Source organism: Aegilops tauschii, chromosome 1, assembly GCF_002575655.3.
Source record: "Aegilops tauschii subsp. strangulata cultivar AL8/78 chromosome 1, Aet v6.0, whole genome shotgun sequence".
In the NCBI taxonomy this organism is placed as follows: Eukaryota; Viridiplantae; Streptophyta; class Magnoliopsida; order Poales; family Poaceae; genus Aegilops; species Aegilops tauschii.
The window spans coordinates 168,740,362-168,812,450 of NC_053035.3; the positions used below are offsets into that span (position 1 = coordinate 168,740,362).

Genomic DNA, 72,089 nt, shown 5'->3' on the forward strand with positions numbered 1-72,089 from the left:
AGAGGAAAGTTGCGTGTTCGCTATGCTAGTGATGTGTGGTGGACGAACGGGTTGCGTATCCGGATTCGTCTCATCGTTCTGAGCAACTTTCATGTAGAAAGTATTTTCATCTGAGCTACGATTTATTTTATATGATTTTCTAAAGTTTTAAATAATTTTTAGAATTTATTTAATTAATTAATTCAACATTATCCAGAATAGTGCATGCGGACGTCAGCATGACGTCAGCATGACGTCAGCAGTCAACAGAGGTGTTGACTGGGTCAAACTGACATGCGGGTCCCACTGTCATACACTGTTAACTAATTAACCAATTTAATTAGTTTAAATAACAGATTAGTCAGGTTAATTAATTGATTAGGCTAATCTAATCAGGATTAATTAAGTTAATTAATTCTTTAATTAATTATTATTTTTAATTTAATTAATTTTTCTTTTTACTAATTTTTTTTCAAAACGTTATGGGCAAGGGCCCACTTGTCATAGGGCCAGAGGCCATAGCGGGCGCGGGCGACTGCAATTACGGGCGCGGGCACCGGGTCGCCTGGACCCGGGCGCGCGCGGGCTGGCCGGCGGCCACAGCAGGGCAGCCACAGCTGGCTGGAGCGGGTCTGCGGGGTGAGGGGGCGGCGGCCAAGCGCGACGCAGCGGGTGCGTGCGGGCGCGCATAGCAAGCGGCGGGCGCGACGCGGATGCGGCCGTGGATGCGGCGCGCGGCGACGGGGTTCGGCACGGGGAGCAAGGGCGGCGGCTGGACGGCGCGTGGGCACGGTCGCGTGAGCGGGGCGATGGCCAGAGTGAAAGGGAGTGGCCCGGGGCATGGAGCGCCACGGTCGGGAGCAGCGGCAACGCGGTTGCGCGGGCTCGGCTGCCGGCGCAGACGGGCATGGCCACGGGCGCAGCAGGTGCGGACGCGCACGGGAGGTCGCGGGGCGTGGTGAGGCGGTCAGCGTGCGGGGACGAGCGAGAGGGAAAAGAGGAGGTTGGGGTCCTCACGGGCGAGTAGAGACCATGCGAGGCTCGAGGGAAGCCCTTGGGGAGGAGGACGGGGACGACCGGGCGGCGGGGAGGTAGTCCGGCGGGGAGGCGGCAAGGGGGTGTAGCGCACGGCGGAGAGGACGGCGAGGCGTCCATCGAGGAGGAGTGGTCGAGGCGGGGCGGTGCGGTCGATCCGGGCGGCGGGGTCGTCGGTGACGCTGGAGAACGAGAGGGAGTGGGTGTCTCGATCGGGAGGAGTGGGGGGTTCGTGCGGGAGGAGTGGGGGATCGTGCGAGGCGACGGGAGGGGCGCCGTCCAGATCCAGGGGGCGAGGGGGGTGAGAGGGGATCGGGGAGGGGAGAGGCTAGGGTTTGAGCGTCAGCAGGCCATATAGGCCAGGGGCGCAGTTGGGCCGGTGGGCCGGCCGGCTGGGTTGTGGCCCAGTTGGCCAGGGGGGTTTCTGTTTTTATTTCTCTTTTGTTTCTTTTTAGTTTTCTTTTATTTTCAGTTTTGGTAAAATACTAAAGTGGCACCCAAATAGATGTTACAAATTATGCCACAGCCACAAACAACTTAGCACTGAAATAAAATAGTTTTGAAATTGTTTATCATTTTAAAAGCATTTAAATAATTATTATTGCTACTATTTTATTCATTTTAGAGTGTTTAAACATTTTATAAAGGTGTGGTTTCTCCACCATAATTACCTATGTATTATTTGGCTCACTCCGAACATTTAGTTTTAATATTTGAAAACTTTTATCGTTCGACTTGATTTTGAATTTGAATTCGAACGAGGTTGAAACATCGTGAAACTAACAATAGTAATCGTGGTGACGTGGCCTCATTAGCAGAGGTTTACTGTAGCTTAACTATCCGGGTGTCACAATTCTCCTCCACTACAAGAAATCTCGTGCCGAGATTTAAGAGGCGGAGTAAGAGGGAAAGATTTGGTTACGAAATTCTAACGAATCTTCTCGGTCTTGATTGCTCTTCCCGAAGTAGTCGATCCTTTTCGTTGATGTCTTTAGTTCTCTGTTTTAAGTTCTCATGATGAAGTTGGCATCCTTTCTTTGGGAACTCCATCGTACTTATGAAAGAATAAGGGGCTGGGAGAACAGACCTCTGCAAGGTTGACTAACTTGTTGATAACATCGGGGAAGGTGGGGGAAGTAACTCTCGAATTAAAAACCTTTAGAAAATATCGAAAGTAAGGCAAGAAGGTGTCATGAGAAGTTTCAAGCGGCAGGCAATCGTTCGATGCCTGAAACAGAGTGTGAAAGGGGTTCAAAGCAATCGGAATAAGTATTATGTCTGATGCCAGTATAGATCAGTAGGACGGTGGTCCATGAATTACATACGAGGCCACGCGCGATGAATAAATTTGGGAACAGGGGTGCACAGGAGAGTCAGGTTTTGGTCCTGTGGAACTGTGGGTTATGGGCCCACCATGTGGTTAAAGTACGAAGGGCGGTGACATCTTGCACGATCATGATAGCAAGGCATGTCAGAGGGTAGCCTGTCAGTTATATGTTAGCAACATCGTCGGTACCAAGGGCGAGGGACGAAGAGAACCATTTTCCTGCTCGTTGAAACGAGGCGGACCAATAGGCAAAGTTCTCGTCCATCGGTGGTTACCGGAATGTCACCAACAATAGTAACAGGGTCTTACTGACAGAGTTGTACACCGAGGTGTTTGCACAAGTAGGGAATTAATACTGCTTAGATCATAATGATCACCAGAAACGTTAAACCAACCAATGGAAAGGAAAATATGATTATCATATTAAACAGAACAAAGGAAAGGAAAATGTGTTTAAACACATATTTCAGGGGTATATCCTTCCCAAGGACAATGGTTAGACGAGAACCATTTAGGTTAGGGAAGAGGAAGTTCATGACATTACCCAAACAACGGTGTTTAAATAATTGATAACGAAAATTTAGCATTGTGCTTCAAATGTTTTTATTGAAGATCGGAGTACCACAGACATGCTTCGAGATAGCATTGACATGGTCATTAGGTAAGATCAGGCTATGGATACACAAAGGATCCATCAGGAACAACTTATAGAGTAAGTCTTACAATTTCCTCATGGAAGAATAGCTAACCTTGCTAAAAAGGAAAACTTATAACAATAGGTCCTCCGGCCAGGTGTGTTAGGCATGACATCATTTTACCGGGTCATAAATAGACCAATGTTATAACTCTTGGAAATATGTTCCAACCATCATATCTGACCGAGATTCAGATCTGATTGGTGTCAGGATAACTCAGACTCAGGATGCCTGAGAAGAAAAGGTGCAACACAAATTGTCGAGGTGACATTGTATGATTCTCGGGAATTAAACCATGGAAGTGAGTTCCGAAACAAGAGTTCATCATTAAATCAAGGAGAGGATGAGGGGGTGGCTGATGGACTCAGCGACAATTCCTCGAGATTTCCAAAAAGATGGATTTCCATAATCATGTGAACAAGGAGATAACATTTGTCAGATCAAATGGTATAATGATGTATGCTCGAGGAAAACATACACAATTAAACATTGGTTGAAAGGTGCACCCGAAATATGGGCTGGGTTGCACGACCAACGTCGAAATGGTGATTCAATAATCAATAGTCTAAGAATGAACGGCCGACCATTAACTTCAAAGCAATAGGGTTGCTAGAAGGGCAGGATCCAAACAGCACCGCTCACTCGTTGGTACCCCGGTTGGAATCAACACGAGGACCCAAGAAGGAATGGTGATGGTGAGAAGTATCACCATACCAAGATTTCTTAAGAGGTGGAGTAATGCTCACGACATTCTTGACATCAAAGATGGTAATACTCCACGGTAGAACATAACATAGGTTGGATAGCAGGGAAATCAAGATACAACACAAAATATGAACAAGTTTGTGTTGGGGGGAGGCAAGAATGTTGTCGATGATAACATAATTCATCGAGGGGCAAGGATGGTATTTCTCATCCTGAATTTCAACACACAACTTGGAAGAAGTCAAACTGTTGACAATGATCATGACAAATTTGTCGAGAGGTTTTCAAGAAGATGTAATTGATCGACGATGACATCAAGTCAAAGGAATGATGAAAGCGAAAGGTTATTGGAACCACGCGTAGGACACAAACTCGAAATCAAGTTTGCTGTTCAAGGAGAAGTGATATGACGAGGAAGATCGACGCAAGATTAGCTCACTGTCGAAATTTTGTGCGCTGGGAAGGACCAGGTAGCACAGTTAAAATCGGCACGATAATGACATAGCCGAGCAGGCTAGGGATGACGTGATCGAGTACGAACTCGTAAGCAAAGGAGAATACTAAGAGTTGTTTAATCGTGATGCGGACTCGATTCAGTTATCGATGTCCTTGAGTGTTTAATAACTCGGAGCCCGTGAAAAATTGGAATCAATGAGAATGTAATACTTGATGGAGAACTCATAAGAGGTTATGCAGTTCCGTGATAATCTCGAGATACCAGGGGGTAATACTCGACGACAGGTTAAAATAGAGGTTGGATTGGGTATTGCTCTGCAGAAGTCAAGTGCTTAAACTTGCACGAGAAATGGTGTTTAAAGGACAACATGGTCAGAACCACGATTGAAAAAGGCCAGATCCCAGATATAAGATGAACTTATACCAAGGGAATAATTAATTTAAGAGAAGCTTTTAATGATAAGATCTACATTGTGTCCATGGGCATGAACACAAAGTTCAAGGTCGACTCCCACTTCTGCAATGCATAACCTTTCATTCACTGCTCTATTAAAAATAATTTGAGTGCGAAGACCTACCTGGTGAATTACCAGAGGAGTATGAACCTTGGAAAACTTTCGGGTTCACACAGATTAAGGAAGGCATAGGTTCAACCCATCAGGGCAACTTAGAAACATATGCCACAAGCTTCGAGAGTGATTATCACCAGCTCAAAAGTAGAGCATGGTTGACAAAGCAGAGGATACAATTTACCATAGGCATTATGTATCCGAGAAAAGACTCACAAAGTTATTGAATATGAAGGACGTCGTCGGATAAAATCCCATAAAGTTTCTGGTGGTTCACAAGAGACCTGATGTGAGCATCGGTACTCAACCAGCAGAAGAAAGAAAGCAAGGAGATCGGATTATCAAGACAACCGACTAATTCAAAGCTCCAATGCAAAGGAATTATGAACTCCAAATCAAGGGATCAGAAGCCAATGGTCTGATTAAGAATGGATAAGTTGAATAGACTTAGGGGTACACTCGACGGTAATTTGATTGGCCGATAACCAGTTCACGTTTCAAATGACGTCTGAGCCGGAAGGATGAATTCTAGGCTCTGATTGAGGATTGCGAGCATTCGCAACAAATTGAATCAACGGACTCAAAATGATAATGACAAGAGATGCCAATAAGATTACGAGACTTAAGATTAATCATAATGCAAGTAAGCAAGAATTTCAAGAACAAAAGGCTCCTGAGGATTTTCGGAAGATCGAATGGTATTTTGAACACTTCTGTGAAATACTTGAATCAACTGGGAATGAGCGGATACTCGGTAAGTGCGAGAATTATCCGTAGGGGTATTCAGGTGACAAGGAACAGCAAGGCAGTAAGCTCAAAGGATTCTCGGAACAACAGAGAGAATTTCGAGGTATCTTGTAATAACAAGATCAACTGGGAAACATTGTATGAATGGCGAGTATACGTGGTTATCCATAGGAGTTTATCGATGAAAGGGAATTGCAAAAGCGATGAACACAAGTTCTCGGGTTATCAGCGAAGAGTATCTTTAGGGTCTTCACGTGCAGCAGACGATCATCAGTAATAAGGGGCTCTCTGGGTGAAAGTGATAACGAGACCCTAATGTTAGATTTAGTAAAATCGTTTAACCCGAATAGAAGAGATGTCAGAGTCCCAGAGTATAGGTTGAGGAATAAAAGATCCTACTACCGCCCAATGGCGACGTGGGCCCGTAAGCCACACAGTCATGTTAGTAAAACAGTTTTCACTGACTAGACTCAACTTCGGCCAATGAGTTGGAAAGGGGGATTCCTACAGGCAGTTGGCTCTGATACCAACTTGTGACGCCCCGGATTAGACCGTACACTAATCATGCACGCAAATGTGTACGATCAAGATCAGGGACTCACGGGAAGATATCACAACACAACTCTACAATATAAATAAGTCATACAAGCATCATAATACAAGCCAGGGGCCTCGAGGGCTCGAATACAAGTGCTCGATCATAGACGAGTCAGCGGAAGCAACAATAGCTGAGTACAGACATAAGTTAAACAAGTTTGCCTTAAGAAGGCTAGCACAAAAGTAGCAACGATCGAAAAGGCAAGGCCTCCTGCCTGGGACCTCCTAACTACTCCTCGAAGCCGAACTCCACGTAGAATCATCCTCGGGATCTCTAGCTCCTGGACTCCAGCATCCAGTTATAGTTGTCATAAGGTCAAGGTACAACTCCGGATCGTCCTTTTACCGAGGGACATGGCTATTCGAATAGATAAACTTCCCTGCAGGGGTGCACCACATAACCCAACACGCTCGATCCCATTTGGCCGGACACACTTTCCTGGGTCATGCCCGGCCTCGTAAGATCAACATGTCGTAGCCCCACCTAGGCTCAACAGAGAGGTCAGCATGCCGGTCTAAATCCTATGCGCGCAGGGGTCTGGGCCCATCGCCCATTGCACACCTGCATGTTGCGTACGCGGCCGGAAGCAGACCTAGCCTAGCAGGCGTTCCAGTCCAATCCGGCGCGCGCCGCTCCGTCGCTGACGTCAAGAAGAGCTTCGGCTGATACCACGACGTCGAGTGCCCATAACTGTTCCCGCGTAGTTGGTTAGTGTGTATAGACCAAATGGCCAGACTCAGATCAAATACCAAGATCTCGTTAAGCGTGTTAAGTATCCGCGAACGCCGACCAGGGCCAGACCCACCTCTTTCCTAGGTGGTCTCAACCTGCCCTGTCGCTCCGCCACAAAGTAACAGTCGGGGGCCGTCAGGAACCCAGGCCCACCTCTACCGGGATGGAGCCACCTGTCCTTTCAGCCCCCTCATCAGAATCACTTGCGGGTACTCAACGAGCCGACCCGACTTTAGTCACCACATGTGTCATGTATATAAAGTATATAGTATATACCCGTGATCACCTCCCGAAGTGATCACGGCCCAGTAGTATAGCATGGCAGACGGACAAGAGTGTAGGGCCACTGATAGAACACTAGCATCCTATACTAAGCAGTAGGATAGCAGGTAAGGGTAACAACTGTAGCAACAATGACAGGCTATGCAACAGAATAGGATTAACCGAAATCAGTAACATGCTACACTACTCTAATGCAAGCAGTATAGAGAAGAATAGGCGATATCTGGTGATCAAGGGGGGGCTTGCCTGGTTGCTCTGGCAAGAAGGGGTCGTCATCACCGTAGTCGTACTCAGTGGCATCAGCAACGGTCTCGGGGTCTACCGGAGAAGAAGAGGGGGAAGAAACAGTAAATACGGAGCAAGCAAAACATCACAAAACATAACGAGCTAATACGCGATGCTAGGTGTGCCCTAACGCGGTAGGAGGTTGTTGGGGATCGTAGCAGAATTTTAAAATTTTCCTACGCTCACCAAGATCCATCTATGGAGTATACTAGCAACGAGGGGAAAGGAGTGCATCTACATACCCTTGTAGATCGCGAGCGGAAGCGTTCCAATGAACGTGGTTGATGGAGTCGCACTCGCCGTGATCCAAATCACCGATGACCGAGTGCCGAACGGACGGCACCTCCGCGTTCAACACACGTGCGGTGTAGCGACGTCTCCTCCTTCTTGATCCAGCAAGGGGGAAGGAGAGGTTGATGGAGATCCAGCAGCACGACGGCGTGGTGGTGGATGTAGCGGGATCTCGGTAGGGCTTCGCCGAGCTTCTGCGAGAGGGAGAGGTGTAGCAGGGGAGGAGGGAGGCGCCCAAGGCTGTTGTGTTGCTGCCCTCCCTCCCCCCTTTATATAGGCCCCCTGGGAGGGGGGCGCCGGCCAAGACCCATCTATGGGGGGGGCGGCCAAGGGGGGTAACTTACCCCCCAAGTCAAGTGGGGCGCCCCCCCACCCTAGGGTTTCCAACCCTAGGCGCAGGGGGGAGGCCCATGGGGGGCGCCCCAGCCCACTAAGGGCTGGTTCCCTTCCCACTTCAGCCCATGGGGCCCTCCAGGATAGGTGGCCCCACCCGGTGAACCCCCGAAACTTTCCCGGTGGCCGAAACTGGACTTCCTATATATAATTCTTCACCTCCGGACCATTCCGGAACTCCTCGTGACGTCCGGGATCTCATCCGGGACTCCGAACAACTTTCGGGTTTCCGCATACTCATATCTCTACAACCCTAGCGTCACCGAACCTTAAGTGTGTAGACCCTACGGGTTCGGGAGACATGCAGACATGACCGAGACGCCTCTCCGGTCAATAACCAACAGCGGGATCTGGATACCCATGTTGGCTCCCACATGTTCCACGATAATCTCATCGGATGAACCACGATGTCGAGGATTCAATCAATCCCGTATACAATTCCCTTTGTCAATCGGTATGTTACTTGCCCGAGATTCGATCGTCGGTATCCCAATACCTTGTTCAATCTCGTTACCGGCAAGTCTCTTTACTCGTACCGCAATGCATGATCCCGTGACTAACGCCTTAGTCACATTGAGCTCATTATGATGATGCATTACCGAGTGGGCCCTGAGATACCTCTCCGTCATACGGAGTGACAAATCCCAGTCTCGATCGTGCCAACCCAACAGACACTTTCGGAGATACCCGTAGTGTACCTTTATAGTCACCCAGTTACGTTGTGACGTTTGGCACACCCAAAGTACTCCTACGGTATCCGGGAGTTGCACGATCTCATGGTCTAAGGAAAAGATACTTGACATTGGAAAAGCTCTAGCAAACGAAACTACACGATCTTTTATGCTATGCTTAGGATTGGGTCTTGTCCATCACATCATTCTCCTAATGATGTGATCCCGTTATCAATGACATCCAATGTCCATAGTCAGGAAACCATGACTATCTGTTGATCAACGAGCTAGTCAACTAGAGGCTTACTAGGGACACGTTGTGGTCTATGTATTCACACATGTATTACGATTTCCGGATAACACAATTATAGCATGAACAATAGACAATTATCATGAACAAAGAAATATAATAATAACCATTTATTATTGCCTCTAGGGCATATTTCCAACAGTGTCCCACTTGCACTAGAGTCAATAATCTAGTTACATTGTGATGAATCGAACACCCATTGCGTCCTGGTGTTGATCATGTTTTGCCCTAGGGAGAGGTTTAGTCAACGGATCTGCTACATTCAGGTCCGTATGTACTTTACAAATATCTACTCCATTTTGATCACTTTCACGAATGGAGTTGAAGCGACGCTTGATATGCCTGGTCTTCCTGTGAAACCTGGGCTCCTTCGCAAGGGCAATAGCTCCAGTGTTTTCACAGAAGAGAGTCATTGGGCCCACGCATTGGGAATCACCCCTAGGTCGGTAATGAACTCCTTCATCCAGACTGCTTCTTGTGCTGCCTCCGAGGCTGCCATGTACTCCGCTTCACATGTAGATCCCGCCACGACGCTTTGCTTGCAACTGCACCAGCTTACTGCTCCTCCATTCAAAATATACACATATCCGGTTTGTGACTTCGAGTCATCCAGATCTGTGTCGAAGCTAGCATCGATGTAACCCTTTACGACGAGCTCTTTGTCACCTCCATAAACGAGAAACATATCCTTAGTCCTCTTCAGGTACTTCAGGATATTCTTGACCGCTGTCCAGTGTTGCATGCCGGGATTACTTTGGTACCTTCCTACCAAACTTACGGCAAGGTTTACATCAGGTCTGGTACACAGCATGGCATACATAATAGACCCTATGGCCGAGGCATAGGGGATGACACTCATCTTTTCTATATCTTCTGCCGTGGTCGGGCATTGAGCCGTGCTCAATTGCACACCTTGCAATACAGGCAAGAACCCCTTCTTGGACTGATCCATATTGAACTTCTTCAATATCTTGTCAAGGTATGTACTCTGTGAAAGACCAATGAGGCGTCTCGATCTATCTCTATAGATCTTGATGCCTAATATATAAGCAGCTTCTCCAAGGTCCTTCATTGAAAAACACTTATTCAAATAGGCCTTTATACTTTCCAAGAATTCTATATCATTTCCCATCAATAGTATGTCATCCACATATAATATGAGAAATGGTACAGAGCTCCCACTCACTTTCTTGTAAACACAGGCTTCTCCATAAGTCTGTGTAAACCCAAACGCTTTGATCATCTCATCAAAGCGAATGTTCCAACTCCGAGATGCTTGCACCAGCCCATAGATTGAGCGCTGGAGCTTGCATACTTTGTTAGCATTCTTAGGATCGACAAAACCTTCCGGCTGCATCATATACAACTCTTCCTTAAGGAAGCCGTTAAGGAATGCCGTTTTGACGTCCATCTGCCATATCTCATAATCATAGTATGCGGCAATTGCTAACATGATTCGGACGGACTTCACCTTCGCTACGGGTGAGAAAGTCTCATCGTAGTCAACCCCTTGAACTTTTCGATAACCCTTAGCGACAAGTCGAGCCTTATAGATGGTCACATTACCATCCGCGTCTGTCTTCTTCTTAAAGATCCATTTATTTTCTATGGCTCGCTGATCATCGGGCAAGTCAGTCAAAGTCCATACTTCATTTTCATACATGGATCCTATCTCGGATTTCATGGCTTCTAGCCATTTGTCGGAATCCGGGCCCGCCATCGCTTCTTCATAGTTCGAAGGTTCACCGTTGTCTAACAACATGATCTCAAGGACAGGGTTGCCGTACCACTCTGGTGCGGAACGTGTCCTTGTGGACCTACGAAGTTCAGTAGCAACTTGATCCGAAGCTTCATGATCATCATCATTAACTTCCTCCCCAGTCGGTGTAGGCACCACAGGAACATCTTCCTGCGCTGCGCTACTTTCCGGTTCGGAAGGGGTGACTATCACCTCATCAAGTTCCACTTTCCTCCCACTCAATTCTTTCGAGAGAAACTCTTTCTCCAGAAAGGACCCGTTCTTGGCAACGAAGATCTTGCCTTCGGATCTGAGGTAGAAAGTATACCCAATAGTTTCCTTAGGGTATCCTATGAAGACGCATTTCTCCGACTTGGGTTCGAGCTTTTCAGGTTGAAGTTTCTTGACATAAGCATCGCATCCCCAAACTTTTAGAAACGACAGCTTAGGTTTCTTCCCAAACCATAATTCATACGGTGTCGTCTCAACGGATTTCGACGGAGCCCTATTTAAAGTGAATGCGGCAGTCTCTAAAGCATAGCCCCAAAATGAGAGCGGTAAATCGGTAAGAGACATCATAGATCGCACCATATCCAATAGAGTGCGATTACGACGTTCGGACACACCGTTTCGCTGAGGTGTTCCAAGCGGCGTGAGTTGTGAAACGATTCCACATTTCCTTAAGTGCGCACCAAATTCGTCACTTAAATATTCTCCACCATGATCTGATCGTAAGAGTTTTATTTTCCTGTCACGTTGATTCTCAACCTCACTCTGAAATTCCTTGAACTTTTCAAAGGTTTCAGACTTGTGTTTCATTAGGTAGACATACCCATATCTACTTAAGTCATCAGTGAGAGTGAGAACATAACGATATCCTCCGTGAGCCTCAACACTCATTGGACCGCACACATCGGTATGTATGATTTCCAATAAGTTGGTTGCTCGCTCCATTGTTCCGGAGAACGGAGTCTTGGTCATCTTACCCATGAGGCATGGTTCGCACATGTCAAATGATTCGTAATCAAGAGACTCCAAAAGTCCATCTGCATGGAGCTTCTTCATGCGCTTGACACCAATATGACCAAGGCGGCAGTGCCACAAGTATGTGGGACTATCGTTATCAACTTTACATCTTTTGGTATTCACACTATGAATATGTGTAACATCACGTTCGAGATTCATCAAGAATAAACCATTGACCAGCGGGGCATGACCATAAAACATATCTCTCAAATAAATAGAACAACCATTATTCTCGGATTTAAATGAGTAGCCATCTCGAATTAAACGAGATCCAGATACAATGTTCATGCTCAAAGCTGGCACTAAATAAAAATTATTGAGGTTTAAAACTAATCCCATAGGTAGATGCAGAGGTAGCGTGCCGACGGCGATCACATCGACCTTGGAACCATTCCCGACGCGCATCGTCACCTCGTCCTTTGCCAGTCTCCATTTATTCCGCAGTTCCTGTTTTGAGTTACAAATATGAGCAACCGCACCGGTATCAAATACCCAGGAGCTACTACGAGTACTGGTAAGGTACACATCAATTACATGTATATCACATATACCTTTGGTGTTGCCGGCCTTCTTGTCCGCTAAGTATTTGGGGCAGTTCCGCTTCCAGCGACCACTTCCCTTGCAATAAAAGCACTCAGTCTCAGGCTTGGGTCCATTCTTTGACTTCTTCCCGGCAACTAGCTTACCGGGCGCGGCAACTCCCTTGCCGTCCTTCTTGAAGTTCTTCTTACCCTTGCCCTTCTTGAACTTAGTGGTTTTATTCACCATCAACACTTGATGTTCTTTTCTGATCTCCACCTCCGCTGATTTCAGCATTGAATATACTTCAGGAATGGTCTTTTCCATCCCTTGCATATTAAAGTTCATCACAAAGCTCTTGTAGCTTGGTGGAAGCGACTGAAGGATTCTATCAATGACCGCGTCATCCGGGAGATTAACTCCCAGCTGAGACAAGCGGTTGTGCAACCCAGACATTCTGAGTATGTGCTCACTAACAGAACTATTCTCCTCCATTTTACAGCTAAAGAACTTGTCGGAGACTTCATATCTCTCGACCCGGGCATGAGCTTGGAAAACCATTTTCAGCTCCTCGAACATCTCATATGCTCCATGTTTCTCAAAACGCTTTTGGAGACCCGGTTCTAAGCTGTAAAGCATGCCGCACTGAACGAGGGAGTAATCATTAGCACGCTGCTGCCAAGCGTTCATAACGTCTTGGTTCTCTGGGATTGGTGCTTCACCTAGCGGTGCTTCTAGGACATAATCTTTCTTGGCAGCTATGAGGATGATCCTCAGGTTCCGGACCCAGTCCGTATAGTTACTACCATCATCTTTCAGCTTGGTTTTCTCTAGGAACGCGTTGAAGTTGAGGACAACGTGGGCCATTTGATCTACAAAACATAGTGTAAAGATTTTAGACTAAGTTCATGATAATTAAGTTCATATAATCAAATTATTTAATGAACTCCCACTTAGATAGACATCCCTCTAGTCATCTAAGTGAAAACATGATCCGAGTTAACTAGGCCATGTCCGATCATCACGTGAGACGGACTAGTCAAGATCGGTGAACATCTCCATGTTGATCGTATCTTCTATACGACTCATGCTCGACCTTTCGGTCCTCCGTGTTCCGAGGCCATGTCTGTACATGCTAGGCTCGTCAAGTTAACCTAAGTGTATTGCGTGTGTTCCGAGGCCATGTCTATACATGCTAGACTCGTCAACACCCGTTGTATGCGAACGTTAGAATCTATCACACCCGATCATCACGTGGTGCTTCGAAACAACGAACCTTCGCAACGGTGCACAGTTAGGGGGAACACTTTCTTGAAATTATCATAAGGGATCATCTTACTTACTACCGTCGTTCTAAGCAAATAAGATGCAAAAACATGATAAACATCACATGCAATCAAATAGTGACATGATATGGCCAATATCATTATGCTCCTTTGATCTCCATCTTCGGGGCACCATGATCATCTTCGTCACCGGCATGACACCATGATCTCCATCATCATGATCTCCATCATTGTGTCTTCATGAAGTCGTCATGCCAACGATTACTTCTACTTCTATGGCTAACGCGTTTAGCAACAAAGTAAAGTAATTTACATGGCGTTATTCAATGACACGCAGGTCATACAAAATAATAAAGACAACTCCTATGGCTCCTGCCGGTTGTCATACTCATCGACATGCAAGTCGTGATTCCTATTACAAGAATATGATCAATCTCATACATCACATATATCATTCATCACATCTTCTGGCCATATCACATCACATAGCACTTGCCGCAAAAACAAGTTAGACGTCCTCTAATTGTTGTTGCAAGTTTTTACGTGGCTTGAATAGGTTTCTAGCAAGAACGTTTCTTACCTACGTAAAACCACAACGTGATTTGCCAATTTCTATTTACCCTTCATAAGGACCCTTTTCATCGAATCTGTTCCGACTAAAGTAGGAGAGACAGACACCCGCTAGCCACCTTATGCAACTAGTGCATGTCAGTTGGTGGAACCTGTCTCACGTAAGCGTACGTGTAAGGTCGGTCCGGGCCGCTTCATCCCACAATACCGCCGAAACAAGATAAGACTAGTAGCGGCAAGAAGAATTGGCAACATCAACGCCCACAACTACTTTTTGTTCTACTCGTGCATAGTAACTACGCATAGGCCTGGCTCATGATGCCACTGTTGGGGATCGTAGCAGAATTTTAAAATTTTCCTACGCTCAAGATCCATCTATGGAGTATACTAGCAACGAGGGGAAAGGAGTGCATCTACATACCCTTGTAGATCGCGAGCGGAAGCGTTCCAATGAACGTGGTTGATGGAGTCGCACTCGCCGTGATCCAAATCACCGATGACCGAGTGCCGAACGGACGGCACCTCCGCGTTCAACACACGTGCGGTGCAGCAACGTATCCCCCTTCTTGATCCAGCAAGGGGGAAGGAGAGGTTGATGGAGATCCAGCAGCACGACGGCGTGGTGGTGGATGTAGCGGGATCTCGGCAGGGCTTCGCCGAGCTTCTGCGAGAGGGAGAGGTGTAGCAGGGGAGGAGGGAGGCGCCCAAGGCTGTTGTGTTGCTGCCCTCCCTCCCCCCTTTATATAGGCCCCCTGGGAGGGGGGGCGCCGGCCAAGACCCATCTATGGGGGGGCGGCGGCCAAGGGGGGTAACTTACCCCCCAAGTCAAGTGGGGCGCCCCCCACCCTAGGGTTTCCAACCCTAGGCGTAGGGGGGCGCCCCAGCCCACTAAGGGCTGGTTCCCTTCCCACTTCAGCCCATGGGGCCCTCCGGGATAGGTGGCCCCACCCGGTGGACCCCCGGGACCCTTCCGGTGGTCCCGGTACAATACCGATAACCCCCGAAACTTTCCCGGTGGCCGAAACTGGACTTCCTATATATAATTCTTCACCTCCGGACCATTCCGGAACTCCTCGTGACGTCCGGGATCTCATCCGGGACTCCGAACAACTTTCGGGTTTCCGCATACTCATATCTCTACAACCCTAGCGTCACCGAACCTTAAGTGTGTAGACCCTACGGGTTCGGGAGACATGCAGACATGACCGAGACGCCTCTCCGGTCAATAACCAACAGCGGGATCTGGATACCCATGTTGTCTCCCACATGTTCCACGATGATCTCATCGGATGAACCACGATGTCGAGGATTCAATCAATCCCGTATACAATTCCCTTTGTCAATCGGTATGTTACTTGCCCGAGATTCGATCGTCGGTATCCCAATACCTTGTTCAATCTCGTTACCGGCAAGTCTCTTTACTCGTACCGCAATGCATGATCCCGTGACTAACGCCTTAGTCACATTGAGCTCATTATGATGATGCATTACCGAGTGGGCCCAGAGATACCTCTCCGTCATACGGAGTGACAAATCCCAGTCTCGATCTGTGCCAACCCAACAGACACTTTCGGAGATACCCGTAGTGCACCTTTATAGTCACCCAGTTACGTTGTGACGTTTGGCACACCCAAAGTACTCCTACGGTATCCGGGAGTTGCACGATCTCATGGTCTAAGGAAAAGATACTTGACATTGGAAAAGCTCTAGCAAACGAAACTACACGATCTTTTATGCTATGCTTAGGATTGGGTCTTGTCCATCACATCATTCTCCTAATGATGTGATCCCGTTATCAATGACATCCAATGTCCATAGTCAGGAAACCATGACTATCTGTTGATCAACGAGCTAGTCAACTAGAGGCTTACTAGGGACACGTTGTGGTCTATGTATTCACACATGTATTACGATTTCCGGATAACACAATTATAGCATGAACAATAGACAATTATCATGAACAAAGAAATATAATAATAACCATTTATTATTGCCTCTAGGGCATATTTCCAACAGAGGTGACACCGGTGAAGGGGGGAAACATCCGGGAAAGTATCCCCGGTGTTCCACGTTTTCGGACAGATGAACCGGAGAGGAAAGTTGCGTGTTCACGATGCTAGTGATGTGTGGCGGACGAACGGGCTGCGTATCCAGATTCGTCTCGTCGTTCTGAGCAACTTTCATGTAGAAAGTATTTTCATCTGAGCTACGATTTATTTTATATGATTTTCTAAAGTTTTAAATAATTTTTAGAATTTATTTAATTAATTTAATTCAATATTATCCAGAATAGTGCATGCGGACGTCAGCATGACATCCGCATGACGTCTGCAGTGAACAGAGGTGTTGACTGGGTCAAACTGACATGCGGGTCCCACTCTCATACATTGTTAACTAATTAACCAATTTAATTAGTTTAAATAACAGATTAGTCAGGTTAATTAATTAATTAGGCTAATCTAATCAGGATTAATTAAGTTAATTAATTCTTTAATTGATTATTAATTAGTTAATTAATTATTATTTTTAATTTAATTAATTTTTCTTTTTACTAATTTTTTTCAAAACGTTCTGGGCAAGGGCCCACTTGTCATAGGGCCAGAGGCCATAGCGGGCGCGGGCGACTGCAGATAGAGGCGCGGGCACTGGGTCGCCTGGACCCGGGCGCGCGCGGGCTGGCCGGCGGCCACGGCAGGGCAGCCGCAGCTGGCTGGAGCGGGTCTGCGGGGTGAGGGGGCGGCGGCCAAGCGCGACGCAGGGGGGTGCGTGCGGGCGCGCATAGCAAGCGGCGGGCGCGACGCGGATGCCGCCGTGGATGCGGCGCGCGGCGACGGGGTTCGGCACGGGGAGCAAGGGCGGCGGCTGGACGGCGCGAGGGCGCGGTAGCGCGAGCGGGGCCGATGGCCAGAGCGAAAGGGAGTGGCCCGGGGCGTGGAGCGCCGCGGTCGGGAGCAGCGGCAACGCGGTTGCCGCGGGCTCGGCTGCCGGCGCAGACGGCCATGGCCACGGGCGCAGCAAGTGCGGACGCGCACGGGAGGTCGCGGGGCGTGGTGAGGCGGTCAGTGTGCGGGGACGAGCGAGAGGGAAAAGAGGAGGTTGGGGTCCTCACGGGCGAGTAGAGACCATGCGAGGCTCGAGGGAGGCCCTTGGGGAGGAGGACGGGGACGACTGGGCGGCGGAGAGGCAGTCCGGCGGGGAGGCGGCAAGGTGGTGCGGCGCACGGCGGAGAGGACGGCGAGGCGTCCATCGAGCAGGAGTGGTCGAGGCGGCATGGTGCGGTCGATCCGGGCGGCGGGGTCGTCGGTGACGCTGGAGAACGAGAGGGAGTGGGTGTCTCGATCGGGAGGAGTGGGGGGTTCGTGCGGGAGGAGTGGGGCGGGTCGTGCGAGGCGACGGGAGGGGCGCCGTCTAGATCCAGGGGGCGAGGGGGGGTGAGAGGGGATCTGGGAGGGGAGAGGCTAGGGTTTGAGCGTCAGCAGGCCATATAGGCCAGGGGCGCAGTTGGGCCGGTGGGCCGGCCGGCTGGGTTGTGGCCCAGTTGGCCAGGGGGGTTTCGGTTTTTATTTCTCTTTTGTTTCTTTTTAGTTTTCTTTTATTTTCAGTTTTGGTAAAATACTAAAGTGGCACCCAAATAGATGTTACAAATTATGCCACAGCCACAAACAACTTAGCACTGAAATAAAATAGTTTTGAAATTGTTTATCATTTTACAAGCATTTAAGTAATTATTATTGCTACTATTTTATTCATTTTAGAGTGTTTAAACATTTTATAGAGGTGTGGTTTCTCCACCATAATTACCTATGTATTATTTGGCTCACTCCGAACATTTAGTTTTAATATTTGAAAACTTTTATCGTTCGACTTGATTTTGAATTTGAATTCGAACGAGGTTGAAACATCGTGAAACTAACAACAGTAATCGTGGTGACGTGGCCTCATTAGCAGACGTTTAGTGTAGATTAACTATCCGGGCGTCACAACGTCGCGCCTTAGCAATCGCTAAACCAACTTCCGATGGTTATTGACCACGCCGGAGCACATTCAACCTGACCACGAGGGCCTGTTTCCTGCGAGCAAACGAAGAACAAGCAAGAAACTAAGATTGCAATCTGGATATTGCGAATATAAGAGGAAAGCTTTATTAATGAAGGTGGGGTTCTCTGACGCCTTGGTCTGGTCGTTGAACACAAACGAAGTACGCGAAGTTGCAACTGTGGCGAACTTTTAATCTAAACAAAACCCAAAGTCTAAACGGTGCCCTAAGGGCTGTATATATGGAGGAAGAGGGGGGGAATTTCGTGGCCCTTGGGGAAGGGGTCCAAAACCAACCCTATCTCTTGTTTCCCCACACATACGGACTCTAAAAACAGCCTATACTTATGTATTTCGAAATTACATGGGCCTGGCCCAATAATAAGGTGACGCAGCACCTAGAATAGCATCTGGACGAAGTTTATGAAGTGGCATCTTGTATATTTCGTCCAAGGCTTCATGCACTCATTATGTTGGCTTCAAAGTCCTGAAATCATCACTTGTAACTCCGTTCTTGTTCCCCTTGCGCATGCCATCAACTCCATGCTTGTTCTTGCTCCAATGTTCATCCCTCTTATCCATACCAGGCCCTTCATTTGTAAGCAAAACAAATGTATCCAATTTAGGCAGCATCATATTCTCATGAACATTAGAATCATTACCAAGAAACGACAGTACCTGATAATTTAATTGGCGTGCGCGAGCTCTAGTAATTGGTCCAGTATATGTAATAGTAGGGGATGTGGGTGTAACAATGGTATTGATGTCCTCATCATCCTCCCCTTCTTGAAATGAAGTCGACCTCGACGGAAGCTCATCTTCCTCACCCAAATAAGGCTTCAAATCTGCAATGTTAAAAGTGGGACTAACCCCAAAATCTCCAGGCAGCTCAACTTTATATGCAATATCATTTATTTTCTCTAACACCTTAAAAGGACCATCAGCACGTGGCATTAGCTTTGATTTGCGCAAATTAGGAAACCTATCCTTACGCAAATGTAACCAAACAAGATCTCCAGGTGCAAAGACAACATGTTTCTACCCTTATCTCTAGCAAGTTTATATTTAGCATTCATACACTCAATGTTGTCCTTAGTTAATTCATGCATTTTTAAGATCAATTCAGCACGTTGTTTAGCATCAAAATTAACCTTCTCCGAAGATGGAAGAGGCAACAAATCAATGGGTGCACGAGGTAGGAAACCATACACAATTTCAAAAGGGCACATCTTAGTAGTAGAATGCAACGAACGATTATAAGCAAATTCAATATGAGGCAAGCATTCTTCCCACATTTTCTTATTATTCTTCAAAACAGCCCTAAGCATAGTAGACAATGTTCTATTGACTACTTCAGTATGACCATCAATTTGGGGGTGACAAGTAGTACAAAAAGCAGTTTAGTCCCCAACTTAGCCCATAAACATCTCCAAAAGTGTCTAAGAAATTTAGTATCACGATGTGAAACAATAGTATTTGGCACACCATGCAAACGAATAATTTCACGGAAGAACAAATCAGCAACATTAACAGCATCATCGCTTTTATGACATGGTATAAAGTGTGCCATTTTCGAGAATCTATCCACGATAACAAATATGATATCCCTCCCCTTCTTTGTTCGAGGTAAACCTAAAACAAAGTCCATAGATATATCCTCCCAAGGAACACTAGGTACAGGCAAAGGCATATATAAACCATGAGGATTGAGTCGTGACTTAGCTTTTTGACATGTAGTGCAGCGAGCAACAAAACACTCAACATCCCGTCTCATCTTTGGCCAAAAGAAATGTGTAGCAAGTATATCCTCCGTCTTCTTCACGCCAAAGTGTCCCATTAGTCCTCCTCCATGCGCCTCCTGCAACAACAAAAGACGAACGGAGCTAGCTGGAATGCATAGCTTGTTAGCACAAAACACAAATCCATCATTAACGACGAACTTGTTCCATGTTCTAGCTTCTTTACAATTCTCAATACATCTTTAAATTCAGCATCATGCACATATTGATCTTTGATGGTCTCCAAACCAAATATTTTAAAGTCAAGTTGTGAAAGCATAGTATAACGAGGAGACAATGCATCCGCAATAACATTTTCTTTACCCTTCTTGTGTTTAATGACATAAGGGAAAGTCTCAATGAATTCAACCCATTTAGCATGTCTACGGTTCAGTTTTGCTTGACTTTTAATGTGTTTCAAAGATTCATGATCAGAATGTATAACAAATTCCTTGGGCCATAAATAATGTTGCCATGTTTCTAAGGTCCGAACAAGAGCATATAATTCTTTATCATAAGTAGAATAGTTCAGACTAGGCCCACTCAATTTTTCAGAAAAGTATGCAACAGGTTTGCCATCTTGTAATAACACACCTCCTAATCCAATTCCACTAGCATCACATTCAAGCTCAAAAGTCTTATTAAAATCAAGAAGTTGGAGCAAAGGAGCATGTGTCAACTTATCTTTCAATACCGTGAAGGTTTCTTCCTGTGCGGTACCCCAAACAAAAGGCACATCCTTCTTTGTAAGCTCGTTGAGAGGTGCAGCAATGGTGCTAAAATCTCTCACAAAACGCCTATAGAAACCAGCGAGTCCAAGAAAACTCCGCACTTGTGTGACCATTTTGGGCTGCGGCCAACTCTCAATAGCTTCAATCTTGGCTTTATCAACTTCAATTCCCTGTGGAGTAACAACATAGCCAAGAAAAGATACTCGGTCGGTGTAAAAGGTGCACTTCCCAAGGTTACCAAACAAACGTGCATCACGTAGAGCAATAAAAACAGCACGTAAATGTTCCAAATGTTTCTCCAAAGATTTGCTATAAATCAATATGTCATCAAATTAGACTACCACAAATCGTCCAATGAAAGCACATAAAACTTTGTTCATTAGTCTCATGAAAGTACTAGGTGCATTAGTTAACCCAAAAGGCATGACTAACCACTCATATAATCCAAACTTAGTTTTAAATGCTGTTTTCCATTCATCTCCCAATTTCATACGAATTTGATGGTATCCACTACGCAAATCAACTTTGGAGAATATTGTAGAGCCACTCAATTCATCAAGCATATCATCTAGCCTAGGAATAGGATGACGATAACGAATAGTAATATTATTAATGCCTCTACAATCAACGCACATGCGCGACGTACCATCCTTTTTTGGCACTAAAATGATAGGAACAGCCCAAGGACTAAGGGATTCGCGTATATAACCTTTGTCGAGCAGCTCTTGTACTTGACGCATAATCTCTTTCGTTTCCTCTGGATTGGTACGGTATGGTGCACGGTTGGGTAGCGATGCACCGGGAATTAAATCAATTTGATGCTCAATCCCTCGAATAGGTGGTAATCCCGATGGCACGTCTTGTGGAAAGACGTTAGCGAACTCCTGCAAAATGTTAGTGACAGCAGGAGGCAAAGAGGAAGGCACGTCCTCGAATGAAAATAATGCCTCTTTGCATACAAAAGCATAGCAAACAGATTTGCTAAAATCTAGCTCATCAATATCAGATTTTGTGGCAAGTAAACATGCACTTTTCAATTTAATTTCAGAAGCAACACTGGATGGTTTATTATTAGGCTTCATTTGTTGCTCAAATTCTTTTGCCACAATCTGATTTTCACTCTTATTTTTCTCCTGTTTTGCTTTATTAGCTCTATTAATATCATCTTTCAAAATGGAATCAGGAGTCATAGGAAGCAAAGTAATATTTTTGTCCTTATGAACAAGAGTATACTGATTGTTTCTACCATGGTGTACGGAATTTTTATCAAATTGCCATGGTCTACCAAGTAATAAGGAACATGCTTGCATAGGTACCACATCACAATCAACATAATCAGCATATGTAGAGATACTAAAATGCACACGAACAGTACGTGTTACCTTAACCTTGCCGTTGTTGTTGAACCATTGGATGTAGTAAGGATGTGGATGTGGTCTTGTGGTGAGAGATAGCTTCTCCACCATCTCCATGCTAGCCAAGTTGTTGCAGCTCCCTCCATCTATGATGACGCGAACAGAACGTTTCTTCACAACTCCCTTTGTATGGAACAAATTATGCCTCTGATTTTGCTCAGCTTGTGTAACCTGCACACTCAAAACACGTTGAGCAACTAAACATTCATACCTGTCAGCATCTTCAGCAGCCATGTATTGCGTCTCATGATCAGAATCATCTCCACCGTGTTCTTCATGTGTAATAAGAGCCAAAGTCTCCTCATCATAGTCACTGGCGGACTCATACCCACCATCCTCAGTAGCAATCATCACACGCTGAGATTTGCATTCTCTCGCAAAATGTCCTCTTCCCTTACAACGACGACAAATAATATCACTTGTGTGCCCTGTTGATGCCATGGAAGAAGAAGAGCTCTGCGCAGCCCCGACAGGTGTGCTCTTGGCAGATAGTGGTTGTTGTGCCTGCTTTCTTGTATCATGGTTGAATGTGGCACCTGACGGAGGTGCTAGTGCAGTGGAAGTAGAGGATGCACGTGTCCATGATGAAGATCGACCTGCAGAAAAGTTAGTTCGCGCCAATGCCTGTCGATCATGCACTTCACGTTCAGCTTTACAAGCAAGATGGAATAAATGAGTGATATTATTATACTCCTTATACTCCAGAATGGTCTGAATCTCTCTATTTAATCCACCCATAAAACACGCAAGCATAGCTTCATTCCCCTCAACAATACCACATCTAATCATGCCAGTTTGTAATTCTTGATAATATTCTTCTACAGAATTTTTTCCTTGTCTTAAACGCTGCAATTTTTGAATTAATTCACGTTGATAATATGGTGGAACCCAATGAGTACGCATAGCAGTTTTCAAAGCAGCCCACGTAGCTGGAATAGGATATAATCTACAATGTTCAGACCACCAAACACATGCAAAGCTATTGAAAGCACAAACAGCAGTAGGAACACATCTCTCCTCAGGATATTGTAAACATGTAAATCGTTGTCAGTTCCTAACTCCCAAGTAAGATATATATCAGGAACATATCTACCCTCAAATGGTGGAATATTCAATTTCAGTTTAGGAAGATGGTCATGATCTCGTACCTGAGGAAGAGCCCTACCATTCTGATTATTTGCATGTGGACGACCTGGTGGTTGTGGTGCTGGTGGTTGCACGTAGTTCTGATTTTGATCAACCTCATCCTCGTAATCTCCCACATAATCATCCTCCGCATCAGCAGCAGGATCCACAGAAGTATCAACATCAGCACCAACAGTTTGGCCAGGCTGAAGAAGGACACGGCTCTCTCGGCGGAGGGCTGTTTCACGACGTGGAGGTAGTTGTTGTTGTTGTTGCTGCTGCTGCAGAGGTGCGGCAGGTGCAGCCGGTGGTGGAAGACGCGCAAGCAGTTCATTAAATCTGTTATCGAGCTTTGTTTCGAACGTCTTCTCAATGCCAGTGATCTTCTCCATGGCCTCTTCAAAATTGTTCAGCACACCTTGCACCTGTTCAGTCATCATTTGCTGAAACTTATCATGTAGCTCCTTGTTTGTTAAGTTCTCCCAGTCAATCTCGTCGGCTTGTGATCCTGGCATGGTTAGGAGCAATAGAAACACACAAGAATATGATCCTACAGACTACTAACAAGTGGTGGTGGTGGTGGGTGTCACAAACCCGTCAAGCAAATCTCAAATTCTTACTAGTTCTTACCCAGCAGCAGGCGGTGATCGGTAACCGATGTAGTCAAAACTCTCAAAGCTTGGATAGAGCGATTACTAGGGAGAGTCAACACGCACGATGTAGATGTATGTGGAGCTGGGAAGGCTTATAATATGGTAGCAAAAAGGGTCAGCAATAATCAATTCAGAGATGCAAAGTTGAATAAACGCTCAACGACGGTACTATGCTGGTCCTAGGCTAGACCGTGCTAGAGACGCGAGCCTAGAACACTAACAAAATCACGGCGCTGCACGTAAATAAGGGAGGAGCACGCTCTGATTTTTTTTCCTTTTTTCACTTTTTTTGCAATTTTTTCCTCTTTTATTTTGCTCCGCAACAATTTTTTCGAAAAAGTCTACAAATGGTCTAAAAACTGCCTAGCCAGAATTTTCCAGACTTAGTTTTTTTTTTGAAACTGGAACTAGTTTTCTTGTACGGGTAGCACAGAAGTTCGGGAGTCCTACTCTGTCATGACTCGGAGTATGGCGTGATATGGAAATCCAAAACAGAGTAACAAAATAATGGACTCGGACTAGGACAGGTGGCGGAGATGAATATGGTGGAACTTGGAGTGGTGGCGGCGATGAATCCGGTGGAACTCGGACTGGTGGCGGATATATGTTGTAGGTGGACTCGGATTGACGTGATGGCGGCGGATATGTGGTGGCGTATATGGACTCAGATTGACGGTGAATATGTGGTGGTGGTATATGGCAGCGACGATGAAGTTGGTGTGGTGGTGGTATATGGCAGCAGCGATGATGATGATGCGGTGGTGATATATGGCAGCGGCGACGTGACAACTTGTGAACAGAACTCGAAACTTTAAAAGACTAGACGCTAAGACCAGCAACTTGACACGACGATGCAACCGCAAATTCAACAAAGCAAATACAGAAAAGATTATGCAAAGGCTCAGATTGGTTCGGATAGGATCAACTAACCCTATTTTTTTGGCTTTTTTCGTGGACTATAGGTATGAAGAACAGACTCGATCTAAACTACGAAAAACTATAAAATCTCACCGAGCAACCTGGAAATATGATACCACTTGATAGAGGCAAAGGTGTCCCGATGTTTCGATGAGATGGTGGCTATCGTTTTCTGTGGGAGTCGACCTTGACGATCCGACTACGAACGTGCGAGACGTCGCGCCTTAGCAATCGCTAAACCAACTTCCGAGGGTTATTGACCACGCCGGAGCACAATCAACCTGACCACGAGGGCCTATTTCCTGCGAGCAAACGAAGAACAAGCAAGAAACTAAGATTGCAATCTGGATATTGCGAATATAAGAGGAAAGCTTTATTAATGAAGGTGGGGTTCTGTGACGCCTTGGTCTGGTCGTTGAACACAAACGAAGTACGCGAAGTTGCAACTGTGGCGAACTTTTAATCTAAACAAAACCCAAAGTCTAAACGGTGCCCTAAGGGCTGTATATATGGAGGAAGAGGGGGGAATTTCGTGGCCCTTGGGGAAGGGGTCCGAAACCAACCCCATCTCTTGTTTCCCCACACATACGGACTCTAAAAACAGCCTATACTTATGTATTTCGAAATTACATGGGCCTGGCCCAATAATAAGGTGACGCAGCACCTAGAATAGCCTCTGGACGAAGTTTATGAAGTGGCATCTTGTATATTTCGTCCAAGGCTTCATGCACTCATTATGTTGGCTTTAAAGTCCTAAAATCATCACTTGTAACTCCGTTCTTGTTCCCCTTGTGCATGCCATCAACTCCATGCTTGTTCTTGCTCCAATGTTCATCCCTCTTATCCATGCCAGGCCCTTCATTTGTAAGCAAAACAAATGTATCCAATTTAGGCAGCATCATATTCTCATGAACATTAGAATCATTACCAAGAAACGACAGTACCTGATAATTTAATTGGCGTGCGCGAGCTCTAGTAATTGGTCCAGTATATGTAGTAGTAGGGGCTGTGGGTGTAACAATGGTATTGATGTCCTCATCAATATCAATGTGTTGCAAATGTCTCATTTGTTTGCTAGGCTTGCTAGGGGTGATGCTCCTGCTTGCAACTACACTACCAATGGGCATGAATACACAAAAGGGTACTATCTTGCAGATGGTATATACCTTCCTTGGTGCACATTTGTCAAGAGCATCAAAGAACCCAAAACTAGAAAACAGTGTGAATTCGCAAGGGTGCAAGAGGCAGCCCGAAAAGACATTGAAAGAGCATTCGGGGTTTTGCAATCTAGGTTTGCCATTGTTCGTGGTCCTGCTCGTTTTTGGGACAAGCAGACCTTGAAAAACATCATGACATGTTGTGTTATCCTTCACAATATGATTCTTAAAGATGAGAGAGGCATGAACTTGGAGTTCTTCTACGACAATGTGGGTAGCCGTGTCAAACCAGTTAGAGACCCTAACCGCATTAGAGCTTTTCTTCACACATACAAGGAGATTGAAAATGCAAACACCACTTTCAGCTTCAGGAGGATCTCATTGAGCACCATTGGCAAAGGGTTGGACAGTAACAAACTCATTTTTCTATTCATTTTTATTTAATTCATGTGTTATTTGTATTCGGGGTAAGTTTTATATTGCATTATTTAGTTTGCTTCGGTGATTTGAATAATTATTTGTAATGTGGATGATTGTTGTATTGTGTTGGTATTGATATTTTTCTAAATAATTATTTTGTAGTGTGGATGATTGTTGTATTTTTTGGTGTGGTATCGATATTTGCGGACCGGCGGTATCGGTGCAAGAGCAGACCCCGCAAAGTCGACCTGTAAAAGAGTATATTCCGCGAATATCCTTTTATACGGGTCCGTTTTGCGGGATCTGCCTCTGCGGCCGTCCGCGTCGGCCCGCAATGCCGTTTTTTCGCGAACTGCAAACGCGTTTTGCGGGTCGACGGGATGCGGGGTCTGCTAGAGATGCTCTAAGTAGTTAAGATGTCCAAATACGTGGGTTCTACCTCGGTTTTGGGGGGCGATTTGATTTTTTGCCACAACTTACATTGCACTTTGATAATTTGCCACTAGTTACATTGTAATTGATCATTTGCCACTTTTTAGTTTGGACTTTGATCTTTTGCCCTTTTTCCCACAAAAACAATCATTTCAATTATAAGTGAAATTATATGCCTAAAAATAGTGACCAAACTACCCTTTGCACCTGTTTGACCCAAACCAAAGGGCTCCGACCCCAACTCGATAGGCGGCTGTGGCGGCGACTTCGACGATGGCCAGGGCAAACGACGACAGTAACCTCCCCCAACTCCTCCCGCTCATCCCTCTCCCCCATCCCTGCCGCTGTTCGCCGCCGTCTCATGTCGCTGCTCGCCGCATCCCCGTCCCTGTTGCTGGCCGCCGCCCCGTGATGTTGCCGCTGCTGCTGTTGTTCGTGCCCGGCCGCAGCGTGCTCCTGCTGTTGGGACTGCAGTGCGTCGACGGGGACACACCAGCCATGAACGGCAGCTGCTGGGAGAGGGAATGAGGGAGGTGGAGGGAGGAGCTTGCGGCGTCGCGTGATGGGGATGCCTGATCCGACACGGGAGGGCCTAGGAGCTCGAGCCCACGGCCGGATCCATCGCAGGCGCATGTGGACGAGGATGTTGGCCAGCGGGGGGTGGCTCGATTTGGTCGGCGTTGAGGGTGAGCCATGCATGGCGATGGAGCCCTGGGTCGACGGCGACCTCGATCCGCATATGCGCGAAGGAGCAGCTGACCTGGACGGGGAGGAGGGGAGTAGCCGAGGTCTTCATCGTGGATCCGGTGAGGGGCGCATCAGAGAGTAGCCCAGGTCGTCGTCGGTGACCAGAGGGGTTGCCGGCCAGGGAGGAAGAAGGAGACGGGGGCTGGGGGTGGACGTTGGGTTCATCCCCTCAGCGACTTGGGATTGAACTGGAGTCGCCGTCCAGTAGCTGCCGCCGTCTTCTGGCGTTTCTGCGCGTGTGAGACTAAGGGGATGAGCCCGGGATGTGAACGAGCGACCGCCTCTCCCGTTCGTGGTCAATCTGTGGGGCAGGGGTATTTTGATAATTTTATGTGGGACCCACCTGACAGAGGGCAAAGAATCAATGTTCCAATTAAGGAGTGGCAAATTATCAAATACAATCTAACTAGTGGCAAATTATCAAAGTGCAATGTAAGGGCCTATTTGATTCGTAGGATTTCCAAAATGCGGGAATAGGAAAACCGTGGGATTAGAGTGGCATGTTATCTTGAATCCTACATGATTGTATGAGTGTTTGATTGTGCATAGGAAAAACGTAGGATTGTTTCAAAGAGGTTTGAGTGGCCGGAAATTTCCTATGAAATCTAATGCAAATGAATCCTACGAAAAAATTCATATGGTTTACAATCCTACGAATCAAACAAGCCACATAGGAAAAATTCCTAAGGATTAGAATCCTTCAATTTTTTTTTGAGAATCCTTTGAATCAAAGAAGCCGTAAGTTGTGGCAAAAATCAAATGCCCCTCTTATTTCAGATCCGGGTCTTCAGCTATTCGGCAGCTCCCCATTAATCGATGCTACACAGCAATAACGCGGCAGAAGAAAGATCCAGCAGAAGGCAACAACAGCCAAAGACTGAAGGAGAGGGGATCCGGCTTCCGGCGAAATGGCTGCGCTGCCGCCACCTCCGCCGTCGCTGGAGCCGGAGATCGGCCCCGACGGCCTCGCCCGAGACTCCCCCGTCCTGGCCTACACTGAGAAGGTCCGCGGCTTAAAATCTTCCTTCTCTTCCCTAACGCGTTCTTGTTTTCGTTAGTACGTACTACATTTAATGCCCCGTTTCCACCTGGTTTCGTGACTCGGTTGTGCGTTTGAACTTTGATGAAGGTCATTGCGGAGGAGCAGCTGCAACTGAAGAAGTGAGCCACCTCCCTCCTCACCTCTTGCAATATCTTGTTTGTTCGGTATTATTCTTTGGTCTGCATTCGTTTTTTACGTGAATCTACAAATTTTCCAGTATGTACTTTTCTAACATAGAGGTAGGATTTCATATATGTATCGTATGTGTGAGCATGCGGCTGTAGGAACTGAATTGGATTCCGCAAGACAACTATGCACCTTCGCCAATCATGTTACCCATGTGTGATTTGTCATGCTAGTGAGAGACAGACCGTATCAAATCATTCATTATGAACTGCAGGAAGGTGATACTGGATTGTGCGGGTGTTCATGTTTATGAACAACACTTCACTGTCCACTGAAGCATGGCAAATAAATTTACTGCTCCTGAGTACATCCCTTGTGTTTATTAGCTGCCACTAAAATGTGTTTTCAATGTAGGGATAGGTTCAAGTAGCCTGACTAGTACTCCCTCCTTTCCTAAATATAAGCCCTTTTAGAGATTCCAACACGGACTACATACGGAGCAAAATGAATGAATCTACACTCTAAAATATGTCTATATACACTCCAAAAAGCCTTATATTTAGAAACGGAGTGAGTACAAACTACTTTGCAGTTTTCCATATAAGAATGATCTCACTTCATTGACAAATAGTGAGGGTCCTTCATGCTCTTTAACTACTTTATTGTGAAGTCCAGCAATATTTCTACTTTTATCAAGAGTAATGCAAGTTTGAACTGATATTTCTGGCGATGTTTTATCTTTACATTAATCCGGATGAGTGCTGTATATTGCCCAATCTTTTCCATCTGTTCGGACTTTTTAGATGAACTGGTTGGTGCATGCTTTTCAAATGGTACTTTCAAAACCTGGACAGTATGCTATTAATTAAAGATAGTTGCTGACTACATTGATCCCACATTTAAGGCCTCGAGTAGCCTCTACGTAAGGGGAGTGTTGAAATATATTGCCCACTCTTCTCCAGACTTTTGGATGAACTGGCTGGTGCATGAATTCAGTAGACTGAGGTCTGTTCCGCAGTGCTACCTTATTCACTCGAGATTAAACTTTATTCACTTTAGGTTATTTTTCTTAATCTGTACAGATATGCTCTCAGTTTCGCTGCATTTGTAGTTCGCAGCTAGTTACGTAAACTGTGAAGTACTAGTCAAGTAGCAGTACTTGTTAGTTTGATAGAGTGCACTACTACTAGAGTAGTCTTCACTGTTCACAATAGTGTTCCACGTTATTGAAATTTTTCGTATGCTTATCTACTTGCAACCATTATGTGTCGTCCTGTTCAATGATCACTTATGTTTATATGACCGAGAAACATACTAGCTACTTGGTTATTCTTATAGAGTTGCTAGGTTGGTCCGATACAGTTGCCAGGTTAATTTGATATAGTTGCCAGCTTTTCTAATACAACTGCAAGTTTTTCTAAAGCAAATACCGAGCCCTCCAGTTTAGCTACCACGTTGTTCTTGTACAGTTGCCAGGTTGGTCTAATAGAGGTGCCAGGCTGGTCTGATACAGTTGCCAGGTTTTCTATTACAGTTGCCGAGATTTCTAATACTGTTGCTAAGTTCTTTTAAAGCAAGTACTGGCTTTTCAATTTATTTACCAGGTTCTTATACAGTTGCCAAGTTGGTCTGATAGAGTTGCTAGTTTTTTCAAAATCAACTACCAGGTTGCTTAGACACCCTTGCTAGGTTTTCTGATATATTGTAGTTGACAGTTTCCTCAAAAGCAATTACCAGTTTATCCGATGCAGCTATCAACTTGTTTAAGAACAGCTACCAGGTTGTTTACTATCAGTTGCCGGGTTCTCCGATTTGTGTAGTATGTATATGCATAGGCTCCCGGAGTAGAGGGCCAAAGCACAAAAAGCTGCTGTGTTTATTTGGTTCGTTACCATCTACCTATTTTAGCTACAGTAACTAGGCAATTACAAAGCCATGTGCTGGCCTATCAGATTTCTGGCATTGTTCAAAATTTTATTAGCATCGCCAAGCAATCTCTTATACTCATACCACGCAAGGCCTGTAGTACTTCTACCACTTTTCCTGTAGTGCACCATAGCAGAAAAAGGCTAGCACACCCGACTCCCGCCCAACAGTTCACGCATGTCAAAGGGAATCAGATGGTTGGCTGCTCGCGCCGCACACTAAGTTTCCGATCTATATTTAGCTATCTATCATAAATCACACTGATTTGTGCATATCAAGCCAGTTGTGGTGGTGTCTCTGTGATTTTAGTTCTTTCCTCTTCTTTTTTAATATAGATATATTTGAATCATTATACTTTTCTGCAGATATATTCAGGAAAATTATTCCAAAATTCGGGATGTTGAGAAGGAGCTAGAGAATCTGACTCTAGAAGTTAAACTGACAGCTGGACCAAAGAAAGCAGGTAAACTAATACTCCCTCCGTTCCATAATATAGTGCGTATATATTTTTCAGAAGTAAAACTTCATAAACATTTACCAATTTTATAGAGAAAAAAATCGAGATATACAATACCAAATACATATCATTATATTCATCATAAGGCGTAGTTTCTTTTTGTATTTATTTGGTGTTATAGATATCGATAAATTTCTCTATATACTTAGTCAAACTTTATTAAGCTTGATTTTTGAAAAGAATCTATACGCACTACATTGTAGAATGTTTTAAAAGGGAATAGTTCTTTTGAGGCATACACATGGTTTAGCACATACACTACTTTCACTTGGCTAAACTGATTATACTCTTATTTTTCCTGGTTCCAGCACTCGAGCATTTGAGGAAAAAGATTGAGATGTCAACTGAGAGAATACGTTTGGCTAAGGTGAAAGAGGACGAGGCAAAAAAGGTTGGACTTCTTCACTCCTGATTATAATACAGTGACTTGTCATTATCTTATACAATGTTTTGCTCCCTTCCAAAATATTTCCATCTGTTTTATTTTAAGTTACTAGCTACCTGTGTTGTGGATGACATGGAAGGTGCAACTTGTTTTGCAAGAAAACATAATACTGTTAGAGTATCGCTATCACCTGTAGGGCAAATCCTAATACTGTTGGTTGCATCTTTCAGCAAATGTCACATGCGAAAATTGAGTTCATGAGACAATATATAAGATGCATGGAGAATAAATTGCTATTGTAGATAAACTAAATAAACTGAATTCATATTTTCCTCTGAAACTGCAACTATTATGTGTCTATTAGGATTATAACTTAAATTAGAATGCTATTAAATAAATGTAATATTGGAGATCAAGTGCATTCTTGTACATTGAGTTATAATATATGAGAAGTTACAAAGAAGTTAAACTTATGCTTGTTGAAGTAATGTGGCGGAGGGGGATCTCTTCTGGTCCGGTATCTCAGTGTTAATGGCCAAAGAGAGTGAAACAGGGGGGATCCAGGAAGCGGGTGTTTAGTGAACTCCTATAATGATTTTTTTCTTCTGTTATAGTCTGAAACAAGTGTTTATTTTCTCTACGGAAATGCTTATAATTAATCATTTTTTCTCCAGTTACATAATACTGTATGATTTAGCTGTTTGCTTTATATTGTTGATCTGTTAAGTAACTTTTGCTAGTTTAGGCCTGGGAAGCTGCTGCACAAGTTGTTAAAGAGGAAGAGGAGGCTAAGCAGAGGCTATGTGATGATCTGAACCGGTTGGTATGTGTTTCCTTTTCTCTAGTCCTTATTCGTACACCTAATGATCTTTTTCCTATTACATCTTTGGTTCAGTTGAGAATATCCTGGTTATTTGTTTCAATTAGGTTCAAGAGAGCGCGGCTTCACAATATTCGAGGTTAGAAGAGTTAAAGAAGCGTTTAGAATGTCTAAATCCCATCAGGGCTTCTGTCGATGTTTCTGTAAGTCGAGACATGTTTCTTTCTTGATAGCTACTAGTTAGTTATTTCTTGCTGATGTTTGCATGCACATTCTTGTTTTTCGTCTCAGTTGAGTTGTACATTCTCGGGTTTATGATTATCAGGGTATCAACATTGTACAGCAGGCTGCCACAAATTCGGTACCTCAGCAACCCACTTCACAAAATCTAGCGAATGCAATTGCCCCTGCAAGCAATATCCACAAGCCCGCCACCAGCGGATCACAGCAACAAAGAACCGCTGAGGCGGAAAGGAAGCAGAGATCATCAAACTCGGGAGGAAGAGGGAGAGGCGGTGTGATGGTCCTCCCCAAGGGAAGGGGAAGCTCTGGATCAGGATGGACAGGTGCTGGGTTTGAGACATGATGCTGGGATCCGTAGTTATATATACTTGAAAGAATTGGCATGGTTGTCTTGGTATAAAACGATGGCTTGGTTGTCTTGGTATAAAACGATGGCTTGGTTGGAACTGGAAGGTTGAAAGTGTAATGGAATGTCGATCCTTTTTGGATGTGTTAGAAGCGTGAGAGGGATTTGGTGAAATCGTTGTTATTGCTTGAGCTTCGTGGGCATATATATAGGACTACATGATCTATTTGGGATACAAGGCAAGTCAGAATAATTCCTAGTCTAACCTATGTTTCCAATCTAATTAATATACTCAACATCCCCTCGCAGTCACAACGGTAGCGACGCAGACGGTGAGACTGGAGAAGAATCCGAAGGCAAGCCGACGGACACCCCCCATAGTCGTAACGGTCGATGCATCGTGGAGTTGTGGCTGGAGTGAAAACCGACGAGGTTGCTCAAGTAGGAGGTAGCCCTTTGTGCCGTTTGTCGAGGTAGCGGAGAGCGTATGGTGGTGGAGTCGTGGTCGAGGTAGCCGTAAGAAGAATGCCGTGGTCGATGTCGAGTCGGGGTGGCCGGTGTCGAGGAAGTCGCCGTGGAGGCGCGGGCGCAAGGTGGCGCCGAGTTAGTGGTGCGTCGGGAAGAAGATGTTGCTGACGACGCGTCGCGGTGGGTTTGCCAAGCCCGGGGACACATCGTGGACGAAGGCACGCACTGGTGTTGCCAACACCGGGCATGCGTAGACGGACGAAGACGAAGTTGACGAAGCGCCGCACCAGGCTTCCCAGTCCCGGGGACACGTCGTGGACGAAGGCACGCGACGGTGTTGCCAGCACCGGGCATGCGTAGACTGGGACTTGCACGAGCTGTACGCCATGTCGAAGAAGTTGGAGAAGCCAGCAGAGAAGGACTCGACGATGGTTGCGGCGCCAATCGGCGCGGGGCCGATGTCGCCCTTGGTTGTCGGAGTAGACGAAATGGTCGGGGTAGATCTCGACGACGCTGGCGACGGGCTGGTGCTGGACGAAGACGATGGAGGTGGACGGGCGGTGGAGGCTACAGGGGTAGCGGCGGCGGCAGCCAAAGAAGAGCGGCGGCGGCCTGACGGCGGCAGCGACGGCTAGGTTAGGAGCGCGGCGGCGGTGCTTGAAGTAGGCGAAGAACCCTGACAGCGTGACGAAGACCAGCGCGGACGGTGGCGTTCCTGCGTCAAGGGAGGCGGCGCAGCGCATACCACGGGAGGTCGACGCGCGGTGACGGCGGAGTGGACCGCGGGCCGCGACGCTACGGCCCGAAGGGGCGACGTAGTGGCGGCGGGCAGGTCGGGGCGACGGTGGGAAGACCTCGGGGCAGCGGCGGGGACCGCGGGCCGCTGCACTACGGCCCGAAAGGGCGGCGCAGCGACGAAACTCGGGTCGGTGCAACCGCGGGAACGGTCTCGGGACGGCGGCCTGGACCGCGTGCCATGCTCGCTACAGCCCGACGAGGCGACGCAGCGGCGGTGCGAGGGTCAGTGTAGCCACGGGACGGCCTAGAGCGGACGCCCTCGGGGCGGCGAGGGACCGCGGGCCGCAACACTACGGCCTGAAGTGTGACGTAGCGGTGACGCGGGTCGGTGCAGCTGGGAGAAGGACCACGGGGCGGCGTCGCTGCAGCCCGACGGGGCGACGCAACGGCAGCCCATTGCTCGATCAGTAGAGGAGCGCGCTGAACTCCAGACAGTCTTCACGGAGCCTACGGAGGCGCGCGCAACCGACAGGCCAGGTCAGTGGCACGACGTAGATGAGGCGGATTGCGGCGGCGGGCGGGTGATCAATCCGATCGCGCGCGAGGACGGGGACGCCGCTTGGTGGAGGCGGGATGGCAGCGGAGTCCGAGATGAAGCCGGCGACGGCAGGGCGGCTATGATTGGCCGCCGCATTACGCGAGGCCGCCGGGTCGGGGTGATGTATGAGTCCCGGTCGGAGCAGGGCGGTGACGGCCTGCGTAGATCGACGGGCGGGCCGGTGCGCGAACGGCAGCGGTGAAGGGCCGCCGCATGACGCGAGACCGCCGGGTCGGGGCAACCGGCGGGCAGACGCGCGAGGCCGCCGGGTCGGTGAAGAAGCCGGCCGATTGCGCCGGTGTTGGAGTAGAGGCGCACGGTCGACGGTAGCGGTAGGCGACGCAAACCGATCAAGATTAGATCGGAAAACCAAAAAGAAACCGCCGATCAAGATGACCGGCGGGAGAGAGAAAACCCCGAAGCAAGGGCTCGGGAAAAAGACTCTCTAGAGCAGCCGGTCAACACGACCGGCGGACGAACCCTGGGTACGGGCAGCGCAGCCCCCGGCGACGGTCATGGAGGCCGACCGCCCCAGGGGCGGCGCGCGGGTGCGGAAGCAGCGGCGGCTAAGGTTTAGAACCCGTAAACTGATACCATGTTAAAAGGAAGAGAGGGATTTTGTGAAATCGTTGTTATTGCTTGAGCCTCATGGGCATATATATAGGAATACATGATCTATTTGGGGTACAAGGCAAGCCAGAATAATTCCTAGTCTAACCTATATTTCTAATCTAATCAATATACTCAACGGGATGTATATGTTGTGCAACAATAGAACATGTTATTCTTGAGAGCTGTAAGTTGTAAAACACCTATAGTTTAACTGCCAATGCAGTCACTTCATTATTAGTAATGGAGTAAATATGCTGCTAATACGGTCGTCTTATCGAACATATAAAGGTTGAAGGGGTTGTTAGGCACAACCGTTGCCTCCACGTCGGTATGGATAGTGCAGAGCGATAGGCAATGCGGGCAGCGAAAGAAAGAGAAAGCGGGCAGCGAGCGACAGGCAACACGGGCAGCAGCAAAAGAAAAAGGAGGGAGCGAGATTGCGTCTTCCCCATGCGCGTGCACCTCCTTCCTCACGAACACTAGTCGCCTCCTCCTCCATCCGCCCACCTCAATCGCCCCCCATCGCATCTCGTCCGCCCCCGGGTTCCTGCATCCAACATGCAGCAACAGTGGCGCCACTCTTCCCTAATGGGTATGGCCGTCTCCGCCCTTGCCCCCTGCTCGGGTAGGTGAGCTTTCCTCTCTTTCTTTCTTCTTCCCCTGACCTTCTTCTCTTCCTCACTGCCCCTCCTCTTCCAATCTCTGTTCAAGGCAAGGTGGAGGTGGCTCCTGTAGAAGAGGAGATCTGGTGGACAAGTCCCAGTCCATGGAGAAAACGCATGCACATGTGAGTTCTTTCTTGCTCTTCCTCATCTATCCATGGCGGCATCTTTTTTTTTTCATTTTTCTTAGTTTTTAAGGGCGTGTTTTGGGCTTTAGATTAATTTTGATGATGACATGACTACGACAAAAATATTGCATACATGTATATTTCTAAGGTGATTTTTAATGCAAACTGTGCAATAATTTACTTATGTCATCCAGGACAAAAATACTTCACAGACTTTTGTGTCATGTCTAATTGCAGGTGTATGGGACATTTGTACAATCCACATATGAAGATAAGGGAACAAGAGAAGTTTAGGTACTGTTCAAAGAGTTCTCTCACATCACTTTTGGGCCAAGAGAAGATAGAGTCCAAGTCTCTCACGCTCTGGATTCAGATTCGGACTGCACAGACATACCTGACTCAACACGCCAAGAACTCTTTCATACGGACTCCGAATTGGGTGATTCTTTTTTTTTCGAAAGTAGATTTCGTGCTCTTTCCAACCCAATTGGATTCACCTTTAAATTCGTCCGGAGCGTTGAGATATCGACGAAACAATCTGACGCTGCAGCAGAATCCGAGTCAAACTACAAGTCCAAAGGTGTTGCATCACCTACACTTGGGCCCATGAGCCTTGTACAACGTAGGGTTAGTTTTAGGCTGCCTTGGGACGTCCTCGCACCTCCTTAGCCGCCACCCCTTGCTCCTATATAAGTAGATCCATCTAGTAGCCTTTTCCTTGGGATTTGTTTAGTTAAAAGTTAGCCATTCCAACTTCGTGTACTTCGTTTGTGTCCAATGACCAGATCAAGACTGCTTTTGGATCCCCACCTTTATCAATAAGTCATCTATATTCGCAATATTCAGATTGCATTATCATATTCTTGCTTGTTCTTCGATTGCGTGCAGGAATAGACCTTCGTGGTCAGGCTGATCATACTTCTAGCATTGTCAGTAACCTCGGGAGATTGTTTAGTGATTGCTAAGGCGCAACGTCGTGCACATTTGCAGTCGGATCGTCAAAGTTGACTCCACCAAATCGATAGTTATAATCTCATAGAAACATCGGGACACCCTCACCCCTATCAAGTGGTATCAGTTTTCAGGTTGCTCGGTGAGAATTTCCTGTTTTCCCTAGATTAGATTTATTTTCTTACCTATTGTCCAAGAAAAAGCCCCAAAAAAGTTAGATATGTTTATCCTTTGTCCAAGCAAGTCTGAGCCTTTGCAATTTTCTTTTCATTGTTTGCATTATTGAATTATCGGTTGCATCATCGTATCGAGTTGCTGGTCTTAGTGTCTAGTTCGTTTAGAGTTTCGAGTTCTGTTCATATTAGTCACGCAACCACTGCATCGTTATTCCTTCCGCTGTCCACCACCCCATCCATCAATTTCCACCACGTGCTATCCATCGTTCATTGTCATAATTATAGTTGAGGTCGTTCACATCTTCGCTTGATCCAATCCGCATCTTATATAGTTTGTCTTGGAAAGAGGGAAAGAGAAAAAAAAGATAGAGAAAATAAGAGAGAAAATAAGTCAAAGAAAAAAAGGAGACACAAAAAAAGTGTGAAAAAAAGAGAAGAAAAAAAACAGAATTTGGATCTATCTTTTCCAGAGGAATGTTAGAGAAAGAGTTTTTGATATATCCCGCTTGGCAGTTGTTTCTCATCATTATCTTTACTGTCATTGTGATCTTCACTTATATCTTGTTGTCCAGAGCTAATTCATATCCTTTATTGACGCTAGTTGTGCTACGCCATGACCTCATTAGTGTTCTAGGCTCGCGTCTCTAGTCCGGTTTAGTCTAGGACCAGCACAGCATCGTCGTTGAGCGTTTATTCAACATCAAATCTCTGAATTGATTATTGCTAATCTTTTGCTGCCAAATATTTAAGCCTTCCAAGCTCCACATATTTCTACACCGTGTATACGTATGTTCCCCTAGAAATCGGTTTACTCAATCTCCGAAGTTATTTGACACCGCTGGTTGCCTGTCACCACCTGCTGCATGGTAAGAACTTGTAAGATATTGATATTTGCTTTACTGTGAGCACTTTAGCACCACATCCTAGTAGTCCACAGTAACATTATTTCTCGAATTTTATTTCTTGTTTCTACTAATCATGACAGGTTTCAGAGATAAAAATTCTTGGACGACGGATACATCTTCACCATCACGAGAGGTCGGACAACACACATACGCACATCGTCAGGTTATCTCTTTACCGTCATTTCAGGGTAGATTTAATCCTACTATTTATCTAGCTTGGGAGCTTGAAGTAGATCAAGTTTTAGTCACCTTGATTTTTCTGAACTTGAGAGAGTACGAGCTATCACTGGAGCATTTATTGGTTTTGCTTCTGTTTGGTAGAGTGTGCATCGTAAGAAAAACATTGATAACCAACCCACAATTTGGAAAGAATTGAAAGCTATAATGAGACAACAATTTTTTCCTCCTTACTATCGCCGTGATTCCTTCGCAAATTGGAACAATTAAAACAAGGCAGTAACACTGTTCATGCTTACTACCAAGAGTTCAAATCTTATATGCATAACTGTGACATAGAAGAATCTGAGGATGATACAATGAATAGATTTTTTTGGTGGTTTGAACCATGATATTCGCGCAAGATTTCAGTATATTCCTCGTTGCATCACTGGTATGTATGTTCGCGCTTGTACTTTTGAGAGACAGATACAGGAGGATGCATTGGGTGACTGCAACAACTACTATTCCAGTTCATGCTCACCAACACCAGTTGGTCCCTCCACCATTACACCTACTAGAGCAGCCCCACCTCAGATTGTGAGCGCGACATCATCTCAAGTGTATGATACATTGTCATCGTCCGTACCTACATCAGCTACTTCTTTGCGACAAGGTAACAGTAAAGATATTGATGATATAACTTCACATGAGAATGATGCATGCCTAGTTAACTTGAATACATCATGTGTTGAGTCACATGTTGATCAGCACACCACCTATTTTAGAGAATCGTGTTACTGTCATGAATGTGTCATGTGATTAAACAACTGAAATACCAACAATTTTGAGTGTACCCATTGAATTAACTGTTGATGCAAAAGAACCAATGTTTAATCATTTTGATATGACCTCTAATCTTGGTGATGATTCCGTGACCAATGACTTATTGCATGTTTGCTTATTGAAGCATGTTGTAGCATGTAAATTTGATGCAAGTAAGGTTTATTCAGCAATGTTGGGATGGTTTAATGGTGAACATTGTCAACCTTTTGAAATGAATAAGAGCTTCACTTATATGTGCAAACTGAGTTGCAATATTTCCATGCCTTCTACTTCTTGTAATAATATTTTGGCTTTAGAATTTAATGGAGCGTGGTTTGTAGGCCGAAAGACCAAGGTGGCCTTGGAATTCATGACCTGCAGGTCAAGAATGAGGCCCTACTTAGTAAATGGTTGTTCAAACTTCTTACTGAGGATGGTGTTTGGCAAACCATGCTGCGCAACAAGTATCTAGGCCAAAAGGCGGTGTCTCAGGCATATTGGAAACCTGGCGACTCACACTTTTGGGCTGGCCTAATGGCGGCAAAGAAACAACTCTTTCGCTTTGGGTCTTTCGCGATAAAGGACAGGTCAGAGATTCGTTTCTGGGAAGACATCTGGCTAGGCAATGCCAGTCTCCGAGAACAATATCCAGCCTTGTACAACATTGCTCGCGATAAGAACAATACTATTATGCAGGTGCTCAGCTCATCCCCGCCGAATATTTCGTTCAGGCGGGATTTGGTTGGCGCCCGACTTATGTCATGGCATAATCTCTTATCCCGCCTGGATCTGATTAACCTGACGCAAGGCCGTGATGTGTTTCGCTGGAACCTTACTACATCGGGGTCTTTCACGGTAGACTCTATGTATTGTGCGCTCACGCATTCTGAGGTACCGGAGAGCAATAACGAGAAAATATGGAAGGCAAAGATTCCACTAAAAGTTAAAATATTCATGTGGTATCTTCGTAGAGGTGTTGTGCTAACCAAAGACAACCTTGCACGATGCAACTGGCCAGGAAGTAAGAAGTGTTGTTTTTGTACTCATAACGAGACAATCAAACACCTCTTTTTTCAATGCAAGTTTGCGCGTTCTACGTGGTCAGTCATCCAAATAGCGTCAAATTTGTATCCGCCCACAAGTGTTGCCAATATTTTGGTCATTGGTTGGACGGTATTTCAAATAGGTTCAAAACGCTAATAAGGGTGGGAGCGTACGCCTTACTATGGTCGCTTTGGCTATGTAGAAACGCTTTGGTTTTTAATGACAAAAATGCTTCTCCTTTGCAGGTTATTTTCTGTTGTACGCACTCGTTTCGTATGTGGTCTATGCTACAACGTGCGGAGTACCAACCGCTATTCAAGGCGGTGTGTACGCGATTGGAGCAGGTGGCTATGGAGTTTTTTACCCAACATGGGTGGCAGCATAATCTCCGCATCGGTCCACCAACCGTTTCGACATAGGCATAGTGTCGGTCTATAGGACTCTACTGTTGCCGAATTGTCATTTTTTTTCTTGTCAGATTTTTGATGTTTGGCTGTGTGCATCCTAGTTATGCAGAGGCCAGGTGATACTCTAAATGCTTTGTGATAGAGGCAAAGGTGTCCCGTCTTTCGATGAGATGATGGATATCGCTTTGGTGGAAGTCGACTTTGACGATCCGACTACGAACGTGTGATGACGTCGCGCCTTAGCAATCGCTAAACCAACTCCGAGAGGTTATTGACCACGCCGGAGCACGATCAACCTGACCACGAGGGTCTGTTTCCTGCGAGCAAACGAAGAACAAGCAAGAAACTGAGATTGCAATCTGGATATCGCGAATATAAGATGAAAGCTTTATTGATCAAGGTGGGGTTCTGTGACGCCTTTGTCTGGTCGTTGAACACAAACGAAGTACGCGAAGTTGCAGCTATGGCGAACTTTTAATCTAAACAAAACCCAAAGTCTAAACGACGCCTTAAGGGCTGTATATATGGAGGAAGAGGGGGGAATTTCGTGGCCCTTGGGGAAGGGGTCCGAAACCACCCCTATCTCTTGTTTCCCCACACATACAGACTCTAAAAATAGCCTATACTCAAGTATTTCGAAATTACATGGGCTTGGCCCAATAATAAGGTGACGCAGCACCTAGAATAGTCTCTGGACGAAAGTTATGAAGTAGCATCTTGCATATTTCGTCCAAGGCTTCATGCACGCATTATGGTGGCTTCAATGTCCTGAAATCATCACTTGTAACTCCGTTCTTGTCCCCCATGCGCATGCCATCATCTCCATGCTTGTTCTTGCTCCAATGTTCATCCTTCTCAAAGCTAGGCCCTTCATTTGTGAGCAAAACAAATGTATCCAATTTAGGCAGCATCATATTCTCATGAACATTAGAATCATTACCAAGAAACGAAAGTACCTGGTAATTTAATTGGCGTGCGCGAGCTCTAGTAATTGGTCCAGTATGTATAGCAGCAGGGGCTGTGGGTGTAACAATGGTATTGATGTCCTCATCATCCTCCCCTTCTTGAAATGAAGTCGTCCTTGACGGAAGCTCATCTCCCTCACCCAAATAAGGCTTCAAATCTGCAATGTTAAAAGTGGGACTAACCCCAAAATCTGCAGGCAGCTCAAGTTTATATGCATTATCATTTATTTCCTCTAACACCTTAAAAGGACCATCAGCACGTGGCATTAGCTTTGATTTGCGCAAATCAGGAAATCTATCCTTACGCAAATGTAACCAAACAAGATCTCCAGGTGCAAACACAACATGTTTTCTACCCTTATCTCCAGCAAGTTTATATTTAGCATTCATACGCTCAATGTTTTCCTTAGTTAACTCATGCATTTTTAAGATTAATTCAGCACGTTGTTTAGCATCAAAATTAACCTTCTCCGAAGATGGAAGAGGCAACAAATCAATAGGTGCACGAGGTAGGAAACCATACACAATTTCAAAAGGGCACATCTTAGTAGTAGAATGCAATGAACGATTATAAGCAAACTCAATATGAGGCAAGAATTCTTCCCACATTTTCTTATTATTCTTCAAAACAGCCCTAAGCATAGTAGACAATGTTCTATTGACTACTTCAGTTTGTCCATCAGTTTGGGGGTGACAAGTAGTACTAAAAAGCAGTTTAGTCCCCAACTTAGCCCATAAACATCTCCAAAAGTGGCTAAGAAATTTAGTATCACGATCTGAAACAATAGTATTTGGCACACCATGCAAACGAATAATTTCACGGAAGAACAAATCAGCAACATTAACAGCATCATCGCTTTTACGACATGGTATAAAGTGTGCCATTTTTGAGAATCTATCCACGACAACAAATATGCTATCCCTCCCCTTCTTTGTTCAAGGTAAACCTAAAACAAAGTCCATAGATATATCCTCCCAAGGAACACTAGGTACAGGCAAAGGCATATATAAACCATGAGGATTGAGTCGTGACTTAGCTTTTTGACATGTAGTGCAGCGAGCAACAAAACGCTCAACATCCCGTCTCATCTTTGGCCAAAAGAAATGCGTAGCAAGTACGTCCTCCGTCTTCTTCACGCCAAAGTGTCCCATTAATCCTCCTCATGCGCCTCCTGCAACAACAAAAGACGAAGAGAGCTAGCTGGAATGCATAGCTTGTTAGCACGGAACACAAATCCATCATTAACGATAAACTTGTTCCAGGTTCTTCCTTCTTTACAATTCTGCAAAACATCTTTAAAATCAGCATCATGCACATATTGATCTTTGATGGTCTCCAAACCAAATATTTTGAAGTCAAGTTGTGAAAGCATAGTATAGCGACAAGACAATGCATCAGCAATAACATTCTCTTTACCCTTCTTGTGTTTAATGACATAAGGGAAAGTTTCAATGAATTCGACCCATTTAGCATGTCTACGATTCAGTTTAGCTTGACTTTTAATATGTTTCAAAGATTCATGATCGAATTGTATAACAAATTCTTTGGGCCATAAATAATGTTGCCATGTTTCTAAAGTCCGAACAAGAGCATATAGTTCTTTATCATAAGTAGAATAATTCAGACTAGGCCCACTCAATTTTTCAGAAAAGTATGCAACAGGTTTACCATCTTGTAATAACACACCTCCTAATCCAATTCCACTAGCATCACATTCAAGCTCAAAAGTCTTATTAAAATCAGGAAGTTGGAGTAAAGGAACATGTGTCAACTTATCTTTCAATACCGTGAAGGCTTCTTCCTGTTTGGTACCCCAAACAAAAGGCACATCCTTCTTTGTAAGCTCGTTGAGAGGTGCAGCAATGGTGCTAAAATCTCTCACAAAACGCCTATAGAAACCAGCGAGTCCAAGAAAACTCCGCACTTGTGTGACCGTTTTGGGCTGCGGCCAACTCTCAATAGCTTCAATCTTGGCTTTATCAACTTCAATTCCCTGTGGAGTAACAACATAGCAAAGAAAAGATACTCGGTCGGTGCAAAAGGTGCACTTCCCAAGGTTACCAAACAAACGTGCATCACATAGAGCAATAAAAACAGCACGTAAATGTTCCAAATGTTCTTCCAAAGATTTGCTATAAATCAGTATATCATCAAAATAGACTACCACAAATCGTCCAATGAAAGCACGTAAAACTTCGTTCATTAGTCTCATGAAAGTACTAGGTGCATTAGTTAACCCAAAAGGCATGACTAACCACTCATATAAACCAAACTTAGTTTTAAATGCAGTTTTCCATTCATCTCCCAATTTCATACGAATTTGATGGTATCCACTACGCAAATCAACTTTGGAGAATATTGTAGAGCCACTCAATTCATCAAGCATATCATCTAGCCTAGAATAGGATGACGATAACGAACAGTAATATCATTAATGCCTCTACAATCAACACACATACGCGACGTACCATCCTTTTTAGGCACTAGTATAATAGGAACAGCACAAGGACTAAGAGATTCGCATATATAACCTTTGTCGAGCAGCTCCTGTACTTGACGCATAATCTCCTTCGTCTCCTCTGGATTGGTACGGTATGGTGCACGGTTGGGTAGCGATGCACCGGGAATTAAATCAATTTGATGCTCAATCCCTCGAATAGGTGGTAATCCCGGTGGTACGTCTTGTGGGAAGACGTCAGCGAACTCCTGCAAAATGTTAGTGACAGCAGGGGGCAAAGAGGAAGGCACGTCCTCGAATGAAAATAATGCCTCTTTGCACACAAAAGCATAGCAAACAGATTTGTTGAAATCTAGCTCATCAATATCAGATTTTGTGGCAAGTAAACATGCACTTTTCAATTTAATTTCAGAAACAACACTAGATGGTTTATTATTAGGTTTCATTTGTTGCTCAAATTCTTTTGCCACAATCTGATTTTCACTCTTATTTTTCTCCTGTTTTGCTTTATTAGCTCTATTAATATCATCTTTCAAAATGGAATCAGGAGTCATAGGAAGCAAAGTAATATTTTTGTCCTTATGAACAAGAGTATACTGATTGTTTCTACCATGGTGTACAGATTTTTATCAAATTGCCATGGTCTACCAAGTAATAAGGAACATGCTTGCGTGGGTACCACATCACAATCAACATAATCAGCATATGTAGAGATACTAAAATGCACACGAACAGTACGTGTTACCTTAACCTTGCCGCTGTTGTTGAACCATTGGATGTAGTAAGGATGTGGATGTGGTCTTGTGGTGAGAGATAGTTTCTCCACCATCTCCATGCTTGCCAAGTTGTTACAGCTCCCTCCATCTATGATGACGCGAACAGAACGTTTCTTCACAACTCCCTTTGTATGGAACAAATTATGCCTCTGATTTTGCTCTGCTTGTGTGACCTGCACACTCAAAACACGTTGAGAAACTAAACATTCATACCTGTCAGCGTCTTCAGGAGCCATGTATTGCGTCTCATTTTCAGAATCATGTCCACCATGTTCTTCACGTGTAATAAGAGCCAAAGTCTCCTCATCATAGTCACTAGCGGACTCATACCCACCATCCTCAGTAGCAATCATCACACGCTGAGATTTGCATTCTCTCGCATAATGTCCTCTTCCCTTACAACGACGACAAATAATATCACTTGTGTGCCCTGTTGACGCCATGGAAGAAGAAGAGCTCTGCGCAGGCCCGACAGGTGTGCTCTTGGCAGAGAGTGGTGGTTGTGCCTGCTTTCTTGTATCACGGCTGGAGGTGGCACCTGATGGAGGTGATGGTGAAGGGGAAGTAGAGGATGCACGTGGTGTCCATGATGAAGGTCGACCTGCAGAAAAGTTAGTTCGCGCCAATGCCTGTCGATCCTGCACTTCACGTTCAGCTTTACAAGCAAGATGGAATAAACGAGTGATATTATTATAATCCTTATACTCTAGAATGGTCTGAATCTCTTTATTTAATCCACCCATAAAACGTGCAAGCATAGCTTCATTCTCCTCAACAATACCACATCTAATCATGCCAGTTTGTAATTCTTGATAATATTCTTCTATAGAATTTTTCCCTTGTCTTAAGCGCTGCAATTTTTGAAATAATTCACGTTGATAATATGGTGGAACCCAATGAGTACGCATAGCAGTTTTCAAAGCAGCCCAAGTAGCTGGAACAGGATATAATCTACAATGTTCAGACCACCAAACACATGCAAAGCTAGTGAAAGCACAAACAGCAGCAGGAACACGTCTCTCCTCAGGATATTGTAAACATGTAAATCGTTGTTCAGTTTCTAACTCCCAAGTAAGATATATATCAGGAACATATCTACCCTCAAATGGTGGAATATTCAACTTCAGTTTAGGGAGATGGTCATGATCTCGTACCTGAGGTGGTGGTGCCGGCCTACCGTTGCGAATATATACCTGAGGTCGACCTGCTGGTGGTGCTGGTGGCTGCACGTAGTTCTTATTTTGATCAACCTCATCCTCATAATCGCCCACATAATCGTCATCCTCCTCAGCCGCCGCAGTAGCAGGAGCCAAAGAAGCATCAACAGTAGGTGCAGCGGCACCCGAATTTTGACCAGTCTCAATTGGAACGCGCTGTGCTCGTCCCACTTGATTTGGAAGGCGACGTTGGAGATGTGGTTGTTGTTGTTGTAGAGGTGCGACATATGCAGCCGGTGGTGGTTGGGGAAGACGCTTGAGTAATTCAGTAAACTTGTTATCCAGCTTTGTCTCGAACGACTTCTGCACGGCATCTATCTTCTCCATAGCCTCTTCAAATCTGTTTAGCACATCTCCCACCTGGCCACTCATCATTTGCTGAAATTTATCATGCAACTCCTTGTTCGTCATGTTCTCCCAATCAGTCTCATCGGCTTGTGATCCTGCCATGGTTAGCAGCAATAGAAACACAAAAGAATATGATCCTACAGACTACTAGGAAGTGGTGGTGATGGTGGTGTGTCACAAATCCTTCAAGCGAATCTCAAATTCTTACCAGTTCTTACCCAGCAGCAGGTGGTGATCGGCAACCGTTGTAGTCAAAACTCTCAAAGCTTGGATAGAGCGATTACCAGGGAGAGTCAAACGCACGATGTAGATGTATGTGGAGTTGGGAAGGCTTATAATATGGTAGCAAAAATGGTCAGCAATAATCAATTCAGAGATGCAAAGTTGAATAAACGCTCAACGACGGTACTGTGCTTGTCCTAGGCTAGACCGTGCTAGAGACGCGAGCCTAGAACACTAACAAAATCACGCGCTGCACGTAAACAAGGGAAAAGCACACTCTGGAATTGTTTTTTGCTCTTTTTTTTCGCGCTCTTTTTTTGCGCTCCTCTTTTTTTTGTGAAAAATCACTATAATGGCGAGTGTCTCAAAACAATTCCCAGGTCAAACTGACAGGATAGGCACAAAATTTTTTTTTACTATTTTTTTCCGGAAATCAGGGCAGCGACGACGAAAAAGTGCGACAAAAAATCACTATGATGGCGAGTGTCTCAAAACACTTCCCGGGACCTAAAAATAGGATAGGGAAAAAATATTTTTGGTCGCTGAAATTTTGGCCTAAAAACTGCCCGGGGCTCTCCAGACTCGTTTTTTTCCGAGACCTACTCAGGCAAGGAAACACGAAACGGAAAATAGATGGATCTCTAAAACAAACCGAATATGAAAAGAACTCGGATTGGTTGTGGATATATGGTGGTAGGATATGGCAGCGGTGGTGGTATATGGATACGGATCGGTGGTGGTATATGGATACGGATTGGTGGTGGTATATGGATACGGATTCAAAGCGGTGGCGGATAAGCAATGGTGGTAGATGGCAAGGCGATGATGACCGTGCGGCGGCGGCGTGACAACTTATGACCAGAACTCGAAACTCTAAAAGACTAGACTCTAAGACCAGCAACTTGACACGATGATGCAACCGCAAATTCAACAAAGCAAAAACCCTAAAAAGATTATGCAAAGGCTCAGATTGGTTCGGATATGATGAACTAACCCTAATTTTTTTGTGTGGCTTTTTCGTGGACTGTAGGTATGAAGAACAGACTCGACCTAAACTACGAAAAACTGTAAAATCTCACCGAGCAACCTGGAAATCTGATACCACTTGATAGAGGCAAAGGTGTCCCGTCTTTCGATGAGATGATGGATATCGCTTTGGTGGAAGTCGACTTTGACGATCCGACTACGAACGTGCGATGACGTCGCGCCTTAGCAATCGCTAAACCAACTCCGAGAGGTTATTGACCACGCCGGAGCACGATCAACCTGACCACGAGGGTCTGTTTCCTGCGAGCAAACGAAGAACAAGCAAGAAACTGAGATTGCAATCTGGATATTGCGAATATAAGATGAAAGCTTTATTGATCAAGGTGGGGTTCTGTGACGCCTTTGTCTGGTCGTTGAACACAAACGAAGTACGCGAAGTTGCAGCTATGGCGAACTTTTAATCTAAACAAAACCCAAAGTCTAAACGACGCCCTAAGGGCTGTATATATGGAGGAAGAGGGGGGAATTTCGTGGCCCTTGGGGAAGGGGTCCGAAACCAACCCTATCTCTTGTTTCCCCACACATACGGACTCTAAAAATAGCCTATACTAAAGTATTTCGAAATTACATGGGCCTGGCCCAATAATAAGGTGACGCAGCACCTAGAATAGCCTCTGAACGAAAGTTATGAAGTAGCATCTTGCATATTTCATCCAAGGCTTCATGCACGCATTATGGTGGCTTCAATGTCCTGAAATCATCACTTGTAACTCCGTTCTTGTCCCCCATGCGCATGCCATCATCTCCATGCTTGTTCTTACTCCAATGTTCATCCTTCTCAAAGCTAGGCCCTTCATTTGTAAGCAAAACAAATGTATCCAATTTAGGCAGCATCATATTCTCATGAACATTAGAATCATTACCAAGAAACGAAAGTACCTGGTAATTTAATTGGCGTGCGCGAGCTCTAGTAATTGGTCCAGTATGTATAGCTGCAGGGGCTGTGCGTGTAACAATGGTATTGATGTCCTCATCACTTTGTATCGCTTGATGCTACATTTTGAGATAATAAAAGCGCCCTTTATCGAAAAAAAATGAAAGTTACTCATGTATACCTGTGTCATATGTGCAAAAACCAAGGGAAGTAAAAAATGGATGACATATACATATACAACATGTACACCTTGTCTCTTTTGTTGGCCACATTTGAGATTAAGCAACGCCGAGGACGGCTTTGTTTTAAAGAAGGGAGGATGATGAGGACATGATTACCTTGGATACGACTAAAAATATTGCATACATGTATATTTGTGAGGTGATTTCTAATGCAAACTATGCAATAATTTATTTATGTCATCCAGGACAAAAATACTTCACAAAATTTTGTGCCATGTCTAATTGCAGGTGTATGGGACATTTATACAATCCACATATGAAGATAAGAAAAAAAATAGAAATTTAGGTTCTGTTCAAAAAGTCCTCTAACGTCATTTTTGGGCCAAGAAAAGATAGAGTCCAAGTCTCTCACGTTCTGGATTCAGATTCGTACTACACAGACATACCTGACTCAAAACGCCAAGAACTCTTTCATACGGACTCTGAATTGGGTGATTCTTGTTTTGTTGGAAAGTAGATTTCGTGCTCTTTGCAACCCAATTGGATTCACCTTCAAATTCATTCGGAGCATTGACAAACCGACTAAACAATCTGACGCTGCAGCAAAATCCAAGTCAAACTACAAGTCCAAAGGTGTTGCATCACCTACACTTGGGCCCATGAGCCTTGTACGACGTAGGCTTAGTTTTAGGCTGCCTTGGGACGTGCTCCCACCTCCTTAACCGCCACCCCTTGCTCATATATAAGTAGATTCATCTAGTAGCTTATCCTTGGGATTTGTTTAGTTAAAAGTTAGCCATTGCAACTTCGTGTACTTCGTTTGGGTCCAATGACAAGACCAAGACCGCTTTTGGATCCCCACTTTTATCAATACGTCGTCTATATTCGCAATATTCAGATTGCATTATCATATTCTTGCTTGTTCTTCGATTGCGTGAAGGAATAGACCTTCGTGGTTAGGCTGATCGTACTTCCAGCATTGTCAGTAACCTCAGGAGATTGGTTTAGCGATTACTTAGGCGCAACGTTGTGCACGTTTGTAGTCGGGTCGTCAAAGTTGACTCCACCAAATCGATAGTTATAATCTCATCGAAAGATCAGGACACCCTTGCCTCTATCAGATTTGGTAGTGCACATGGTGTTACTACCATGCGACAGACCAGTTCGATGTTTATTCCCGAAATACCTACTCTCAAGTTAGCTTGGTTAGAGATCCAATCGTGCAGGGAAGGGCTTGTCCTATAGACATCGCCATCTACGTATAAATAAGAAGATCCAATCACCGCCTCCAACTCCTCTATCTGATTATTATGTGTTTTAGGTTAGGTGATTACCTAGCATTTAGTTGGTCTCTTGAATCTGGGCGTCGTCACTGGTTCTTACGTCTCTGTAGTCACGATCAAATGGACCTCACTGCTGGAAAGCTCATCGATTTGCTGCACCACTGCCGCAAGGGGCAGCATCGACGGATGCCACTGTTTGCAGAGGCGGAACCAGGATTTCTCAAAGCCTAGGGCTAAAACTATCTAAAAATTATGACAAATATCACGCACGCCAATGTGTGTTGGAGGCATGACACAAATTCACATTAAAAACAAAATATAAGTTCATTATTTCATGAGAGGAAATTCTGTAAAACAAATAGTTTAATAAAGTGCATTGCAAACATTGTTCGGTACCAAATTGTTGAAGATTTGCTTAATTCGAGGCCATCATTTCTTCACCAGCAATAGTAGAAGGACCGGGAGTTGCAAACATAAAATCGTGTATTTAAAGACGAAGTCAATCGTTCATATGAAATTTTACAAAAGAAGAGCATAATATACCATTATCGTGAAATGCAAGAGGTAGTAGCCCCTTGCGTTTTCTCTTTTTTTTTGATAGCTCCGAATAATCTTAATATCCTCAATCCTGAAAAAAAAGATTTAATTGAACGGGTCCTCATCAGCTTGGATTTCTGATCTACCGATGACCATGAAATAAAACTGACTAAGTAATACTTCCTCCGCCCCAAAATAAGTGTCTCAACTTTGTGCTAACTTTAGTACAAAATTTTACTAAGGTTGAGACACTTATTTTGAGATGGAGGGAGTATAATTTAACAACATCAATTCACTGAGTTTGCCTAATATAAAGGAACTAGAGAAAGAATTGGATGATACAGTGTACATATTACCTGTGCGGCAGAGTGTGTGTGCAATGTAATTTCAATAGTTGGAGAAGGTCAGAAGGAGAGGCAGGTGGTTAGGACGCCGGACCCGGCGGCCGGCGCAGTGGGGAATTGTGGGTTGATAACTGACGAGGGCGGCCACGCAGGCGCGGAGCGCAGCCGAGCTAGGCGAAGGTTTCTCTGTTGCCGACCGAGAGAGGGATTTTCTTTTTCTTGACAAATGAGCGATAGATCGAATCATCAACTTGTAGTGCGGGATTGGTTTTCTGCTCTGATGATCTGATCGATGGACGGGGCTAATGGGCCGAAGCCTTGTACATATACGTGAGGCCGATGTGAAGCCTGGGGCTGGGCTTCTATGTATCACAAATTCTCAAATATTTGCAACTATGTGTGTTTAGGTGCTAGTTGTGTCACGTCTGGGGCTGCAACCCCAGTTGTTCCAGGCCTAATTTCACCCCTGGCTGGTTGGAGCGACGACACCGGTTACTTTTCGGTGATCTCGCATACTCCTAGGGGTTCACTGGTTGCCCATTTTTTTGACCGTACCGCATGTCTCAAACAAAGCTAGCTCGTGGAGTAGATCAATCGGTCATTGTGGCATACTGATATTTGTATGATGAGGCTGACGCGTGCATGACAAGGCTGCATGCAGCTGGAAGCCGTTAGCACACGCTCGTTGATCTAGTTGTGTAGGAGTAGCTCTTTAGGTGTAGCTGAGTTAGCACATGATGATTGATCTGTCCGTGTAGCTGACTTAGGTTCAACTGTCATGCATGCATAATTATTACTGAAAACTATAGCAAAACAACACCAGCCAAACACTGCGGTGGTTTTGACAAAACTGAGAAAAACTATTGTTTTTAAAAACCAGAGTATTTGTTGCCCATGCATTAGAATACTGTAGTTTTAAAATACTATGGTTTTTCAAAAAATGTGCTGCCAAACTAATGGTTTTATTTGTCCAATTTCGGCAGGGATATCTTGCTAGAGTCGGTTCAAACTTACTTAATGCATTCATGGGATCACCAAGTTTTGGCGCTGGTTGAGATTGGGTAGGCTGGACCATGAATTCCTAGGAGATTGTGGAAATTGTCATGCTTGCTTGCAAATATGTTTCATGAATTGGAGAGATTGGGACTGAACATTTACCCCAAATCTATATTGCTGCTTCTGTCTTCTCATTGCATTTGTCTCCCTATTAAATTAATCAAGTTATAGTTTCAGTAGCAAGTCTATATTGTATTCTCCTTGTGGAATTGTGATTCATCTTTCCTCTTTCTTGTTTGAGTTTCACGTCTTATTTCTGTTTTGTGTCAGTGGAAAGTATTAATAGCTTAATTTGTCCAATTTCTGTAGGGATATCTTGCTAGAGTTTGTTCAAACTTACTTAATGCATGTTGGGGAACGCAGTAATTTCAAAAAAATTCCTACACACATGCAAGATCCATCTAGGTGATGCATAGCAACCAGAGGGGAGAGTGTTGTCTATGTACCCTCGTAGACCGAAAGCGGAAGTGTTATGACAACGCGGTTGATGTAGTCGTACGTCTTCACGATCCGACCGATCCTACTACCGAAAGTACGGCACCTCCGCGATCTGCACACGTTCAGCTTGGTGACGTCCCACGAACTCTCGATCCAACTGAGTGTCGAGGGAGAGCTTCGTCAGCACGACGGCGTGATGATGGTGATAATGAAGTTATTGGCACAGGGCTTCGCCTAAGCACTGCAACGATATGACCGAGGTGGATTATGGTGGAGGGGGGCACCGCACACGGCTAAGACAATGTCTGTTGTTTCTATGGGGTGCCCCCCTCCCCCGTATATAAAGGAGTGGAGGACGGGGAGGGCCGGCCCTCTCTATGGCGGGCCCTAGGGGAGTCCTACTCCCACCGGGAGTAGGATTCCCCCCTGCCAAGTAGGAGTAGGAGAGGAAGGAAGGAGGAGAGAGGGAGGAAGGAAAGGGGGGCCGACCCCACCCAATTCGGATTGGGCTTGGGGGGGGGGAGGCGCCCCCTCCTAGGCCGCCTCTTCCTCTCTCCCACTAAGGCCCAATAAGGCCCATACACTCCTCGGGGGGTTCCGGTAACCTCCCGGTACTCCGGTAAATGCTCGAACTCACCCGGAACCATTCTGATGTCCAAACATAGCCATCCAATATATCAATCTTTATGTCTTGACCATTTCGAGACTCCTTGTCATGTCCGTGATCACATCCGGGACTCCGAACAGCCTTCGGTACATCAAAACACATAAACTCATAATACCGATCGTCACAGAACGTTAAGCGTGCGGACCCTACGGGTTCAAGAACTATGTAGACATGACGAGACTCATCTCCGGTCAATAACCAATAGCGGAACCTAGATGCTCATATTGGTTCCTACATATTCTACGAAGATCTTTATCGGTCAAACCGCATAACAACATACGTTGTTCCCTTTGTTATTGGTATGTTACTTGTCCGAGATTCGATTGTCGGTATCTCAATACCTAGTTCAATCTCGTTACCGGCAAGTCTGTTTACTCGTTCCGTAATGCATCATCTCGCAACTAACTTATTAGTCACATTGCTTGCAAGGCTTATAGTGATATGCATTACCGAGAGGGCCCAGAGATACCTCTCCGACAATCGGAGTGACAAATCCTAATCTCGATCTATGCCAACTCAACAAACACCATCGGAGACACCTGTAGAGCACCTTTATAATCACCCAGTTATGTTGTGACGTTTGGTAGCACACAAAGTGTTCCTCCGGTATTCGGGAGTTGCATAATCTCATAGTCATAGGAACATGTATAAGTCATGAAGAAAGCAATAGCAACATACTAAATGATCAATGCTAAGCTAACGGAATGGGTCAAGTCAATCACATCATCCTCTAATGATGTGATCCCGTTAATCAAATGACAACTCATGTCTATGGCTAGGAAACTTAACCATCTTTGATTCAACGAGCTAATCAAGTAGAGGCATACTAGTGACACTCTGTTTGTCTATGTATTCACACATGTACTAATTTTCCAGTTAATACAATTCTAGCATGAATAATAAACATTTATCATGATATAAGGAAATATAAATAACAACTTTATTGTTTCCTCTAGGGCGTATTTCCTTTAGTCTCCCACTTGCACTAGAGTCAATAATCTAGTTCACATCGCCATGTGATTTAACACCAATAGTTCACTTCACCATGTGATTAGTTCACATCACCATGTGACTAATACCGAAAGGGTTTTACTAGAGTCGACAATCTAGTTCACATCGCTATGTGATCAACACCCAAAGAGTACTAAGGTGTGATCATGTTTTGCTTGTGAGAGAAGTTTAGTCAACGGGTCTGCCACATTCAGATCCGTATGTATTTTGCAAATTTCTATGTCTACAATGCTCTGCACGGAGCTACTCTAGCTAATTGCTCCCACTTTTAATAAGTATCCAGATTGCGACTTAGAGTCATCCAGATCGGTGTCAAAGCTTTGCATCGACGTAACTCTTTATGACGAACTTTTTGTCACCTCCATAACGGAGAAACATATCCTTATTTTACTAAGAATAATTTTGGCCCATGTTCAGTGATCTACTCCCAGATCACTATTGTACTCCCTTGCCAAACTCAGGGCAGAGTATACAATAGGTCTGGTACATAGCATGGCATAATTTATAAAACCTATGGCTGAGTGATAACCCACAAGTATAGGGGATCGCAACAGTTTCCGAGGGTAGAGTATTCAACCCAAATTTATTGATTCGACACAAGGGGAGCCAAAGAATATTCTCAAGTATTAGCAGCTGAGTTGTCAATTCAACCACACCTGGAAGACTTAATATCTGCAGCAAAGTATTTAGTAGCAAAGTAGTATGGAAGTAACGGTAACGGTGGCAAAAGTAACAGTAGCAGTTTTGTAGTAATTGTAACAGTGGCAACGATAAAGTAACTAAGCAAAGATCAATATGTGAAAAGCTCGTAGGCATTGGATCAGTGATGGATAATTATGTCGGATGCGATTCCTCATGCAATAGTTATAACATAGGGTGACACAGAACTAGCTCCAATTCATCGATGTAATGTAGGCATGTATTCCGAATATAGTCATACGTGCTTATGGAAAAGAACTTGCATGACATCTTTTGTCCTACCCTCCCGTGGCAGCGGGGTCCTATTGGAAACTAAGGGATATTAAGGCCTCCTTTTTATAGAGTACCGGACCAAATCATTAACACTTAGTGAATACATGAACTCTTCAAACTACGGTCATCACCGAGAGTGGTCCCGATTATTGTCACTTCGGGGTTGCTGGATCATAACACATAGTAGGTGACTATTGACTTGCAAGATAGAATCAAGAACTCACATATATTCATGAAAACATAATAGGTTCAGATCTGAAATCATGGCACTCGGGCCCTAGTGACAAGCATTAAGCATAGCAAAGTCATAGCAACATCAATCTCAGAACATAGTGGATACTAGGGATCAAACCATAACAAAACTAACTCGATTACATGATAAATCTCATCCAAACCATCACCGTCCAGCAAGCCTACGATGGAACTACTCATGCACGACGGTGAGCATCATGAAATTGGTGATGGAGGAAGGTTGATGATGACGACGGCGATGGATTCCCCTCTCCGGAGCCCCGAACGGACTCCAGACCAGCCCTCCCGAGAGAGTTTAGGGCTTGGCGGCGGCTCCGTATCGTAAAACGCGATGAATCCTTCTCTCTGATTTTTTTCTCCCCGAACTTGAATATATAGAGTTGGAGTTGAGGTCGGTGGAACTCCAGGGGGCCCACGAGACAGGGGGGCGCGCCCAGGGGGTAGGCGCGCCCCCACCCTCGTGGACAGGGTGTGGCCCCCCTAGTCTTGATTCTTTCGCCAGTATTTTTTATATATTCCAAAAATATTATTTCTGCACAAAAATAACACCATGGTAATTCTGCTGAAAACAGCATCAGTCCGGGTTAGTTCCATTCAAATCATGCAAGTTAGAGTCCAAAACAAGGGCAAAAGTGTTTGGAAAAGTAGATACGATGGAGACGTATCACTGAGGCATAGGGAATGACTTTCATTCTCTCTCTATCTTTTTCCATGGTCGGGCTTTGAGTCTTACTCAACTTCACACCTTGCAACACAGACAAGAACTCCTTCTTTGACTGTTCCATTTTGCACTACTTCAAAAACTTGTCAAGGTATGTACTTCAATGAAAAAACTTATCAAGCGTCTTGATCTATCTCTATAGATCTTGATGCTCAATATGTAAGCAGCTTCACCGAGGTTGTTCTTTGAAAACTCCTTTCAAACACTCCTTTATGCTTTCTAGAAAATTCTACATCATTTCTGATCAACAATATGTCATTCTCATATACTTATTAGAAAGGATGTAGTGCTCCCACTCACTTTCTTGTAAATACAGGCTTCACCGCAAGTCTGTATAAAACTATATGCTTTTATCAACTCATCAAAGTGTATATTCCAACTCCGAGATGCTTGCACCAGTCCATAGATGAATCGTTGGAGCTTGCACATTTTGTTAGCACCTTTAGGATTGACAAAACCTTCTTGTTGTATCATATACAACTCTTATTTAAGAAATCCATTAAGGAATGCAATTTTGACATCCGTTTGCCAGATTTCATAAAATGCGGCAATTGCTAACATGATTCGGACAGACTTAAGCATCGCTACGAGTGAGAAAATCTCATCGTAGTCAACACCTTGAACTTGTCGAAAACCTTTCGCGACAAGTAAAGCTTTGTAGATAGTAACACTACCATCAGCATCCGTCTTCCTCTTGAAGATCCATTTATTCTCAATGGCTCACCGATCATCGGGCAAGTCAATCAAAGTCCACACTTTGTTCTCCTACATGGATCCCATCTCAGACTTCATGGCCTCAAGCCATTTCGCGGAATCTGGGCTCATCATCGCTTCCTCATAGTTCGTAGGTTTATCATGGTCAAGTAACACGATCTCCAGAACTGGATTACCGTACCACTCTGGTGCGGATCTTACTCTGGTTGACCTACAAGGTTCGGTAGTAACTTGATCTGAAGCTACATGATCATCATCATTAGCTTCCTCACTAATTGGTGTAGGAGTCACAGGAACAGATTTCTGTGATGAACTACTTTCCAATAAGGGAGCAGATACAGTTACCTCATCAAGTTCTATTTTCCTCCCACTCACTTCTTTCGAGAGAAACTCCTTCTCTAGAAAGGATCCACTTTTAGCAACAAAGATCTTGCCTTCGGATCTATGATAGAAGGTGTACCCAACAGTTTCATTTGGGTATTCTATGAAGATACATTTCTCCGATTTGGGTTCGAGCTTATCAGGTTGAAACTTTTTCACATAAGCATAGCCGCCCCAAACTTTAAGAAACGACAACTTGGGTTTCTTGCTAAACCACAGTTCATATGGTGTCGTCTCAACGGATTTAGATGGTGCCCTATTTAACGTGAAAGCAACTGTCTCTAATGCATAACCCCAAAACGATAGTGGTAAATCAGTAAGAGACATCATAGACCGCACCATATGTAATAAAGTGCGGTTACGATGTTTGGATACACCATTACGCTGTGGTGTTCCGGGTGGCGTGAGTTGCGAAACTATTCCGCATTATTTCAAATGAAGACCAAACTTGTAACTCAAATATTCTCCTCCACGATCAGATCATAGAAATTTTATTTTCTTGTTACGATGATTTTCCACTTCACTCTGAAATTCTTTGAACTTTTCAAATGTTTCAGACTTATGTTTCATCAAGTAGATATACCCATATCTGCTCAAATCATCTGTGAAGGTCAGAAAATAATGATACCCGCCACGAGCCTCAACACTCATCGGACCACATACATCAGTATGTATTATTTCCAACAAGTCTGTTGCTCGTTCCCTTGTTCCGGAGAATGGAGTTTTAGTCATCTTGCCCATGAGGCATGGTTCGCAAGCATCAAGTGATTCATAATCAAGTGATTCCAAAAGTCCATCTGCATGGAGTTTCTTCATGCAATTTACACCAATATGACCCAAACGGCAGTGCCACAAATAAGTTGCACTATCATTATTAACTTTGTATCTTTTGGCTTCAACATTATGAATATGTGTATCACTACGATCGAGATTCAATAAACCATTTATATTGAGTGTATGACCATAGAAGGTTTTATTCATGTAAATAGAACAACAATTATTCTTTGACTTAAATGAATAACCGTATTGCAATAAACATGATCAGATCATATTCATGCTCAACGCAAACACCAAATAACATTTATTTAGGTTCAACACTAATCCCGAAAGTATAGGGAGTGTGCGATGATGATCATATCAATCTTGGAACCACTTCCAACACACATCGTCACCTTGCCCTCAACTAATCTTTATTCATTTTGTAACTTCTGTTTCGAGTTAACTAAACCAGTATCAAATACCCAGGGGCTACTATGAACACTATTAAAGTACACATCAATAACATGTATATCATATATACTTTTGTTCACTTTGCCATCCTTCTTATCCGCCAAGTATTTGGGGCAGTTCCGCTTCTAGTGACCATTTCCTTTGAAGTAGAAGCACTCAGTTTCAGGCTTGGGTCTAGCTTTGGGCTTCTTCATGGGAGTGGTAACTTGTTTGCCATTCTTGTTGAAGTTCCCTTTCTTTCCCTTTTACTTGAAACTAGTGGTCTTGTCAACCATCAACATTTGATGCTTTTCTTGATTTCTACCTTCGTCGATTTCAGCATCACAAAGAGCTTGGGAATTGTTTCCGTTATCCCTTGCATATTATAGTTCATCATGAAGTTCTAGTAACTTGGTGATAGTGACTAGAGAATTCTGTCAATCACTATCTTATCTGGAAGATTAACTCCCACTTGATTCAAGTGATTGTAGTACTCAGACATTCTGAGCACATGCTCACCAGCTGAGCTATTCTCCTCCATCTTGTAGGCAAAGTACTGTCAGAGGTCTCATACCTCTTGATATGGGCATGAGTATGAAATACCAATTTCAACTATTGGAACATCTTATATGCTCCGTGGCGTTCAAAACATTTTTGAAGTCCCGGTTCTAAGCCGTAAAGCATGGTGCACTAAACTATCAAGTAGTCATCATGCCGAGCTTTTCTCAAAATGTTCATAACGTCTGCATCTGCTCCTGCAATAGGTCTGTCACCTAGCGGTGCATCAAGGACATAATTCTTCTGTGCAGCAATGAGGATAATCCTTAGATCACGGACCAAGTCCGCATCATTGCTACTATCATCTTTCAACTTATTTTTCTCTAGGAACATATCAAAAATAAACGGGGAGCTACATCGCGAGCTATTGATCTACAACATAGTTATGCAAATACTATCAGGACTAAGTTCATGATAAATGTACGTTCAATTAATCATATTACTTAAGAACTCCCACTTAGATAGACATCCCTCGAGTCATCTAAATGATCACGTGATCCATATCAACTAAACCATGTCCGATCATCACGTGAGATGGAGTAGTTTTTAATGTTGAACATCACTATGTTGATCATATCTACTATATGATTCACGTTCGGTCTTTCGATCTCAGTGTTCCAAGGCCATATCTGCATATGCTAGGCTCGTCAAGTCTAACCCGAGTATTCTGCGTGTGCAAAACTGGCTTGCACTGTATGTGAACGTAGAGCTTATCACACTCGAGCATCACGTGGTGTCTCAGCATGAAGAACTATCGCAACGGTGCATACTCAGGGAGAACACTTATACCTTGAAATTTTAGTAAGGGATCATCTTATAAAGCTACCGTCGTACTGAGCAAAATAAGATGCATAAAAGATAAACATCACATGCAATCAAAATATGTGACATGATATGGCCATCATCATCTTGTGCCTTTGATCTCCATCTCCAAAGTACCATTATGATCTCCATCGTCACCGGCATGACACCATGATCTCCATCATCTTGATCTTTCTCAATGTGTCGTCACATGGTCGTCTCGCCAACTATTGCTTTTGCAACTATTGCTATCGCATAGCGATAAAGTAAAGCAATTATATGGCACTTGCATCTTATGCAATAAAGAGACAACCATAAGGCTCCTGCCAGTTGCCAATAACTTTAACAAAACATGATCATCTCATACAACAATTTATATCTCATCACGTCTTGACCATATCACATCACAACATGCCCTGGAAAAACAAGTTAGACGTCCTCTACTTTGTTGTTGCAAGTTTTACGTGGCTGCTACGGGCCAAGATCCGTTCTTACCTGCACATCAAAACCACAACGATTTTTTGTCAAGTGTGCTGTTTTAACCTTCAACAAGGACCGGGCGTAGCCACACTCAATTCAACTAAAGTTGGAGAAACTGACACCCGCCAGCCACCTGTGTGCGAAGCACGTCGGTAGAACCAATCTCGCGTAAGCGTACGCTGTAACACCCCGGATGTAACTTTCCATATTTGTAACTCCAACTCTTACCATTTTCGCTATGTGTTATGATATTCCCTTCGTGGTCGGGTTTTGTCTTTCGTTTTGCATTTTGTTCATGTCATGCATCTCATATCATGTCATCATGTGCATTGCTTTTGCATACGTGTTCGTCTGTTGCATTCGAGCATTTTCCCCGTTGTCCGTTTTGCAATCCGGCACTCCCACCTCCTCCGGCGCACCCCTCTTGTTTCTTTTCGTGAGCGGGTGTTGAACGTTCTCGGAATGGACGAGTCTTGCCAAGTGGCCTTGGTATACCACCGGTAGACCACCTGTCAAGTTTCGTTCCATTTGGAGGTCGTTTGATGCTCCAACGGTTAACCGGGTAACCGCGAAGGCCTCTTTTGTGTTGCAGCCCAACACCCCTCCAAAACAGCTCACTAACCCAGCAAACTCACCTTCATGCTCTCGGTCATTCGATCACGATCGTGTGGGCGAAAACCGTGCTCCATTTGGAGACTCCTAGCTCCCTCTAGCTATATATATGTGAGACCCCCCCGAAATTTCCGGATCCTCGAAACCCTAGCCTCTCCCTCCGCGCGCCGCACGTGTCCGCCCGGTGCCGGACGAAAGCCGCCGCCACCCCCGTCCACTCAGAGCCTGCCACGTGTCCAGCGCCGCCGCCCGTACTCCCGCGGTCCGGAGAGCCCAGATCGGGCCCCCCGAGCCCGTCTCCCTGCCGCCAGGACCCGCGAGAGCCAGCGCGCGCCCCGCCTCCTTCCTCCTCCAGCCCGGTGCCGCCCTCCGCCGTCGACCACGCCGGACGCCGCCGCCTCGCCACTGCTCCCGCCGGTCGCCGCCGCCGCACCTCGCGCCGGCGCCGTCCTCCCCGACGCCTCCTCCCCCGACCCCGGGCTCCAGCCGCGTCCGGGCCTCCTCCTTCCTCTCCGCCCGTCCTCCCACTCCGGCCTAGGTTGACTTTTCCTCTCCCTCCCGAAATCTCCAAGTCCTGAAATATTTGCATAATATGCCTCTGTTCATTGCATCATAACTCACTGCATATAGCTCCGTTTCATGCATGTAGTATATCGAAATGTTCGTCTCGAGATGCTCTTCATTTTGTTCCACTGCACCATGTTCATTTGAGTCCATCTTGATGCCCAAATCTCTGGTGCAAGAGTGCTAGTTGCTGTTAACTGCTGTTACTTATCAGAACTTGAGGATTTGTTATTTTTGTTGCATTTGATGTGTGCATCTTATGGGCATGAGCTCTACATGTGTTTTGATGTATGCCATTCCATCTTTACAGAGGTGTATGCCATGTATTTGTGTGATCCCTGTGATGACTAGCACAAGCATGCAAACTAGGCTTCGTAATGTTTCTGTTTTCAGGGACTTGGTAATTTTGCTAAGTCTGTGACTGCTGTTATTTTGTTGCTATGTATCCATGTGTCTACAGAGAGATCCATGCTTATTTTGGTGATGTTCGGTAAGGATGTTTTGTGGATATAGTTGTGCTCTATCCATCCATGCCCTTGTTTGCAATTATGGAGTGCCCTAGCATGACACAATCTTACTCTACGTTTGCTATAAAATATTTCTGGCAGATTCTTAACATGATATTCAATTTTGCCAAGGTTGTTGTAGTTGTTTCATACATGCTATGGATTTTCTCTTGCCATGGATAGCTTCATAAACATGTCATCTTGCTGTAGGTATGCTTGTTTTTTCATGCATTGCTTTGTGGTGAGTGCCTCAAGCTCACAAAGATGCCCTCATAATGTCTGTTTATGCCATGCTCTGTTTTCTGCTAAGTCTGAAACCTGTTAATGAAACTTGCTATGTTTACATGGTTGCCATCATATCTTCTCATCCTTTTTGGCTTATGGTCAGTAAAGGACTTGTGTTCTATGCATTCAGTAGATTCATGCCATACTTTGTTTTGCTATGTTAAGTTCCTGTAGCATGTTGATGTCTTGCTCTGAACATTGCTACCTGATGCTGTTTCTGCCATGTCCAGTAATTTCACCAAGTCTGTGAACCTGTTATCTTTTGCACTTTTGCCATGCTTGTTTGAGCCTGTTATGTTGAGATCTAGCCGTTGCTCAGTGTTCATCTTTTGTCAAGCATCTCCTCTAGGTTACTGCCATATGCTTTGTTGCTATGTTGGAGTGTCGTAGCATTGTTACTTGATGTGTTCTAAGTGCTATCATGCTGTTAATCGCAGATTCGTGTCATTCTTGTTTTGCTTGCCATTTGCAAACCGTGCATTCGTTTCCGGTGATCTTTATATCGATTTCGACCGAAATCATCTCATATTTCTAGTGGCATGCTTGGTGTGCCAAGTTACTGCCTTGTTCATCATTTTTCCTCCGGAGCACGCATACGCATCGCATACCACATCTCACATATCATACATGTTTTGCATCATGTTGCTTGTGCATTTCCCGTGATTGATTGTGGTTCCGTTTGCTTGTGTTCCTGTTGTGGGTAGAGCCGGGAGATGAGTTCATGAACGAGGAACCTGTTGAGTATGCTTACGAGGATCAAGCTTTCGACAACTCTGAGAACCTTGCAGGCAAGATAACCATACCCTCGAAATCACTTCTATCTTTGCTTTGCTAGTTGTTCGCTCTATTGCCATGTTGCGCTACCTACCACTTGCTATATCATGCCTCCCATATTTCCATGTCAAGCCTCTAACCTTCCTTTTCCTAGCAAACCGTTGTTTGGCTAAGTTACCGCTTTTGCTCAGCCCTTCTTATAGCGTTGCTAGTTGCAGGTGAAGTTGAAGTTGGTTCCATGTTGGAACATGGATATTTTTGGATTATCACAATATCTCTTATTTAATTAATGCATCTATATATTTGGTAAAGGGTGAAAGGCTCGGCCTTATGCCTGGTGTTTTGTTCCACTCTTGCCGCCCTAGTTTCCGCCATACCGGTATTATGTTCCTTGAGTTTGCGTTCCTTACGCGGTTGGGTGATTTATGGGACCCCCTTGACAGTTCGCCTGGAATAAAACTCCTCTAGCAAGGCCCAACCTTGGTTTTACCATTTGCCACCTAAGCCTTTTCTCTTGGGTTTTTCGCGAGCCCGAGGGTCATCTTTATTTAAACCCCCGGGCCAGTGCTCCTCTGAGTATTGGCCCAACCTGTCAGTCGTCGGTGGCCACCAGGGGCAACTCTGGGCTCGCCTATCGGAAGCTTGGACAATCCGGTGTGCCCTGAGAACCAGATATGTGCAGCTCCTATCGGGATTTGTCGGCACATTCGGGTGGCTTTGCTGGTCTTGTTTTACCATTGTCGAAATGTCTTGTAAACCGGGATTCCGAGACTGATCGGGTCTTTCCGGGAGAAGGTTTATCCTTCGTTGACCGTGAGAGCTTATGATGGGCTAAGTTGGGACACCCCTGCAGGGTATTATCTTTCGAAAGCCGTGCCCGCGGTTATGAGGCAGGTGGGAATTTGTTAATGTCCGGTTGTAGAGAACTTGTCACTTGACTTAATTAAAATACATCAACCGTGTGTGTAGCCGTGATGGTCTCTTCTCGCCGGAGTCCGGGAAGTGAACACGGTTTGAGTTATGCATGAACGTAAGTAGTTTCAGATCACTTCTAGCTTCGCGATCGTTGCGTTGCTTCTCTTCTCGCTCTCTCTTGCATATGTTAGCCACCATTTATGCTTAGTGCTTGCCGCAGCTCCACCTCATTACACCATCCTTTCCTATAAGCTTAAATAGTCTTGATCTCGCGGGTGTGAGATTGCTGAGTCCTCGTGACTCACAGATTCTACCAAACAGTTGCAGGTGCCGACGATGCCAGTGCAGATGACGCAACCGAGCTCAAGTGGGAGTTCGATGAGGAACGTGGTCGTTACTATGTTTCTTTTCCTGATGATCAGTAGTGGAGCCCAGTTGGGACGATCGGGGATCTTGCATTTGGGGTTATCTTGTTTTCATTTGGATTTGACCGTATTCGGTCTATGTGTGGATTTTGGATGATGTATGAATTATATTTATGTATTGTGTGATGTGGCGATTGTAAGCCAACTCTTGTTATCCCATTCTTGTTCATTACATGGGATTGTGTGAAGATGACCCTTCTTGCGACAAAACCACAATGCGGTTATGCCTCTAAGTCATGCCTCGACACATGGGAGATATAGCCGCATCGTGGGCGTAACATACGCGTAATCAAAGTATGACATGCTGGTAAGCAGTATGACTATTATCGCCCACAACTCTTTGTGTTCTACTTATGCATATAACATCTACACATAGACCTGGCTCGGATGCCACTGTTGGGGAACGCAGTAATTTCAAAAAAATTCCTACGCACACGCAAGATCCATCTAGGTGATGCATAGCAACGAGAGGGGAGAGTGTTATATACGTACCCTCGTAGACCGAAAGCGGAAGCGTTATGCCAACGCAGTTGATGTAGTCGTACGTCTTCACAATCTGACCGATCCTAGTACCGAAAGTACGACACCTCCGCGATCTGCACACGTTCAACTCGGTGATGTCCCACGAACTCTCGATCCAGCTGAGTGTCGATGGAGAGCTTCGTCAGCACAACGGCGTGATGACGGTGATGATGAAGTTACCGGCACAGGGCTTCGCCTAAGCACTGCAGCGATGTGACCGAGGTGGATTATGGTGGAGGGGGGCACCGCACATGGCTAAGACAATGTCTGTTGTTTCTATGGGGTGCCCCCTTCCCCCGTATATAAAGGAGTGGAGGAGGGGGAGGGCCGGCCCTCTCTATGGCGCGCCCTAGGGGAGTCCTACTCCCACTGGGAGTAGGATTCCCCCCCCTTCCAAGTAGGAGTAGGAGAGGAAGGAAGGAGGAGAGAGGGAGGAAGGAAAGGGGGGCCGGCCCCTCCCAATTCGAATTGGGCTTGGGGGGCCCTCCTAGGCCACCTCCTCTCTCCCACTAAGGCCCAATAAGGCCCATACACTCCCCGGGGGGTTCCGGTAACCTCCCAGTACTCCGGTAAATGCCCGAACTCACCCGGAACCATTCCGATGTCCAAACATAGCCATCCAATATATCGATCTTTATGTGTCGACCATTTCGAGACTCCTCGTCATGTCCGTGATCACATCTGGGACTCCGAGCAGCCTTCGGTACATCAAAACACATACACTCATAATACCGATCGTCACAGAACGTTAAGCGTGCGGACCCTACGGGTTCGAGAACTATGTAGACATGACCGAGACTCATCTCCGGTCAATAACCAATAGAGTAACCTGGATGCTCATATTGGTTCCTACATATTCTACGAAGATCTTTATCGGTCAAACCGCATAACAACATACGTTGTTCCCTTTGTCATCGGTATGTTACTTGTCCGAGATTCGATCGTCGGTATCTCAATACCTAGTTCAATTTCGTTACTGGCAAGTCTCTTTACTCGTTCCGTAATGCATCATCCCGCATCTAACTTGTTAGTCACATTGCTTGCAAGGCTTATAGTGATGTGCATTACCGAGAGGGCCCAGAGATACCTCTCCGACAGTCGGAGTGACAAATCCTAATCTCGATCTATGGCAACTTAACAAACACCATCGGAGACACCTGTAGAGCACCTTTATAATCACCCAGTTACGTTGTGACGTTTGGTAGCACACAAAGTGTTCCTCCGGTATTCAGGAGTTGCATAATCTCATAGTCATAGGAACACGTATAAGTCATGAAGAAAGCAATAGGAACATACTAAACGATCAAGTGCTAAGCTAACGGAATGGGTCAAGTCAATCACATCATTCTCTAATGATGTGAACCCGTTAATCAAATGACAACTCATGTCTATGGCTAGGAAACTTAACCATTTTTGATTCAATGAGCTAGTCAAGTAGAGGCATACTAGTGACACTCTGTTTGTCTATGTATTCACACATGTACTAAGTTTCCGGTTAATACAATTCTAGCATGAATAATAAATATTTATCATGATATAAGGAAATATAAATAACAACTTTATTATTGCCTCTAGGGCATATTTCCTTCAATGCATTCATGGGAGCATCAAATTTTGGCGCTGGTTGAGATTAGGTAGGCTGGACCATGAATTCATTGGAGATTGTGGAAATTATCATGCTTGCTTACAAGTATGTTTCATGAATTCGAGATATTGGGACTGAACACTGACCCCAAATCTATATTGCTGCTCTTGTCTTCTCATTGCGTTTGACTCCACATTAAATTTATCAAATTATAGTTTCAGTAGAAAGTCTACGATGTATTCCCCTCATGGAATTTGAATACCTCTTTCTTGTTTGAGTTTCACGTGTTATTTATATATTAGATTTGTTTCTTCTCCTATGACAAGTAGTTCTACAGTTGCGTTTGTGTATGCATGTATCAGAAATAGCCTCCAACCTTTACATAGAAACCCATTTATCGCTTTGGCTAGTTCTATTTTCTCTGTCGCAAAATAGGAATGTCATATGTACATTTCTTTTAGCTGCGACATTTTACATTATATACCGTTTTTATTATGTTGGTGAGTCATCAATATCATAAGTTTGTTTATCTAGCTTTGCACTTGATTCACCTCTAGGACGAAGGGAGGTAATGATGAGGACATCAATACCATTGTTACATCCACAACCCCTGCTGCTATACATACTGGACCAATTACGAGAGCTCACGCACGCCAATTAAATTATCAGGTACTTTCGTTTCTTGGTAATGATTCTAATGTTCATGAGAATATGATGCTGCCTAAATTGGATACATTTGTTTTGCTTACAAATGAAGGGCCTAGCTTGGAGAAGGATGAACATTGGAGCAAGAACAAGCGTGGAGTTGATGGCATGCTCAAGGGGAACAAGAACAGAGTTACAATTGATGATTTCAGGACTTTGAAGCCACCATAAGGAGTGCATGAAGCCTTGGACGAAATATACAAGACGCCACTTCATAAATTTCGTCCAGAGGCTATTCTAGGTGCTGCGTCACCTTATTATTGGGCGAGGCCCATGTAATTTCAAAATACATAAGTATAGGTTGTTTTTAGAGTCCGTATGTGTGGGGAAACAAGAGATAGGGTTGGTTTCGGACCCCTTCCCCAAGGGCCACGAAATTCCCCCTCTTCCTCCATATATACAGCCCTTAGGGCACCGTTTAGACTTTGGGGGTTTTGTTTAGACTAAAGTTCGCCATAGCTGCAACTTCGCGTACTTCGTTTGTGTTCAATGACCAGAGAAAGGCGTCACAGAACCCCACCTTTGATCAATAAAGCTTTCTTCTTATATTCGCAATATCCAGACTGCAATCTTAGCTTCTTGCTTGTTCTTCATTTGCCTGCAGGAAACAGACTTTCGTGGTCAGGTTGATCGTGCTCCGGCGTGGTCAATAACCTCTCGGAGTTGGTTTAGCGATTGCTAAGGCACGATGTCCTCGCACGTTCGTAGTCGGATCGTCAAAGTCGACTTCCTCCAAAACGATAGCCACCATCTCATCGAAAGACGAGACACCTTTGCCTCTATCAAGTGGTATCAGATTTCCAGGTTGCTCGGTGAGATTTTACAGTTTTTCATAGTTTAGATCGAGTCTGTTTTTCATACCTACAGTCCACGAAAAAGCCAAAAAAAATTACGGTTAGTTCATCATATCCGAACCAATCTGAGCCTTTGCATAATCTTTTCTGTATTTGCTTTGTTAAATTTGCGGTTGCATCGTCGTGTCAAGTTGCTGGTCTTGGCATCAAGTCCTTTAGAGTTTCGAGTTCTGTTCACAGGTTGTCACGTCGCCGCTGCCATATATCACCACCGCATCATCATCATCATCGCTGCTGCCATATACCACCACCGCACCAACTTCATCACCGCTGCCATATACCACCACCACATATTCACCGCCAATCCGAGTCCATATACGCCACCACATATCCGCCGCCATCACGCCAATCCGTGTCCACCTGCAACATATATCCGCCACCAGTCCGAGTTCCTCCAGATTCATCTCCGCCACCAGTCCGAGTTCCACCAGATTCATCTCCGCCACCAGTCCTATTCCGAGTCCAGTATTTTGTTACTCTGTTTTGGATTTCCAGATCATGCCATACTCTGAGTCGTGACAGAGAAGGACTCCCCAACTACGTGCAACCACCAGCACCACCACCACCAGGTCGTCCTCATGCATATCATCGCAACGGTAGGGCTGCACCACCACCTGAGGTACAAGCTCATGACCATCTTCCTAAACTAAAATTGAATATTCCACCATTTTAGGGTAGATATGTTCCTGATATATATCTTACTTGGGAGTTAGAGACTGAACAACGGTTTACATGTTTACAATATCCTGAGGAGAGACATGTTCCTGCTGCTGTTTGTGCTTTCACTAGTTTTACATGTGTTTGGTGGTCTGAACATTGTAGATTATATCCCATTCCAGCTACTTGGGCTGCTTTGAAAACTGCTATGCGTACTCGTTGGGTTCCACCTTATTATCAACGTGAATTACTTCAAAAATTGCAGCGCTTAAGACAAGGGAAAAATTCTGTAGAAGAATATTATCAGGAATTACAAAACTGGCATGATTCGATGTGGTATTGTTGAGGAGAATGAAGCTATGCTTGCACGTTTTATGGGTGGATTAAATAGAGAGATTCAGACCATTCTAGAGTATAAGGAGTATAATAATATCACTCGTTTATTCCATCTTGCTTGTAAAGCTGAACGTGAAGTGCAGGATCGACATGCATTGGCACGGACTAACTTTTCTACAGGTCGACCTTCATCATGGACACCGCGTGCATCCTCTACTTCCACACATTCTACTGCACCAGCACCTCCATCAGGTGCCACCTCCAACCGTGATACAAGAAAGCAGGCACAACCACCACTATCTTCCAAGAGCACACCTGCCGGGCCTGCACAGAGCTCTTCTTCTACCATGGCATCAATAGGGCACACAAGTGACATTATTTGTCGTCTTTGTAAGAGAAGAGGACATTATGCGAGAGAATGCAAATCTCAGCGTGTGATGATTGCTACTGAGGATGGTAGGTATGAGTCCGCTAGTGACTATGATGAGGAGACTTTGGCTCTTATTACACGTGAAGAACACGTTGGAGATGATTCTGATCATGAGACGCAATACATGGCTCCTGAAGACGCTGACGGGTCTGAATGTTTAGTTGCTCAACGTGTTTTGAGTGTGCAGGTCACACAAGCTGAGCAAAATCAGAGGCATAATTTGTTCCATACAAAGGGAGTTGTGAAGGAACGTTCTGTTCGCGTCATCATAGATGGAGGGAGCTGTAACAACTTGGCTAGCATGGAGATGGTGGAGAAGCTATCTCTCACCACAAGACCACATCCACATCCTTACTACATCCAATGGTTCAACAACAGCGGCAAGGTTAAGGTAACACGTACTGTTCGTGTGCATTTTAGTATCTCTACATATGCTGATTATATTGATTGTGATGTGGTACCCATGCAAGCATGTTCCTTATTACTTGGTAGACCATGGCAATTTGATAAAAATTCTGTACACCATGGTAGAAACAATCAGTATACTCATGTTCATAAGGATAAAAATATTACTTTGCTTCCTATGACTCCTGATTCCATTTTGAAAGATGATATTAATAGAGCTAATAAAGCAAAACAGGAGAAAAATAAGAGTGAAAATCAGATTGTGGCAAAAGAATTTGAGCAACAAATGAAACCTCATAATAAACCATCTAGTGTTGCTTCTGAAATTAAATTGAAAAGTGCATGTTTACTTGCCACAAAATCTGATATTGATGAGCTAGATTTCAACAAATCTGTTTGCTATGCTTTTGTGTGCAAAGAGGCATTATTTTCATTCGAGGACGTGCCTTCCTCTTTGCCCCCTGCTGTCACTAACATTTTGCAGGAGTTCGCTGACGTCTTTCCACAAGACGTGCCACCGGGATTACCACCTATTCGAGGGATTGAGCATCAAATTGACTTAATTCCCGGTGCATCGCTACCCAACCGTGCACCATACCGTACCAATCCAGAGGAGACGAAGGAGATTATGCGTCAAGTACAGGAGCTGCTCGACAAAGGTTATATACGCGAATCTCTTAGTCCTTGTGCTGTTCCTATTATACTTGTTCTTAAAAAGGATGGTACATCGCGTATGTGTGTTGATTGTAGAGGCATTAATAACATTACTATTCGTTATCGTCATCCTATTCCTAGGCTAGATGTTATGCTTGACGTATTGAGCGGCTCTACAGTATTTTCCAAACTTGATTTGCGTAGTGGATACCATCAAATTCGTATGAAACTGGGAGATGAATAGAAAACAACATTTAAAACTAAGTTTGGGTTATATGAGTGGTTAGTCATGCCTTTTGGGTTAACTAATGCGCCTAGTACTTTCATGAGACTAATGAACGAAGTTTTACGTGCTTTCATTGGACGATTTGTGGTAGTCTATTATGATGATATACTGATTTATAGCAAATCTTTGGAAGAACATTTGGAACATTTACGTGCTGTTTTTATTGCTCTATGTGATGCACGTTTGTTTGGTAACCTTGGGAAGTGCACCTTTTGCACCGACCGAGTATCTTTTCTTGGCTATGTTGTTACTCCACAGGGAATTGAAGTTGATAAAGCCAAGATTGAAGCTATTGAGAGTTGGCCGCAGCCCAAAACGGTCACACAAGTGAGGAGTTTCCTTTGCCTCGCTGGTTTCTATAGGCGTTTTGTGAGAGATTTCAGCACCATTGCTGTACCTCTCAACGAGCTTACAAAGAAGGATGTGCCTTTTGTTTGGGGTACCGCACAGGAAGAAGCCTTCATGGTATTGAAAGATAAGTTGACACATGCTCCTTTACTCCAACTTCCTGATTTTAATAAGACTTTTGAGCTTAATATGATGCTAGTGGAATTGGGTTAGGAGGTGTGTTATTACAAGATGGCAAACCTGTTGCATACTTTTCTGAAAAATTGAGTGGGCCTAGTCTGAACTATTCTACTTATGATAAAGAATTATATGCTCTTGTTCGGACCTTAGAAACATGGCAACATTATTTATGGCCCAAAGAATTTGTACATTCTGATCATGAATCTTTGAAACACATTAAAAGTCAAACAAAACTGAACCGTAGACATGCTAAATGGGTTGAATTCATTGAGACTTTCCCTTATGTCATTAAACACAAGAAGGGTAAAGAAAATGTTATTGCTGATGCATTGTCTCGTCGTTATACTATGCTTTCACAACTTGACTTTAAAATATTTGGTTTGGAGACCATCAAAGATCAATATGTGCATGATGCTGAATTTAAAGATGTATTGCAGAATTGTAAAGAAGGTAGAACATGGAACGAGTTCATCGTTAATGATGGATTTGTGTTTCGTGCTAACAAGCTATGCATTCCAGCTAGCTCCGTTCGTCTTTTGTTGTTGCAGGAGGCGCATGGAGGAGGACTAATGGGACACTTTGGCGTGAAGAAGACGGAGGATATACTTGCTACACATTTCTTTTGGCCAAAGATGAGACGGGATGTTGAGCGTTTTGTTGCTCGCTGCACTACATGTCAAAAAGCTAAGTCATGACTCAATCCTCATGGTTTGTATATGCCTTTGCCTGTACCTAGTGTTCCTTGGGAGGATATATCTACGGACTTTGTTTTAGGTTTACCTCGAACAAAGAAGGGGAGGGATAGCATATTTGTTGTCGTGGATAGATTCTC

At 44.7% G+C, this 72,089-nt stretch overlaps 1 protein-coding gene across 4 annotated transcripts; it reads left to right on the forward strand.

Moving 5' to 3' along the window:
* Positions 1-28,290: 28,290 nt before the first annotated feature.
* LOC109785562 (uncharacterized) lies at positions 28,291-33,204 on the forward strand. Of its 4 annotated transcripts, none has more exons than XM_040400957.3 (7): positions 28,291-28,629; positions 28,755-28,786; positions 31,085-31,182; positions 31,545-31,627; positions 32,367-32,444; positions 32,549-32,644; positions 32,733-32,924. In XM_040400957.3, exons 1-7 carry the CDS (start codon positions 28,534-28,536, stop codon positions 32,757-32,759), a joined length of 510 nt encoding a protein of 169 aa, XP_040256891.1. In that variant the 5' UTR covers positions 28,291-28,533; the 3' UTR covers positions 32,760-32,924. The 4 variants fall into 4 exon arrangements, with proteins under 4 accessions (XP_040256891.1, XP_020199757.1, XP_020199750.1 ...); XM_020344168.4 differs by having other exon boundaries at positions 28,292-28,629; positions 32,788-33,204; XM_020344161.4 differs by having other exon boundaries at positions 28,299-28,629; positions 32,785-33,204.
* The last annotated feature ends 38,885 nt before the right edge of the window (positions 33,205-72,089 follow it).

What these genes read in the sequence shown, in the direction of transcription:
- LOC109785562 (XM_020344154.4), top strand. Translation starts at nt 28,534, where the DNA reads ATGGCTGCGCTGCCGCCACCTCCGCCGTCGCTGGAGCCGGAGATCGGC. An exon ending in GAGCAGCTGCAACTGAAGAA is followed by an intron (nt 28,787 to 31,084) that starts GTGAGCCACCTC and finishes ACTTTTCTGCAG; the next exon opens with ATATATTCAGGAAAATTATT. An exon ending in AAGAGGACGAGGCAAAAAAG is followed by an intron (nt 31,628 to 32,366) that starts GTTGGACTTCTT and finishes TTGCTAGTTTAG; the next exon opens with GCCTGGGAAGCTGCTGCACA.